Below are 58,986 nucleotides of genomic sequence, written 5' to 3'. Positions count from 1 at the left end.
ATGAGCCTCTGGCTAGGATCTTTATGTCCTCGTTGTCCAGGGGAATGGTACCGGAGGACTGGAGGGAGGCAAATGTTGTCCCTTTGTTCAAAAAAGATAGTAGTCCGGGCAATTACAGACCAGAGAGTCTTACGTCTGTAGTGGGGAAACAGTTGGGAAAGTTTCTTAGAGATAGGATCTATGGGCATTTAGAGAAACATGGTCGGATCAGGGACAGCCAGCATGACTTTGTGAAGGGCAGATCGTGTCGGAAAAGCCTGATAGTGTTCTTTGAGCAGGTGACTAGGCAAATAGATGAGGGATGTTATCTACATGGATTTTAGTAAAGCATTTGATAAGGTTCCATACTACGGTAAGCTTATTCAAAAAGTCAGAAGGTATGGGATCCAGGGAAGTTTGGCCAGATGGATTCAGAATTGGCTTGCCTGCAGAAAGCAAGGGGTCGTGGTGGAGGGAATACATTCGGGCAACTTCCGCGCTCATGGCCACCAGCCACGAACTTGCTGTGGATAGTCAGCGTGAGCTGTCAGCTGCTAACATTCTCACCAACGCATTCAGCAGCCTCTGGCTGCCTCAGTCCCACTCAAAGCACGTTGAAGGTCCTCGTTTTCTACTGCCCCGGGAATATCTGCCGCACCTGGACCTGAGCTGACACCCGCATTCGGACCGAACAGACACCCGTGTCAGTACTGGAAAAAAGTTTTGCACCACCAGTCAGATATTCTGGTGATTTCGATGGTTGAGGGAATTTTAACACCCAATGCGACCTGATATTCCAAGCCCAGCAAGATCGTTTTCTGATGATGCCCGAAAACTGGTGTACGAGGCCAATCTTCTAGACGGACTTCCTTCAGCCTGTTGAACACTTTATGGGAGCAAGGATGCCCCACAGCCTAGTCGTTCCGAAATTTGGTGGCGAGTTACGGAGGGATTTTGACCTTCCAGTACCGGAACATGAAGCTTCCTACCGACTCTTGGACCTGCGCCGAGGCTGTGGATCAGTGCGAGACTACGCGGTTAAAAATACGCCTTCCAGCGAGGACGTAACTCTGGGTTCCGACATAAGATCGCTGTCCAGGACGAGCAGGATAGTATAGATGACTTGATTAATCTGGCTATTCCATTTGACGACCAGGTAACAGAGTGGCGCTGTGAAAGCATGTTTTAAGTTTCCGACGCGCCATCTAGTCACCATCTTTCTCTGCCCTCTCACTGTTCCTTAACACCCAGCACCAGGTCCATGGAGGAGCTTGTTCAAGTAGGATGCATGCACCCGTCTCAGGAGGAACAAGAATGGTGGAAGAAAACAGATTTCCAGACTGAATTGTGGCGATCCAGGACACTTCCAGGCGGCAAGTTTGAAACGTCCAGGAAAGGAGAATACCCGTCAGCAGAGTGGGGAATTCTAACGTGTCGGTTCTTTCTTCAGTGAGCTTTCCCTAATTGTGTACTGCTCGCAGGCATATAAATTTAAGTGATCTATCGACTTCGGCGCAGCTGGGAATCTCACAGACATCTCTGTAGCTCAAAGACTGGGAGTTCCAACTCAGGTATTATGAGAAAAGAACAAGGCGCTGGAGTGCTGACCTCTGGGCACCGGCCAAATCAACCTTTCCACTGATCCCATCCAACTGGTACTGAAAGACAAACAGCATGAAGAATTATCTTTCACCTGGTTGATTCGCCTGAACTGCCCCTGGTACTTGGTCTCCTCTGCTCCTCCCGACATAATCCACGGATCGATTGGTCTCTGAAAGAATTCCATGAATGGGGACGAGCATGATTGTCCTCCTGTCTGGGTCGAGCTCAAACTCCGTTCCATGAATCCCCTACCGTGTCAGCTAAGGATGTTTCTCTGCCTCGAATTCCGGCTAAATATGCGGATCTTCTTGTATTTTTCATTAAAAGAAAGGCCACCACTCTGCCCCCACATCGGCTGTACGACTGTTTCATGAACCTCCCACCAGGTACAAGCCCTCCATGGGGCCGAATCTTTTCTCTCTCTCGTCCTGAAACGGTGTCCATGAAGAATCCATCAAGGAGGAGTTGGCCAAGGGGTTTATTCGTCCGTCAACATCTCCAGCAGGACCGGGTTTCTTTTTGGTGAGCAAAAGAAATGTCAGGCTCCGTTCCTGCATCGAGTATAGACCCTTGAACAACATCACTGTGAGGAACTGCTACACTATTCCGCTACTGGCGTCCGCGTTTAAACATCTCCAGAGAACAACCATATTTTCCAAAATTGATCTGCTCAATGCTTAAAATCTGGTTCACATAAGAGAATGGCCACTATGAGTATCTGGTGATTCCACTTGGCCGGGGCTCCCGCTGTATTCCAGACCTTGGTTGACGATTTAATCAGGGAAACGTTGAACCAGTTTGTGTTTGCATAGTTATATGACATCCTTATCAATACCCGTTCTCATCAGGAGCATGCACTGCATGTTCAGAGAGTTGGCAGACGGCTTCTTGAGAACAACCTTTATGTCAAGCCTGAAAAATGTGAATTCCATGAAGGTCAGGTATCGTTTTTGGCCTATATACTTAGCCCACCCAGTGTTCAAATAGACCCTCGCAAAGTTGAGGCGTTTGTTGAGTGGGCTAAAACACCTATAGTCAAACAGGTACGGCACTTCTTGGGGTGTGCGAATTTTTATCACAGCTTCATCCGCAATTTCAGCTCTATCACGGCTCCTATAAATGCACTGACCAAGTAGACCTCGGCAGGATTCCACTGGGTGGACGGTGCGGGCCAAGCATTTTTGGAACTACAGCGACGTTTCACCACTGCCCCATTGCTGAAACGCCCACGTCACAGCCATCATTGTCGAGGTGGATAAATCTGATATGGGCACTGGAGCTGCTCTCTATCAGAGCTCATCTTCAGATAGTCGGCCGCACCCTTGCACCATCTTCCCGTCGCTGGTTTCCGACAGAGAGGAATTACGATGTTGGGAATCGGTAATTTCTGCCTGTAAGGAGGCCTTGCAGGAATAGCATCATTGGCTGGAGGGGGTATAACATCCATTCTTGGTCTGGGCAGATTACAATAACCTCTCTTACATTCAGGGTGCAAACATAATCAACTCTCGTCAAACCCGGTGGACTCTCTGCTTCACACGGTTTAACTTCTTCCTCAACTAAAGTCCCGGCAGCAAAAATAGAAAGGCTGACTTGTTCTCCTGGAAGTTCGACGAATTTGAGGAGAATCCCGATCCAGAGCCGATTCTTCCTCGCTCATGTATTGCTGCCCCTGTCATCTGGGCAATAGAGGCAGAGGTGAGGGCTGCCCACAGCCGAACACAGGCCCGGATGAGGGACTTCTTCCTGCTGCGAAGCGTTCCAAAATTTTGGAATGGGGATGCTCCACTCGTCCCGGGATGTCCACAACTTTGTATCTGCTTGTCCCAACTGCGCTCGTACAAGATATCACGCCAGTATTCCGCGGGACTGTTGTGTCCACTGTCTGTGTCCCACCACTCCTAGACCCACCTCTCAGTTGTTTTCAACACTCCACTGCCCCCGTCTAATGGAAACACCATGATTCTGGTCATTGTGGATCGATTTTGCAAGACTACCCACTTCATTGCCCTCCTCAAGCACACATTGGCTCGTTAGACCGCCACACGCATAGTTCAACATGAGTTAAGGCTCCATACCGTTCCTCAGGAGATAATGTCTGATCTTTGACGATAGTTCCCGACCCGCTTTTGGAAGGCTTTCTGCTGTCTCGTAGGAGCCACCGCCAACCTCTCATCTGGTTATCATCCCCAATCCAATGGCCAGACTGACAGAGTGAACCAGCCGTTAGAAACAACCTTGCGCTGCCTTGCCTCTTCCAACCCCACATCGTGGAGCTGCCATTTGGTTTGGGCAAAGATTGCCCTCAATAACCGCCAATCATCCTCCACAGTATGCCTCCCTTTGAATGCCGGAAGTGATTCCAGTGCAGCGCCACATTTTCTCTGATCAGGAGATTGGCGAAGGAGGTTCTGCTACGGAACAACTGATCCAAGGCTGCAAGTGCAACTAGAGACCAGCCAGGACTTATCCGCTGCACGCCCAGAAGCAACATTCCCTGCAGCTGATGCGGCTCCCTCGACAGGTAAGACCATTCAAGCCATGAGAGGAGGTCCGTTTGGTTTCAAGGGAGCTAACCCGAAAAGTCGAGAGCTGCAAATTGTAGTGGAAACGACTTCCAGCAAGGTGTAGTATAGATTACGCCTACCAACATCACCAAAGATCCATCCAATATTTCATGTTTCCCAGCCCAAGCAGGTTACTACCTCTCCCCTGGCCCCATTTATCCCACCTCCCCCTCCTTTGTGCCTGGTAGATGGTTCCCTTGTCTATATGGTGTGGCGCCTCCTGGCATCTTGCCGGGTATGTGTTAAGGTCTTGTACTTTGTGGATTGAGAAGGGTATGCTCGAGAAGAACGCACTTGGATCCCGGCGAAGGACATCTTGGATAAGTCTTTCATTCGGGACTTCCAGCTGATCCATGTCTGCGGCACCTCATGGACTGTGCCTGGAGATGGGATGTCTGTCATAGCCACGGATTTGATAGCGCAGCAGATACAATTGCCGTCGTGAATAAGAACATGCCGGCTCATTATTATTTCATTGTAATGGTATTTAACTCTATTCTTTCCGTCGTATTGATTGTCAAGGCTTCAGCCCAGCACAGCAACCGCTGCCTACTTGCATTCGGCCTTGCCTGAGAAATGGGACTGTCGATTCAACTGAATCCAAAAACTAGAGTTTTTTTTGATATTTAGCTTTTCCTCTCCGCCGCAGTACTCGTTTAATTTTTCCTTTAAGAGTTTAAGCTAACGGTCCTGTTTGCCCGAGGTTTATTGTTTTCTTTTGCCTTTAACTCTGTTCTCATCAATTCCGTGAACTGTCGACCCGTTTCAATGTCTCTCGCTCCGCTATTGGGCAATATCAAAACCCGGTGACTGGAACATTACAAACGTGATTTATCCTTTCTTGAAGGGTGGTCAACACATCAGCAGGAGAGTTAAAGCAACTTAGCATGACTACAGCGTTTGACAAGGTTTTAGTGCCTATTATGAAGGATGAAACTCGGCATATCTGGAAACCCATGATAAAACAGGCCGAAGTCCGTATGGATCTCTTAAAGGCAAATCACGTCTGAGAAATTAATCCGATTTCTCTGAGAAAATACCAGTCAGGATATACCAAGGATAATCACTGGATATCGTGTACATGGATTTTCAGAAGACATTTGTCAAGGTTGTCCTGAGTGGAAGAGAGATTTTAAAAGAATGGTTGGTAGCAGGCTGGGTCTTCAACACGCCAAGAACACTGAGAGTCGTTGGGTTGTGCCTAATGTTATAAAGATATGAAAAGAATTGCGAGGCAGTCGGGGCATTTGTGCATAATTAGGTAATCTCTCTTAGATTTCTCTCATCCATTCTTTTCTTTGTTTCATTCATCCTCTCTCAATGGCTATCAATTTGACTATCTATCTATCATCTATTTATTCCTTCATTTATCTCTGTCTGTCTTTTTTCTGGTCTTTCTTTTCAACTCATCCTCAGTTGGAAAAATGTGAAGGCTAGGTAGGAGAGTGCAATGCTATTTGGTGCGATATAGGAAACCATGGGAGCTCCGGTGTTCCAGACGACTGCATCAGCAAAAGGTGCATCGACTTGCAGTTTCATTCGGGAAAATGAAGGATTCGTCAACCATGGATACCGCGAGGTGTTGACACCGAGAATGGTCACAGGAAAGTGGCTGACCGTTAAGAAGGAGAGAAGGGATCTGCATTCACTGACGAGTAACCTATAGCCGTCCCTCTGTATAACACGGCACAGAAACAGGTCCTTCGGTAAACCACTTTGAATACGTGTGGATGACAGAGGTCGAGTCTTTGGTATGGAATCTCTCTCTCTGCCTCGGAAGGTGGAGAAGAATCAAGTTCCAGTAATATGGGATTCAATGGTTAGTAAAGCTAAGAGGAAGTGCTATGGACTGAAACGAGATTCCCAGATGGTATCTGGCCCTCTGTGTGCCAGGATAAGGGCAGCTCGGGTCGGATCCACTTTTATTCTTAAGTGGGAGCGTAAACAGACAGATATCTTTTTCCACGTCAGTACCAATGACATAGGTAGGAAAGGTAACAAGGCCCCGCAAAGAGAGTTCAGATAATACAGTGTAACACTTGGATAAGTAAGTGGTGCAGGAGGGATGGCATCAGATTTCTGGAGATTGGACTCTTCCAGGGAAGGTGCGTCCTGTAAAGTGGGAGCCGTTTTACTTGAACTAAAGAGGAACTAATATTGTCCAGAAAAGAATTTCTAATCCTTCACAGGGGCGTTTACAGTAGAAAGCGGGGATAGGAACCAAAGACTGGAACAGGTACATGGGAAAGGAGCATATTAAACCCACATGGTAAGTCAGGAATGGAAAGAGCGGGAGAGATTAAAGAAAGTTTAGCATTCCTACTCTGGGAGCATGTCACTGCAGTGCTCGGATAGCGTAGACTGGAGTGCTCCGCTACTGAGGCCATATGTGTGGAAATGAAGAATATGAAAGTGAATATCCAATATTCGGGGGGTCTTAAAAGGAAAAAAAAATAATCGGAGAAAGTTCGTATACTTTTGCATGAAGCATAAGGGTGTGGTAACTCTCCATATATTGATAGTGGGTCCCATACTGTAAAAAACTGGATGTAAAATAGTTTCTCAAATGTAGATAAGCATGTTTTCTTAATCAATACATATAGGCACAAACTAGAGAGTATGCGCTACTATGTCTTCTTTTAGGGAATGTCACAGGACAGGTGCCAGAGGTTGGTAGGGGTACCTTTTTAATCTGGTCATAATAATTCCATTCGTTTCAAGAGAATTGTGGAGAAGGATAGGACTAGGCCTCGGTTTGTGTTTATAAATTAGAGAAAAGACAATCTTGATGATATCAGAAAGGATATGACAAGCGTAGGTTAGTCTTCTGTCAAAGGCATGCTTGGTAACGGGGAGGACTTAAACATTTAAATTTTAATAGTATACAATCCATGTCGTATTTTCCTATCAAAGGCAAGGATAACGCGGTAGCCCTGGTTTTCGAGAGAAGCTGAGGCTTTGGTTAAGAAGAAGAATGGCATGCATTGTAGATATAGGCAGGTAGGAACGAATGAGTAGCGTTTGGAATAAGAAATGGAGAGAATATTTAAGATGGAAGTCGTGAAGGCTAAAGGAAGGCTTGAGGTTGCTGGAGCAGACGAGGTGAAGGATCCACCAATGGGCTTCGACAGATTGAGTAAGAACAAAATTACCACATTGGTCGGCTTGAAGATGAGAATCCTTATCTATGGATGCAGTTGTAGAGACTGGAGAGGTTCCAAATGGTTTTCTGTTTTATTTTTAGCGGTATTTGTAGGGAGACGGTCGCACAATCTAAATAAAGTCCGTTATAGTAGTGAGGTCATGCACCGTAGACAGGTTAGTGAAGATGCAGTATTAGCTCCCTTGCGGCAAATTAAGGTGGATAAATTCTCTAGGTCTAACAATGTCAGGCACAGTCTCAGACAGGGATGTCCATTTAGAATAGACATGAAGAGGAATTTCTTCAGCCGGACAAGACAGTATCTTTGAAAATCATTGGAACAGACGACTATGTAGGTCAAATAATTGAATATATTTAAAAAAGAGTTTAACAGGTTTCCAAGTAAAATGGGTGCCAATACAACGCGGTCAAGGCAGGGGAGTATGACTGAGAGGAACACTAAATTAGGCATAATGGAATAACAGAGCAGATTCCATGAGTCCAGTAGCTTACTTCTGCTCCTATACCTTATGGTATTTTGTTCTGATCTCTTCTATTGGAGTATGTGGAGGCAAATGCAGAAAATGCAGGGGACCAAGCAGAGATATTTAAAACGTCTTTAGCAATGGGTGACATTTTGGAGATTTCGAGGATCGCAAATGTTGTTCTATTGTTTAAGAAAGGTTATACAATTTCTAGGCCAGTGAGCTTGACATCAGTAATGCCTAAGCTATTGGAGAATATTCCAGCGGATCTTATTTGGATGAACAGGGATGGATTCGGGATAGTCAACACTGCGCGGTAGGTCGTGTCTAACCAATTTTTCTTTGAGTTTTTCGAGGATGTTACCTGGAAAGTTGATGAAGGCCAGACCTTGAATGTTATCTACATTAATTTTAGCAAGGCTTTCTCAATGTCTTGCAGTTGAGATTGGTCAAGAAAGTTCAGTAGTTAGGCATTCAGGGCACAGTGATAAATTGCGTTAGGGGTAGAACCAGATGGTCGAATTGGATGGTTGCCTCTCTGATTTGAGTCCTCGGGCTAATGGCGTACCGCAGGGTTTGGTGCTTGGTTCCCTGTTGTTTGTTATCTACTGTAGTAAATTGGATCTTCCAATTTGGGGACGACATCGTTTAGGAACATAACGGAGAGTGAAGAAAGCTATCAAAGTTTGCTACAGCATCGGCAGCATCTAGAAGAATGAGTTGGAATGCGGCAAATGAGAGAAGTTTGAGGTCTTGTACATCGGGATCTATATGTTGGGGGTGGGGGCAGGACACTGAGGAGTACAGTAGAGCAGAAGGAACTGGTGATGCAGATTTAAGGTGCCTTAAAAGCGGCATCACAGATAGACGGGGTCGTAAAGAGTGTGTTTGACTCATTGGCCTTCCTAATTCATAGGACTGGGTGCAGGAGTTGGGATGTTATGTCGAAGTTGTGCAAAACGTCGGTACAGCCTAATTTGGAGTACCTTGTGAAGTTCTGGTCTTCTACCTATGGGAAGTTTATAAATACCTTCCGAATGGTGTAGATAAATCCAAAAATAGGTAGCCAGATCTTGAGGACCCGAGTTATAAGATTGATAGTGGTATACAGAATTTAAGGAGCAGCGATGGGCTAAATTCAAGCAGGTTTTTTTCCAACTGAGGTTGGATGAGAATAGGTCATCGTTAAGGGTGACAGCTGAACTGTTTAAAGGGAACATGTGGGAAATCATCTTCACTCATGGTGTGGTGAGAGACTGGGAATGACTGCCTGCCGAAGTGGTAGATGTGGAATTCATTTCAACATTTATTAGAAATTATAATAGATACACTGATGGAAGGTGTATGTAGTGCGATCTGATTAGGTCGAACGATAGTTCGCACAAGATTAGATGGCCCAAAGGGGCTGTTTCTTTGCTATAGCATTTTATGACTCTATGGTTCTAAGCGCAGCAAAGCAGCAGGGTCATATATTGGGAATAAATCATTTCTGGTTGACTGACGGTTATTAGTGACATTGCGGAGGTGTAGGTGCTGGATTTACTGTTTTCGCTTTCTTTGTAAATGATCTGCATGACCGAATTGATACTTTTGTAATAACATTTTCAAACAATTCAAAGTTAGACGTACGGAGGGGTAGGTGGTGTTGAAGAAGCAAAGTCCGTAAAACGACTTGGGCAGGTATGGCGAATTGATGGAGAAATGGCAGAAAGAACACAGAGTATACGCTATAGACTATTTTCAAAACATGGGGTTGGGGGGAGGGATGCGAATTCAGAAATCTGATGTGCATGTGGAATTCTGCGTCCTGCTGCAACATTCTCTGAAGTTTGACTTGTAGGGTTGGTACCGAGAAAGATCAGTGAATTGCTGGTATTCATCTCGAAAAGGGAAGAAAATAGAAACGATATAACAATAAGCCTTCATAACGCAATGTTAAGACCGCATTTGAATATTGTGAGCAGGTTTGAAAGAGTTTATGGCATTGGAGACGTTTTGCTGGAGGTTTACCGAAACGATCCCGTGAATGAAACGTTATCCTTTCATATTTAGGACACTCCCTATTAATGATGTTTTCACTTGTTCCTTAATCAAATCTGATTCGCTCCAATCACCCAATACAGAATTGACTTATCCATAATTGGTTCATGTGCAAGCTGCTCTGAAAAGCTATCTCGTAGGAATTGTACAAATTTCGTCACTTGAGATCAAACATCAACCTAATTTTCCTAATTTATCTGCAAATCAAGATTTCCCCATGACTATCGCAACATTGCCCTAATTACATAATTTTTCTCTTGTTGAAATTTTTATACGAAACTTTGGCTACCGTTTGGAAGCTTATATATAACTCTCATCAGGGTCTTTTTGGGCAATGCAGTTTCTTAACCCTATATAGAAGTACTCTACCTATTCTGCATTTATGGCACTTCTATAAAAGAATATGTTTCCAGATCTCACCAGCGACACCATCCCACGCGCTCTACATGCCTGCCTGTCCTCCCGATTCGATGAGCATGTTTGATTTCTGAGTTCCCAGCAGTAATTATCTTTCACCTAGGACTCAGTGATGCCCACAAAGTAATGGTGGTTGTAACGTGGCGCCACGGGCCGAAGCGAGGCAGCGGGGCCAGGACCTGTGGGCAAGTAACGATTAATGAAGGACCGCCGTTGCTGGAGCGGACTTGGAGCCCCTTAGAAACGACAGATCGGAGGTGTGGCTGAATTGAATCGGCGAGGACCGTGTCGATGTTTGACCGACTTAAGCCTCGTGACAGATTGGGAAAGTCGGTGTGGGCCAGATCTACCCGTCGGGGGTATGGGCACGACAACGTAACCCCGGCAGAACCCGGGTCCGGGAATGACCCGATGTTTGGCAAATTTAGAGCCAGATTGAAGACGTAGGAATTTCAGAGCCGGAGACAAAGGACGGTCGTGCATCAGCTCGCTGCTCGGCGAAGATTTCTCGTCTTTGCGCTGAACTGAGTCTGTAGTCTGCAACTAATAGGCTCTTAGATCGGCTGCTGTGATGACTGGCTTCGTGGCCATGTTCTCACTTCGGTGACGTTTAGTTCTGAATGTTTTGTGCTCACTTTTTTATTTTTTGCACATGGGTGTTAGATGGTCTTCTTCTATAATGTGTTCTATTGGGTGTTTGTTTTGTACCTACCTGTAAGGAGACGTACCTCGAGACAACAGAATGGTATTTTACCTCCGTGGTGCCAGTGCCTGGGTTGTCACATTTCGGGTGCACATCATTCTAAAGGAGCAGGGTAAACTGCCAGAAGTTATCAGGCATGTTGTTATCAACGCCATAGGTACGAAAAGGGAGGAAGTCCGGACTGGACAATAGAGTGGGTTAGCCAGAAATCTGAAAAGCAGGACTTTTAGGGTACTAAAATCCGAATTGCCATCTGTACCACGGGACAATGGAGGGAAGAGTTGGACGATTTGGCAAATGAATGTATGTCTCCAAGGAAATGATGCACAGGAATAGGTTTCAGAATTCTAGATTATTGGGATCTCTTCCAGTGAAGTTCCTATGTTACCCTTGAACGTAAGGGCGATCGATATCCTTGCGGGCAATTTTGATGGAACTGCTGGGGAGCGTTTACACTGATTTCTCAGAGGGCGTTAGAACTGGAAAAATAGGATCCAGGATGGAGCAGCTTGGATTAGAGTAGATGCAGTGTGTAGTGAGATTGCTCGTAGAATATAGAATCATGTAGCTGGTTTGGAAGGTATTTAGAGATTGGGGGATATGACGTTATGTAATCAATGAATCATGGCTGAAAAGTAATCATAGTTCTGAGCTTAACATCAGTAGGCACTCATTGTATTGAAAGGAAGGTCAGGTCGGCCGCTCTGCTGGGAAACACTCTTTCCCCCCGCCCCCCCCCCAGAAAATACAGAAATTAAATATTTAGAAAGAGATGACATGATGACATGACTACATGGGGCTGGATGATGTAGAGCCCGTGTGGATGGAGTTAAGACACTGCAGAGGGTAAAGCCACCATGTTAGGGGCTATGTACAGACTTACGAACGGTTGCCAGGATGTGGTTTAGAAATTACAGGGACAGAAAACGAGAAAAGGCTTCTGAAAAGGGCAATTTCAGTCATTGGGATTTCAATATGCAGGTTGTTTTGCAAAAGCAGGTTGGTGCTGGATCCCAAGAAAGGGAATTTGTAGAATGCCTATGAAATGGATTTTTAGAACAACGTTTGTTTGAACCCACGAAAAAACTTGCATTTCTTGATTGGGTGATGGTTAATGAACAAGATTTGATAAGGGGAATTAGTGAAGGAACCATTAAGAGGGAGCGATCATTATATGATAGAGTACACCCTAAAAGTGAGCCGGAGAGGACAATGTCAGATGCATAAATCTTGCAGTCCCTTAAACGGAATTGCAGAAGCATAAGAGAGGAGCAGGCCAACGTTAATAGGAAGAGATCCTGTCTGGGATGGCGGCAGAATTGGTAATGGCTGAAGTTTCTGGGAGCTGTTGGGTAGGCTCAGATAAATGCATTAAAAAGATGAAGATGTTTAAAGAGAGGAGGGGAACCCTGGCTGACAGGAGAAGTTTCAAAAGTTTAAAAATCCAAGTGAACCAGGATCAGTTACAGTCAATTTTGAGAAATTGATGTTAGTATCTATACCGGCGTCAAATGCATAAATGCACAAATCAAAACATTAGCATAAAAATCGTTTATTGATTACATACAGTTGACTAACTCCCGGAAATAAAATCAATGTTTCCAGTACAAGATGATGAACTCATATTAAACCATTTAATTCAGTCTGACAAGTGACTGGCTTTTTGATGTTCTAGGTCTGCTCCTGGAAAAATAAACATGCGATTTTACGCGTGAAGATATATTGATCCTCATCTGTTAAAGCATCATTTCATCCCACTTTACCCATGATGTGCTTCTTTGTGTTTCTCTCCGGAGTTACGAGGATAATAAAACACTTCGGTGCAAAAATGCAAAGCAGCAAACCAAAAGTAGACGCCAGAATGGCAAACACTTCAACCGCCACTGTGTATTTCCCAGGAGAACTCACAGAGGCCGGAATAAAAGTGAGCCAAACCGCACAAAAGATGAGCATGCTGAACGTTATACATTTTGCCTCATTAAAGTTATCCGGCAGGTTCCGTGCGAGAAAGGCCAGGACAAAACAAATGCACGATAACACGCCGATATAACTCGACGCCAAGTAGAAACCTACAGACGATCCTGTATCTCATTCTAAAATAATCGTCTCGCGGTAATATTTGGTGTTGATCACAGGGAAAGGTGGCCCAATAAGCAACCAAACTGCACATATAAGTCCCTGCCCGGATGCCAAGAGGAAGACACTTACCCTCTGCTGTCTTTGACGAAACCATTTCATCCTGTTACTGCTGGGATGAGTTGCCTTAAATGCCGACAGCACCAGGATCGTTTTGACCAGAACACAGGAGATACACAGGAGAAATGAAACACCGAATGCTGTGTGGCGTAACATGCAAGACCATTCTGATGGTTCGCCGATGAATGAGATCGAGCACAAGAAACAGCAGCTTAACGCAAATAAAAGGAGGAAGCTTAGCTCGGAATTGTTAGCTTTAACCAAAGGTGTTTCTCGATGTTTAAAGAAGAGAACTGCTACGAGTGCAGACATGCACACTCCAACTAGAGCGGTAATCATCAGCACCATGCCCAGGACATCGGTAAAAGCCAGATACTCAGTTTTCTTCGGGATGCATTTATCTTTCTGTTTGTTGGACCAGGACAGTGGAGGACACTTGATGCAGTCTGTGGAGGCTGCGAAAAATAATCAAATCATTGGTAACGATGACACTTTGGAAATCCTTGCGGAAAATTGTCAGAACCTAAACATGCAGTTCCATTCACCTGAAATGTTACTAATTTCTCCATCCGGACAAGACGTGCAATCAAAACAGCAAATTGGTTGCCCTTGCCTGGCTGTTTTTCTTGTTCCAGGAGGACATTTCTCAGAACAGACTGCCCGGGGAATCTTAAAGAATGAAACACAGGCAATATTTTATTGTTTGTATAACTTAGGCGTCGATATACGTCCAGCTGTGTGGAACTATTCTGCAACCAATTGCGTTAACAAAAACAAGTTATTTGACACGTTATCTAGTTCTCCTTGAGCGTTTTTACGTTTTCGTTCCAGAATAATTACGACGGCACTTTAACAAAATAATTCCCACTCATCTTTTCGCTTATTCGAATATTCTGTCTGCGACAAGCTTGGCTACAATGTAATACTTAAATGCAACATCACGTTCTTGGGCACTTACGAATATACTAAATAAAATGTGCCGAAATTTGAGGAGACAACCAGACTCACAGAAGCTTCGTTTTTCTTGACTTTGTTGTTGTTATTTTTGCTCCCGAGTTATTGTTGCAGTTCCTTAAAGGTTTTGATGTATCATACATGGAATATTGTGTTTAGTTTAGTTCCGACCTTCTCATCATAGGAAATATATGGATGCTTTAGAAAAGGTCCAAAAGAGAGTTATCAGGATACTGTCTAAATATCGTGTCACAAACTGTCACATGTCATGTGAGGACATGTTCAACAAGAGACGTCTTCTCTCTTTGGAGCACATGATGGGGCATATACTGAATGGAATGTACGGCCAGCGCCAAATTTCAGCGTAGCAAAGACTAATCCTAGAGCACACTGTTAGGCCGAGTGGAGGAAACTCTAGGTGAGATATCAGAGGTATCTTTAATGCATGGAGAATGGTCAGTTCCTGGAAAACACTGCCGGAAGAGTGGGCAGAGGCCGATACATTAGAGGCAAACAAATGGCTCTTAGATGGTCACATTGATAAAAGAAAAATGGAGATTTTTTGGGCTATGCACGAGGGAAGAGACAGATTGATATTAGAGGACGTTAGGAAATCGGAACAACGTCGTTTGTTCCTCTGATGCTGCACGTTCTATGTTCTAAATGTAAGAAATGTAATTTTCCTACTGTTAAGGTTTGCATGGCCTCGAGCAGGTTAAATCTCCTCGGTGATTAATGATAAACTTCCATAGTGTGTTGACTGCTTGGTGCGGTGATGATGTTGCTGTTTTTATTCTAACGTCTGTGCAAGGAAGCTAATTCTATTGGGTGACATGTTGCTGCAACTTTCCTTCCATTTTCTTCATCACTTGTAAACTCCCTGGAAACTTTCCAACGTCTCCTATTTTTTCTGAAAACATTTTTATTAATACAGCTGCATTTTTGTTCTTAGTGGAACGTTGAACGTTGTCAAATAGCAATGTATTGAGTATAAAGCGACCGAGAGGAACCAGGTATGGACAGTTGATGAACAACAGTTTGCATGCCATTGCCGCTGTGTCTAATTTCTCCCTCCTAGCGGTCTCACTATTTCCCTGTGATTAACGATTCACTGATCCCATGGCAGCACTGCTTTTCTTTTCCATTTTTAAATTCCGTCTGTAAAACGAGTTAGTATTTCCTGCAAGCTTCTTATGTAGCTTACATGTGCTTTAAAATGTCATCAACTTCAGGTAATTCCATTATGGTTCCACTAGCACTGAAGGTAATCTCTGATAATAACTCACATAATCTATATGGTAACTGTGTTTTTGTGTTATATCCATGTATCCAGGCAGCAGTAGAACTTTTGTTAACAGGGCCTATTGTGTACATTCCGGGACGGGTCCCTCACCTTTAGTCACCGTCGAACACTCAGCTCTCACCTGAGGCTCAAAGTAACTAACAATTTTCCATGAGGTAGCTTTCATACCCACGTACACCACTTCGACAGGTGGGCTAAACCACGTGAGGGTAGCCAGCGTCCGGGCTGGGAGAATAAGATCTACAGTGAGATCCAACGGCTAAGATTGCGGTACCTCAACGCTCCATGGAGAGCGAAGGGCATGCATGACAACATACAGATGTCATTATCATCCACTGCCACGAGGGAAAACCCTTGTAATAACGCGTGTTCGTATCACTGGACTCCAAAGTTTGAGATCGATAGATCAATACTGCCCCAGTTCAAACGATTATCCACTTAAAAAACTCTTATGCACAAGTTACCTATCATCATCTGACACGATAGAAAATGACTAACTGGGTTGAAATCGTCTCCCAGGCACTTAACAAAGTGTCCCTGAATCCCTAATATCCTTTATTAAAATTTTTGCTTGCAGCATTAGTTACAATTTCTTACAACTTTAAAGAGGATAATTATGATTAAACAATGTTGCCCACTTTCCATTGGCAACCCTACCTCACGTTTACCACCACTCCAGAAAATGTGATCTGGGTTCAGTACAAGTTTTTTACCGGAAGGCGCTGATCCATTGTAATATCCAATTCTTCGAAATTTAATGCTACCCTTCGCATTCATTTGCCAGTTTACAAAATCATACAAGGCTGTTGGATTGCCTTTTTCGTCAAAATACACCTTCTCCCCGACTTTTGTTGTGAAGAAAATTGACGACAGGTAATGGAGGAGCTGAAAATAAAGCGGAATATATTTATGTAAGTTTTTACATACTGAATCGAACAAATTGCCTCGTATCTTGCACAGAAATAAAGTTTTTCATTTGAAGAAATAACATAACTCAGTCGTGAAATGACAGCTGTGTTAATATTTAAAGTGATGGAGTAACGCACCACTGTTTCGGCTCATTAGGTACATGTTAACCAGAGATCTACTCTGCTCGTTGCAGATTCCTGTGGTCGCCCTGTATGCCTCCAGGACACCTCATTCGTGTACCTATCCAAATGCCTCTTAAATCTCCAATGATGCTCGACTGGGCCACCACATTAAGCAACTCATTCCAGGTATTAACTACCCTCTGTGCAGAGCGGCGGTCTCTAAAGTCTCTTTGCATTTCACCTCTTTTACCTTGTATCGTTGCCCTCTGGTACTGGACTCCTGAACCCTTGAGAAAGGACGAAATCATTTCACCATATCCATACTGTTCATACTGTTATCTAGCCACTCCAGATTTACAGTCTGCTTTTAACAGGCTGACCGAAGCTTGCAAGAATACCCCGAATGCGGCCTCATGAGACAAAATAGTATCTCTACTCTTAAACACAATTTCCAATTAATGAAGGCTAGAGTATTAAACGGCCCCACACCACACAGTACAATTCCCCGGCCACCATAATAAAACTTATCATTTCCACTGGAAGGTCTCTTTCTGTTCCACAACGCTGGTCGGTCCCCTAACATTTACCTGTATAAATGTAACACTGGTCTGAATGTCCAAACTGCATCAGCAACATTGAAAGATATCTTACAACAGACGCAGTGAAACTGAATCAGCACCCTACCTGCCATGGTTGAAAAGTTGAAAGAAGTGCACATGTGTTGTTCACGAATGGTCCTTTGCCTTTTTCACATGAAAACATATCGTGAAGCGCATGAGCAAAAGCGTAGACCGCTTTGTATACAATGTAAGAGCTCCCGAACATGGTCAAATCAGTGTATGTGTTGCTGATTTGATGCAAGCTCTCATTTCCACTGCACTGCGGGAGCCGGCCAGGTGAACCTACTATGTTTGTCTCGTTTTCTGAACTTAGAGTACACCTGAACGTGGTTTCCCAGAACTCCCTCACCAATGGATTGCCAGGAAAACTGGAAGGATGGACTTTGAGTAGGAAGTCCCGCACCTCTGGAATTTCCACTGCACGCACCGTAGTCCCGATGGCCCCAACAAGGAAGCGCCGTCCCCTATCTTTACCAGCGATATCCGCTGTAATCCACGCCTCACTGCCCACCCACTGCAAACCGCTAAGGTTTTGACGTAAAACCTCCTCAAATAAAATGCGCATTTCGCCAGGTCCAGCAAAGGCTACCACGACCTTTGTTGTCGTCTCTTTAATCAATTGCACTATCCTGGTGATTTTCTGTCCGGGGTCCGTTCTGTGAAATGATTCCGAGAAGGCAATGCAGACACCGAAATCCACAGCTGTTTCTATAAAGGCCTTTATTCCGGAGTTGCCATAGTCATCGTCGCTGTTAATGGTTCCAATCCATGTCCATCCAAACATCTGAACGAGATGCCCCAGCACTTTGGACTGATGTTCGTCACTTGGGATAGTTCGATGAAAAGTTGGATACTCGTTCTTGTCACTGAGACACATGCACGTTGAAAAGTAGCTGACCTGCATTCAATCAGACATTAGGTGTGTGGATTAATGTGCGGGTGTGACACTGTCAAATATTCTTCATTAATAGGAGTGACAAAATTTTAAATACGGAAAGGTATCAGTGTTAAAACTACCACATCATCCCCGATAAACTATCAATTCCCTGTACGCCATAGTTACCACAACAGTTGTAAACAACTCTCACCAGTGGTATTCTAAAAGGACCGGTCGTTCTTGCAACAGCGATAGACACCGAGGATCCAGCGCCACCAACGATCCCAGAGATATCGAGAGGCCCGTCACACACTGGACCGGCGTATATTTTCTCTTGACCGTTCAGCAGAGCCAGAGTAACCTTTGTGGCAATCTCGGGGGAGTCACAGTCATCGTAAAGCCCAGCGTAATGTTCGGGAGGAGTCGCTTATCCCTGTTTATTTCCTCAATTGTAAAAATCATGGTCTGTAACATGCGGAAGGCCATTAGATCAAAACTGAAAATAAACCATAGATGAAGGTGAGGGAAGAGCTCTGAACTCTAAGCACTCCAATAATTTCCATCAAGAAATCCTTCAATTTGTTTAGCACCGTACAAGTTAATAATGAAATTTAAACAAGCCCCAGAATTTGCACTTTTAGCAAGACAGGCGTTTCGGGTCAAGTCTCTTTAGAAATCAGAGTGAACAGTCTGGAAACGTCGCCTGTCCATTTCCCTCCACAAATGCAGAGTTTGCCCCTTTTAGCGACATTCGGCATCTTCAACCCGATGTGTCTCCAAATAGGAACTACGCTTACCAGAATGTACTGGTAATATTGTTCTTGACAGAAAACTGAGAAACATTAATCAGAACTGCATGCCGTCATATCTGAAATAAACTCACCTTTTACATCCTTTTTCTTCTTTTTGTTTGGTGAATAAATTTATCTGATGAATACCGCTAAAGTGCACAGGGAATATTCCCCCAAGAACAACATCCCCATCCTTAGAGATATTGGGGAGCTGGACACTTTCCCGAAGCCTGCAGGTTAGTTCACCCGAACCCAGTGCAAAAGACCACACTACTAAAACTCTGAACATCAGCTGCAACATAGCATTAATGAAATCGGCGACTTGTGACTGCAGACTTCTGTTCAGAATCGCTATATAAGTGTCACGCAATTATTTTAAGTACTGACGAAGATACTCTCAGTGGAAAACTGCGCTTTGCAGAAATTGGTAAAGACCCAAATGAATACTGCTATTTTTGTTTTAATTATCAGGTGATTAGCAAATGGTTCATTGTTTAATTAAACCGGTAGGCAAACATTGTGGGAAATATGCAGTATATCAGAGACCAAGTTCAGCATTGTCAAATCAAATAAAGGAAAAATACTCTGAATTGCTCGGTAACAGTAAAAAGATATCAGTAGATAGCAACGCACTACACACTCTGAATGTAAGTTCGAACGCAGAGCAGCAAGTGATGTCAAAATATGTACTCCGTTCTCAGTGGCGAGTCTGAAGAACTGAACAAGTGGGCAGATATCGGGAGAAAACGATCCCGCAACTTGTTTCGATACTTATATAAAGATTAAGCAGGCCAACAGATAAAGGAGAGGCATTACAAATAGTTGTAGCGGAAGAACATATTGTTAATGTCAACGTCAGCGGCTAGATCATTCTCAAGTGTGCAGGTGCATTTATGCATGAATGGAAGTTACTTGCAGCAGCATCACAGGCACGCAGCATCACGTAAACAACATTCACAAGAGAAACGTAAAAGAAATGTAGGGCAGTGCAGTGTTCTTAGAAGATCCTTTTGTCAGAGGAGCAGACACGTGGTTCTGTGGGAGAGATAGAAAACATCTATATTGATTTCCTGGAACCAGATTCAGGGATGTCTCAGATCGGGTCCACGGAATTCTCAAGGGTGAGGGTGATCAGCCAGACGACTTGGCACATATTGGCACGAGTGACAAAGGTGGACACGGTGAAGAGTTCTGAAGAGAGGTTTTAAGGAGCTAGGTAGGAAGCTCAGATACAGGGCCTCCAGGGTAGTAACCTCTGGATTGCTGCCTATGCCACGTGCCAGTGAGGGTTAGAATAGGATGCTGTGACTAATGAATGCGTGGCTCAGGAACGGGTGCAATGAACAGGGGTAAGATTGATGGATCATTGGGATATATTCTGAAGAAAGTATGAGCTGTACAAAATGTTCACACCTAAACCAGAGAGGACCCAGAATTTTTGAGGGCAGGTTGGGGACAGTTGATCGGGTGGATTTGAAGTAATTTTGCAGGGTCATGAGAACTGGTGTGATAGTATTGAAAATTAGCGAGTTGGGTTACAATCAGAGCCAACGTGTACTGAAACGCCTCAGAAGGAGAGGCAAGGAGAGGAAAAATGCAGCTAACAAGATGTGTCACAACGTAAAAGGTGGAGAAAATCGAAAAGGATGAATGCAGGACTGAAGGTATTATATTTGAACACCTTCAATAATTGGAATAAGATCAATAAACTTGCAGCACAATTACAGATTGGGAAATATGATGCTGTAAGTAACTCCATATCATGGCTGAAAGACGGTTATAGCTGGGTTGAGGGGTGGTTTAATATTCAAGGATGCATATTTTATCGAAAGGATAAGCAGAAAGGCAAAGGGGTGACGTGCCTCTGTTGGAAACATATAAATTAAATCATTAGGAAGAGGTGACATATGATCTGAAGGTGTTGAATCGTTAGGGATAGAGCGAAGTAATCTCTAAACAGTCGGACGTATGCAGTCCACAAGTTTCAACAGGGGATGGAAAAGGCAGATTGCTAAATGGTTCTGGAAGTTTGGAAAATTGTAAATATCACTCCACTCATCAAGCAGGGAGAGAGCCAGAAGAAAGGAAAAGAAATTATAAGCCAGTTACTCTGACCAAAATGGTTGGCACGAAATTCGTATCTGTTGTTAAGGATGTGGTTTCGGAGCACTTGGTGGCACATTATTAAATAGATGGCAGTCATTATGTTTTAGTCAATGGGAAATCTTTCCTGACAAATCTGCTTGATTTCTTAGGAGGAATAAAACCTAGGATAGGCAAAGGATGTATAGTTGATGTTGTGTACTAGGATTTTAAAAAAGCGTTTAATAAACTCCCTCATCCTGTTTAACAGGCTATGGGCGCATGATTTTACAGGTAAGATTTTAGCGTGGATAAAACAGTGGCTAATTGGCAGGAATTAAAGAGTAGGAATAAAGGCAGCATTTTCTGGTTGGGATCTGCTGGCTAGTAATGTTCCACCGGCATCTGTGCTGGGACAGGTTCGTTTTAGGTTAAATGTTAGTGATTTCAGTGATGGAATTTTTCTGCAAGGTTTGCAGACGATACGAAGATCCGTGAAGTGGCAGGTAGTTCTCAGCGAATAGGGAGGCTCATAAACTTAGATAGTGTAGGAGCATGGGCAAAGAAGTGGCAGATGGAATAGGGTGTCGGGATGTGTATGGTCATGCGCTGTGATACAAGAAATGAAAGTGTTGCCTATTTTCCAAAGAGAGAGAAAATACAAAAATCGGAGGCACAGAGATTTGGGAGTCCTTGCGCAGGATTCCAAAATGTCAATTAGCCCGTTGTGTCTGTGGTAAGGAACGCAAATGTGATGTTGGCGTTCAATTCAAGAGGACCAGAATATAAAAGTTAGGATATAAAGTTGAAACTTTAAAAAACACTGATGAAGCCTCTCTTGCACAATTTTGAAGGGTTTTGGTCTCTTATCTTTGAAAGGATGTATTGAAGCTGGAGAGGGTTCAAAGGATGTTCATGAAAATGATTGTACGATTTAACGCGTTGTCATATGAAGATCGTTTGATAGTTTTCGGCCTGTACTCCATGGAATTAAGATGACTGCTGATCTAATTGAAACCTATCGAATGGTGAAAGGCCTTGATAGAGTAGATATGGAATGGGTGTTTCTTGTGATGGGAGTATCTTAGACCAGACGACACAGCCCCAGAATAGCGGGAAGTCCATTTCATGCAGGGCTAACTGGCAGACGTCCACGAGCTTGCGCAGTCGTTCCTCGATCAAACCAGTGAAGAAAAACCTGTCTCCATTTAAATTGTTCGCGCCAGTCTCACTTGCTGACGTCCACACGCTTCTGCTGTCGTCCTCGATCTGCCCTTGAAGTAAAAGTGCAATTTTGCTGAGAGTTCCCGCGAATGTATACAGTGTGATGAAAGAGCTGTTTAGCATGCTAGACTTCAACAGTCAAAGGATACAGTTTAGGAGAAGGGTCAAAATGTTTGCACATGGAAGTCGTTGCTGAGATGTAAGGGTTAACTGGTTGTCACATGGAACATTGCGTACCTGGAAAGGACTACCCGAGCAAGTTATTCAGGCAGATACAATTGCAATATTCAAGAACAACTTAGATAGTTACATGGAATATTCAGGAGAACACTGCTCTGAAATCAGGCATCTGGGACAAGCAACGAGAATGCCTTGTCTGGCTCGGTCCTCTTGTACGGAACGCGCTTTGTGTCTGCTGCCTTGGTCTATGACGCCAAGAAGATGCAAACCTTTAAGGTCCTGCCTCACATACTGCTCATTGGACGATAAATACTTGAAAGCAAAATATTTTCTTCAGTGCAAGAAACATGAGGAAATCTGCTGCATTTAATATACAAGAATCTTAAAGAAATCTCTTGCACTTTATTTTTAGCTCTTCGCTTAGACTAAATTTACTTACTTCAGAACAACAATCGGGGAGAAAGTGCATTGCGATCAGAAACGCAATACAACAGCCGGTTATGGTCTTATGAATTGGCAAATCAATACGGACGGTAACGATGAAGTTCGGACAGTTGGATATCAGAATGAATTAGCGTCCCCGGGAAAAGAAATAGTGCTGAACACATATCAAATAATCTGGAGCGCTAGTAAGCATCAGGTATGTTCGTCTATTGAAAGTGGCCAATGTCGTTTACTGTTTAATCATAGTTACCCATGCTATAACGGTAAGGTAATATAATTAAACACAGATGGAATAACATAACACTCTTAGAAACTCAGTAAAGTGACTGCCAGTCTACTTGAACCTGGTGATCTCATTGGTTAATTGGATTAATATCAGAGAATATATTCTGCTTCAGAGCGACTAATTGACCTGAACAGGATACGATAACGTATTAAATTTAATTTAACGTATGCAAACTTTGGCTGTATTAGAATATTGCAAGAAATGTTTATCATAATACAGATGGAGCTTGAAAAAGAACGATATAGTGCTGGAGAACTCAATGTTCTTTTCACAAGTTGTTGCTCCAGGTGGTTTCTCTTCTTCGGCCTTTCTTTATGGGCAGTTGTCAGCGAACAGCTAGTTCTGGGCACTATCGCAAATGCGCCCATTGTGTTGACGTCGTTTCAATTGATCAATCATATTCAGGGGGAATGCGAGTCTCCTGAGACGGAAAGATTGAGCACACCGGCTTTATACATACTGTGATTACCTCTGCAATAAATCTGCCAATCTTGTTCCTCTTACTTTCTCAGTTCTCAATTAAATCTTGCTGTACTTATGTTTTGACGTTGTTCTTCTAGGTATAGTACAGTAAATATGAACATTTAAAGTGTGTTCAGAAAATAATAATTGAAATAGAAAATTTCTATTTCATATCTTCAGCGGTTTCAAGGGGGCACGACTGCGCAAGCGCTTGGAGCTCGGTCAGTGAGGGCAGCGGGAAGAGTTGAAAACCAAGCAGAGATTAAGAAAGGTGACGGCTATTTCTTGAGCGGTTTGAACTGGTTCAGACTGCGCAAGCCCGCAGAGTTCGGTCAGTGAAAACAGCAGTAAGAGTTTAAAACAGAGACATATTTACAGAGCGGGCGTCGGTCGAGCGGGCAATGGAGTGGTGGGAGACAGAATAGGAAGGCTTTGGCACAACGGGACTTAGGCGACAAATGGTCGAGGGCAGGTAGGTTATCTGTTTAAAATTAAGACAGAGGGTATGCGTGTGAGGCGTGTTTTCGTTGCTAGTTGTCAGATGTAGGAGATCCGAAGCACTCCCGGCCTCCCGGATGACCACATCTGCACCAGGTGCAACGAGCTGCAGCTCCTTAGAGACCGCGTTAGGAAAGTGTAGCTGCAGCTCGATGACCTGCTTCTGGTCAGCGAGAGTGAGGAGGTGATAGAGAGGAGCTATTGGTAGGTGGTCACCCCGAGACCACAGGAGAGGCAAGAAGCAGGTACTAGAGAGTCCTCAGTGGTAGTCACCCTTAACAATCAATATACCTACTTGAGTACTGTTGGAGGAGGGGAACGGCCCAACTGGGGGAAGCAACTGGCACAGAGTCTGGCCTTGTGGCTCAGATGGGTAGAGAAAGGAAGAAGATGGCAGAAGTGATTAGGGACTCTATAGTTAGGGGGTCAGATAGGCGATTGTGTGGACGCAGGAGAGAAACGCGGATGATAGTTTGCGTCCCAGGTGCCAGGGTCCGGAATGTTCCTGATCGCGTCCACGATACCTTGAAGTGGGAAGGAGAACAGCTAGAAGTCTTGGTACATAGTGGTATCAACGACATAGGTAGGAAAAGGGAGGAGGTCCTGAAGAAAGATTACAGGGAGTTCGGAAAGAAGTTGAGAAGCAGTACTTCAAAGGTAGTACTCTTGGAATTATTGCCTGTGCCACGTAACAGTGGGCATAGGAAGAGAATGAGGTGGAAGATAAATGCGTGGCTGAAGGATTGAAGCATGCGGCTGGCATGCAGATTTCTGGATGATTGGGACCTGTTCTGGGAAGGTATGACCTGTACAAAAATGACGGGTTTCACTTGAATTCCAGGGAGACCAATATCCTGTCGGGAAGGCTTGCAATTGGTGCAAGGTCGAGGCTGAGGACGAACACAAGTGCAGGACACAGGCGCGGAGGCAGAGTCATAAGGCGTTAGCACCGTCGCGAAATGGGAATCAGTATCCAGAACAGTCTGTACACAGAGATAAGGTTTACGCGGTGTATTCAGGAAATGATACGGAGCTTAGAACTGACATTTCTACGGAATGAGGAAACGAGTTTTACTCACACTAGAGCAGACCAATGAACTGGCAAAGCATGGCGATGACACACGAGTTTTATCCTTTGTTCGATAATGGGAACCAGGTGTGCTGTAATTAGTGGAGCTGGGAATGACTGGAAATCAGATGAGGGATTAAGGCCCAATAAGGCTGTAATAATAAGATGAGGAATTACCAGACAGGTCCATGACAGGACACCCCCTTAAATGAAGCCTCTAGGCGTTCCTCCAGGCTCGTCCGGAGTCCAGAATGAAGGAGCGTGGAACCCAGAAACGCTCCTCTGGGCTGCACACTTCCCAGTCGAACAGGAATTGGAGGCCTCTTCCCCGACGGTACACATCCAGTAGCCGTCGGACAGTGTATGCCGGATGGTTGTCGATGATCCAGGTGGTGCAGGGGTTTCGGTCGGAGGACACAAGGGGATAACAGAGAGTGTTTTTAATTGGAACCATGAAAAGTAGGGTGGATGTGTATAGATCTTGGTAACTTAAATCGGACTGCTGTGGGGTTGATGATACTTTCGACCTCGAAAGATCCCAGGAAGCGAGGGGCGAATTTCTTAGGTTCGTTTTTGATAGGGATGTCTTTAGATGAAAGCCACACCATCTGCCCAGGTCGATGCTAAGGCGCAGCCGTCCGCTATCGATCGGCAATCATCCTATTGCGATCTGCTGATCTGAGCAGGGCACTCCGTGTGTACTCCCAAAACATGCGGCACTGATCGAATTGGGCTTGAACAGACTGCACTGCAATTTCCTCTTCTTGCGCGGGGAACAGTGGGGGTTGTGACCCAAGGAAGCACTCAAACGGAGACCTTCCGATGGCAGTACTAACCAGAGAGTTGTGAGTGTACTCAACTCCAGGTAGACGGGTTGTTGGTTTTTATACATCGGAGCGTCGTCTCCACGTCCTGGTTGACCCGTTCGTCTGTGTGTGGAAGCCGGATGACAGGCTGACCGGGGCACCTAAAGCTTGACAGAAGGCCTTCCATACCTGTGAGATGAATTGGGGACGTCGATCGGAGACAATGTCCGCGGAGGTTCTGTGGAGGCGGAAGACATGGCGGACGAGAAGTCTGCAGTTTCTTGAGCAGAAAGGAGTTTAGGGAGAGCTACAAAGTGCACTTTCTTGGAGAACCGGTCTACCATGGTGAGCACGGTGGTGTTTCCCTGTGAAGGGGGAAGGCAGGTGAAGGAATCTACGGCGTTGTGCGTCCAACGAAGACCAGCGACAGGGAGGGGACGAAGGAATCCCGCAGGTTACGGTGGGAGGCTTTTCCACGGGCACAGACACAAATGCAGAGACATAGGAACAGGTATCCGGCTCCATGGAAGGCCAGCAAAAGTGTCTTTTCATGGGAGACAGTGCCCGATGACTACAGGGGTAGCAGGCGTAATGAGATGTGCGCCCCCACCGGAGAACCTGAGATCTGACGGAATTAGGCACAAAAGGGCGATCGGCGGTTCCATTGCCGGGGTCAGGGTCATCCCGTTAAGCTTCCTGTACTATGGACTAAATCTCCCAAGTGAGTGTTGCCACCACACAGGATGGTGGGAGGTTAGTCTCTGTGGACCTCCTTGGAGTTGTATTGGCGGGAGAGCGCGTCCGGCTTTCCGTTCTTGGATACTGGACGGTTTGTGATGGAAAACTTGAACCGTCCAAAAAAAAATCCCAACCGGCCTGCAGGGAGTTCAAACGTTTGGCGTTGTGAATATATACCATGTTCTTACGATCAGTCCAAACAATAAACGGGTGTTCTGCCCCCTCCAGCTATTGCCTCCACTCCTCCAATGCTAGCTTGACGCCAGTAGTTCCCGTTTCCCCACCTCGTAATTCCGCTCGGCGGGGAATAGCCGGCTAGAAAAGAAGGCACAGGAATGAAACTTTCCGTCCGGACATGATCGACTGGACAGGACTGTCCCTACCCCGGATCCGACTGTAATCCCTGATAAATGGGCGATAAAAGTTTGTAAATCCCAAAAACCGCTGAAGTTGCTTGCGTCTGGGCCATTCTTCCACCTTCCAGATCTTCTCGAGATCTACCCTCACCTGCCCGCTCTCGATGGTGTAACCCTGGAAGCTGACCGAAGGGACGTGGAACTCACATTTCTCCGCCGTCACAAAAATCTTGCTATCCCACAGTATCTGGAGGACTAGGCGGACATGGTGAATGTGTTTCTGGGGGCTGATAGAAAATATCAAGATATCATTTAGGTAGATGAACACAAAGCGATTATTAAACTCCCTCAGCACATCAGTGATTAGGTCTTGAAAAACGGCGGCGGTTGTTTTCTCTCTGGACAAAAGGCGCCGAACCGAGCGAGAGCCGATTAAGGTGCGTACCTGCTCGGTGTGGTTAGGGCGATTGACAGGGCATTCTTAAAAATAAGGTGCATTTTCTTTTTGCCTTGCGGTGCAGAAAGAAGTCGTCAGACTGCCACTGCACTCCCTACAGGTACATCAAAGTGTATCCCTACACCTGCATTGACATGAACCACAGTTTCCAACAGTGATTTAGCAAGTCTTTTTGAGTGTCCAGCTTGCTTTGACTATCGGCTGCCATCAGTTCTTCTGTGCCAGAGTGGCCACCTTGTCTGCAGCAAATGTCGTCCTAAGTTCACATGCTGTCTCATCTGCAGGGGCCCTTTGGGTTCCATTCGTAACTTGACCATGGAAAATGTGGCTAACTCTATAATGTTTCCCTGTACGTATGCCTCTTCAGGTTGTGAAATAACGCTACCACATACAGAAAAAGCAGACCATTATGAACTCTCTGAGTTCAGACCATACCCGTGTCCTTGCCCTGGTGCCTCCTGTAAACGGCAGATTTCATTGAATGCTGTAATGCCACTCCTGATGCATCAACACAAGTCAATTACAAACTTGCAGGGTGAGGACATAGTTTTCCTGGCCACAGACATAAACCTTCCAAGTATAGTAGGTTGGGTTATGATGCAGGACCGTTTTGGCTTCCATTTTATGTTGGTCTTGAAAAATCAAAAGTACGATGGCCACCAGCAGTTTTTTTTTGCCATAGTACAGTTAATTGGAACATGGAAAAAAGCTGAAACCTTTGCTTACAGACTTGGGCTGAACGGCAATTGACTTGGGAAACAGCTCCTCGATCGATTCACCAGGGCATTGCCACAGAATTACGAATAGTGACTGCCTAGTTTTCCACAGTAGCATTGCACAGTTCTTTGCAGAAAATTCCTCCGTCACTTCAGTTCGGTTACAACCCCCAAGCAATTCTAATTTAAACCCTCTCTAATAGTCTTAACTGTCATGGTCCGGTCTGGCAATCCCCCATCTTGCTATTACCTCATGAATGGGGCCTTAATCCCCTCGTCTGATTAGGAGCCAGGAGCTAGGAGCACACCGTCAAAGGTCATACATTGTATCGGAAGGTCAAGCAGAAAGGCAGAGGCAGTAGTGTGGCTCTGTTGGTAAAGGTTATAATTACATATTTATAAAGAGGTGACATAGTGTCAGAGAATATTGAATCTTTATGGATGGAGTTAAGAAACTGAAAGGGTAAAAATACAGTATAGTATAGTATAGTATAGTATATAGGCCTCCAAATATAGCCAAAAATATGGGATTGAGATTGTAAAGGGAATTGGAAACGGTGGTGACACAATTGTAATGGCGGGCATTAATTTGGAAGGGGTTTGGGAAAATGAGGATAGTGTTGGATCGCAAGAGAGGGAATTTGTTGTATGCCTACTTTTTAGATCAGCTTGTGCTTGAGTCTACTCGGGGAAGGTCTATCTTAGATTGGGTGTTTTACAATATGCCATAGCTTATGAGGGAACTTAACGTAAAGGAATCCTTTTTGGAGGCAGTGATAATAAGATGATTGAATCGATACTGCAATTCGAGAGGGAGAACCTTAAGTAACATGTATCAGTATTGTAATAGAATAAAGGAAATTGCAGAGTCATGAGAGAGGAGCCTACCAAGGTGGACTGGAGGAGAGCTTTGGCGGGGATGAAGGCAATGCTGAGATGGCTGAAGTTTCTGCGAATAGTTGATAAAGCGCAGGATAGCTATGTCCCATAGAGAAAGAAGTTCACAAACGACAGCGGTAAGTAAAAAAGCAAAAAACAACTTAAACCAATTATGCAGATTTTTATATAAATGGGGAGACGTTTCAGAGGGACTTGGGAGTCCCCGTGCAAAATTCTCGGAAGGTTAATTTACAGGTTGTGTTTGTGGTAAAGAGGGCAAAAGCATTGTTGTCGTTTATTTCAAGCGGAATATAACGTAAGAGCAAAAAGATCTTGCTGAGGCTTTCTAAGACACTAGGCAGGCCGCACTTGCAGCATTATCAATAGCTTTTGCCCCATACCTCAGAAAGGGTGTGTTATGATTGGAGATAGTTCAGAGGAGGTTCACGAGCATGATTCCTGGAATGGAGGGGTTAGCATATGAGGACCACGTACAACATGCTGGAGGAGCTCAGCAGGTTGTGCAGCATCTTTGGAAACGAAGTCTATGTTTCGGGCCGAGACACTTCGTCAGGATGTCGGTCCGAAACGCTGACTGTTCGTTTCCTCCAGCGTGTTGTACGTGTTGCTTTGACCCCGGCATCCGCAGAGTATTTTGTGTTAACATATGAGGGCCGCCTGGCAGTTTTGGCCCTGCACTCACTGGAAATTAATAGAAGGTGGGGAGATCTAATTAAGACCTGTCGAATGTTGGATATCTAGATAATGTGGATATGTAGAGGGGGTTTTCTATGGTGGGGGTTTCTAGACTTAAGGGGCACGGTCTTAAACATGAGAGCTGACCCTTTAGGAAAGAGGTAAGTAATTATATTTTTAATAGCTAAAGAGAAGTAGACCTCTGGAATGCTTTGCTATAGACTGAGGTGGAGGCCATGTCCGTGCGAATATGTTAGGCCGAAGATTATCGTTTTCTGATTTGTTAGTGCATCGAAGGATATGGCGAGAATTCAGGTGTATGGGGTTGAGTGTGATCTGGTCTCAATCATGATGTGATGGCGAAACTGGCTTGATGTACTGAATGGCCAATTGTACTTCTATGTCTTATGGTCTTATAGTCTTATTTGTGAAAGTAAATACCAAAGTGATTCCTTGAAGCTGCCTGGTTAATCTTTGATTTGTTTAAGTCCACAGCGTTAATAAAGAATTATCGTTATTAGACAAAGTCATTTTTTGATGCGCTCAATTGTTGGGTGTATTTAATTTGCCGCTCTGCATTTATCTTCCAGTTTAGATTATATCGTTTTAATTAGCACATTGGATATATCGCAATTTCGTAAAATTAGTTATACTCCTTTGAGACGTTGATTAATTTCTTGCAGGTATAGTTCCCTGTTGTGGGTATGCTCTTGTGTATTAAACTCATAGTCATCGTATGACAAATATATAGGAATATAAGCTGCAGTATTCAGTCAGTAGTAGCTACTGCATTACTGCAATGTTTCATTTTCTGTTCAGAGTCCTTGTAGGGTCATCTTTTACACTGGGTTTAGATGCGCTAAATTGCAGGCTTCGAGAAAGAATCCAGCTCCCCAACATATCTAAAGATGGGGACGTTGTACTAGGAGGGATGTTCAGTGTGCACTTTCGCAGTATCCAGCAGATAAATTCATTTACCAACCGAACAGAAGAAACCAGATGTAAAAGGTCAGTTCATTTTTGGTGGTTATGCTTTATTGTTTCAATTTCGAAAGTGTGATGATTTTTTGCTGAACTTGTTTTTGTCATATTAAATGGTTTACGATTTAAATACACATAGTTGTGTCTCTAGTAGTTCTTTGCTCTGTGGAATATTGGCAGGAAGGAGAACTGTGTGGCTACTATCCTATTACTGTACTACGAACAATATCATTGAAATGAATATTTCAAGGAAAATAGAAGCATCTTCTCTGACTACATCGCGGTAAATATAACAAACCAACTTCAACTCCAATGCTAATCTTTGGTTGATTTTCAGTTTTAATTTACTGGGATTCCGCATGTTGCAGACAATGATATTTACAATTGAAGAAATAAACAGAGATGAGAAACTCCTCCCGAACATCACACTAGGCTACAGGATTCACGATGACTGCAACTCCCCCGAGATTTCAACAAAGGTTGTATTGGCTCTGGTGAACGGTCAGGAGGAAACATACGTTAACCAACTGTGCGACGGGCCTCTGAATATCCCTGGGATCGTTGGTGGAGCTGGGTCTTCGGTGTCCATGGCCATTGCGAAGACTGCCGGACCTTTCAGAATACCGCTGGTGAGAATTGTTTAAAAATAATTGTAGTCAGGAGATGTAAACTCCAATGTATACTGAATGATACCGATCTTAACTTTTATTACTAACCACCTTGTGGTGTTTGCACTTATTTTATTCGAATTACCGTCAGTGGCCACTTTGTGTACCTACTATACATAGCAAAGTATGACTGAGTGCATGTTCGTGGTCTTCTGCTGTTGTTAAACGTGTGCTTTCAGAGATGCACTTTGATACATAACTGTTGAAACGTGTAGTTATTTGCTTAACTTTTCCCTTCCTGCCTGCTAACCAGACCTTTCTACTCTGACATGTCCAATTATCAAGCCGTTTTGCCCAAGGTACTGCCGCTCACTGGATGAATTTTGCTTTTCGGACCATTCTTTGTGAAGTGCAGAGCCTGTTATGCGGAGCAATCCCAGCCATTCAGCAGGGAAATTTTAAATATATCTTTTGCCTTGCATTTTCTCAGGGAGACAAACACAGGGTCGATAGTGGTGCTGCAAAGTGGCAACGACTTTATGGATCGTAAACAGAGTGTAGAGAAGATGGGAGTTTCTGTCCTGAAGGAAAATCGTGTGGATTAATCCCCAGCGCCTAGCAGACGTTCCCTCGGACCCTGTGGGGGAGGGGAGAGTGTACTAGTAAAGACATTTAAATCGTGCTTAGCGACAGAAGAGGTACCAGAGGACAGGAGGCTAGTTAATGTTGTTCCGCCGTTTATGAAAGGCTCTAAAAATAAACCAGGAAATTATAGGCCGTTGTGTCTGACAACAGTTACGGAAAAGTTGTTTAAAAGTATTATAGAGGACCGGAAATTTAAGTACTTGGATAGACTTGGATTGATTAAATGTAGTCAGAATGGCTTCGTGCGTGGTAGGTCATGTCTGATGAATCGTATGGAGTTTTTCGAGGAAGATACCAGGAAAGTGTATGAAGAGAAATCTGTGGATGTTGGTTACCTGAACATTTGTCAACCATTTCACAAGGTCGCTCATGGGATGTAGATCAAGAATGTTCAGTTGCTCGACGTTCAAGATGACGTAGTAAATTGGATTAGACATTGAGACCTATGACTAGTGGAGTGCCATAGTGATCTGCGCGGGGTCTGCTGTTGTCTGTTATCTGTAACAATGATCTGAATAAAAATGTAAACAACTCGATCAACAAATTTGCGGATAAAACCAAGATCTGGGAGGTAGTGAGTAGCAAGGAAGGCCATCAGTTGGATCTGCATAAAGTGGAAATATGGGCTGAAGACTGACGGATGGAATTTAATGCAGAAGTGTAACGTGTTGCATTTCTAATCATCGTGACCATTACGGTACTGAAGAGTGTGTAGAACAAGGGGTTTTGGGAATTCGTTGAAAGCGGCGTCATTGTTAGAGAGGTTGATAAAGAAACCTTCTGGCGTATTGGCCTTCAAAGATCAAAGTATTGAGTGGGGAATACGCGATGGTATGTAGGAGTTGTATAAGATGTTGCCGAGGCCTAATTTGGAGTATTGTGAGCACTTTTCTTCACTTACCTGCAGTAAAGATACACAGAGATGTGGAGATGTACACATAAGGTTTGATGAGTACAGAGAAAATTTACCTGGGTGAATCCGGGTATGCTTCAAGGAAAGAATTACTTGGTTGTGGCCTTATTTCTTCGAACGTAGAGAATAGAGGTACTCAAAAATATGAGTAGAATATGCAGTTGTGGTTGGCTGCGACCTCAATCAGAGGTCACGTGTTAATGGTGGAAGTTGAAAGGTTTAAAGGGAACAGCAGGGGAAACTTCTTTACTCAAGAGTATCGTCAGAGTGTGGATGAACTGCCAACACAAGCGGTGACTTCGAGCGGAATTTGAACGTTTAAGCGAAGTTTGGGTAAGTGCATGGATGGGAGGGGAAGGTAGGGTTACTGTCACGGTGCAGTCCGACAGTAGTAGGCAGTTTAAGTGCTTTCGGAATGGACTAGGTAGGACGAAGGGCATGTGTATGTACTATACTTTACCATAATTCTATGTCTGTATGTTTTTGTACACAAGGTTCTTGCCGCATTATTGGCTAATTAGATGTTTGCATTAGAGAGCAGGTGTACATGAAATAGTAACCACTGAAAGCAAAGTGAAATATTTTAACTGTCAAAACCCACACATTAATTTAAAGTCTAACTGTCTAATTTAATGCAGGTCAGTTACCTTTCAACGTGTGTCTGTCTCAGCGACAGGAACGAATATCCGACTTTTCATCGAACTATTCCAAGTGACGAGCATCAGTCCAAGGCGCTGGCACATGTGATTCAGAGGTTTGGATGGACTTGGATTGGAACAATTAACAGCGACGATGACTATGGCAATTCGGGGATGAGAGCATTTGTAGAAGCTACTCATGAGTTTGGGGTTTGCATTGCCTTTTCCGAATCATTTCACAGAACGGACCCGGCAGAGAAGATCACCAGGATAGTGCAAGTGATCAAAAAAGCGACCACAAAGGTTGTGGTAGCCTTTGCTTCACTTGGGGAAATGCGCATTTTATTTGAGGAGGTTCTACGACAAAACCTCAGTGGCGTGCAGTGGGTGGGTAGTGAGGGTTGGATAACAGCGGACTTCGTAAATGTAGATAGAGGGCGGCACTTCTCTGCCGCAGCAATCGGGACTGCACTGCCTGCAGTAAAAGTTTCAGGGATGAGAGACTTCCTGCTCACAGTCCATCCTTCTAGATTTCCCGGTAATTCATTGGTAAGGGAGTTCTGGGAAACCACCTTCAAGTGTACTCTAAGTTTGCAAAACCTGACGGACGCAGTCAGTTCATTTGGCGCTCTCACGTTGTGTAGCGGAAGTGAGAGTTTGCATCAAATCAACAACGCGTATACCGACATGACCTTGGACGGGAACTCTTATAATGTATTTAAAGCGGTGTACGCTTTTGCTCATGCGCTTCATGACATGTTTTCATGTGAAAGAGGAAAAGGGCCATTTGTGAACAACACATGTGCACGATTTTCAACCTTTCAAACATGGCAGGTATGGAACCGATTCCATTACACTTCATCCATTTTAAGACATCTTGCATTATTTTGCAATTTGGTTTTCTTTAATTGAAATTCAGCACCATACAAACATTTCCATAAAGTATATTTCAGATACTGTATGTCTAATCATATATTAATGTTTGCCATAAATTTCCATACAGTATTTATTTGAGGTATACATTTATAGAAAAGAAAAGAAAGAAAAAGAAAGAACAAAGTAAAGGAAAACTATATACAAGTAGGTAGTGATCTGTTTTTCTTTTAAAGAATATAATCATTGATCTGTGAGAATAAAATCAGTCTATGCAGTGTTATGTAGTTAAAGCATTTTTCCCAGTATGAATCAAATTATTTCAATTTATCATTGACGGATGCTGTTATCTTCTCCATTTTGTAAATGTCCTTTGTAATTTCCGTCCTTGTGTTTAATGATGGGCTCTGCTGTGATAATCATTTCCTGGTAAGGGTACTTTTGCAAGCCACCAGCAGTATATTCATTAAATATTTATCTCTTTTCAACCATTCTTGAGGTATATACCCAAAATATATGGTCTTACTTTCTAAGGGTATTCACATTTATAAATGTCTTGTAGGGCATTGAGTATCCCACTCCAATAGCCTTTGGTAACAGGGATATTTCAGAAAATATGGTAATAGTTTGCACTTTGATTTCCACAATTTCTCCAGCAAACAGGGAGGTTACTATCATAATGAGATTTCTGTGAGGGTGTAATAAATTATCTTATCAGGTCATTCCACCCAAACTCCCTCCATTTCTGTGAATTGGTACAATTCAATTGATGCCTCCATATTATTGTCCATTCTTCCTCAGATATAGTTATCCCTACTTCCTTCTCCCATTTTGTTTTAATGTATGAAGTCGAGTGTGTTTTAAGATTTGTCAGACCCTTAAACACGCTTGAAATGATTCTACTACCATTATCCGAATTATATGCTTTTCTAAATAGTTCTATCTAACATGTACTTGCCTCGGTTACATTTTTCACCCTCCTATTAACATAATGTCGCATCTGCAAATACCGGTAAGAGCCGAATACTGATACATTGAAGGGAAGATACCTTTCATCTCCATACAGGCAATTTTGGCTGATAACAACATAGAAAGGTAAATAAATACTACTGATAACTTATGGATGAAATGGACTCTTAAAATATGGAAAACTACTATAAACGAATATAAACTAGAGAGAAATATGGTAATTCTTAAATAGTGTGCATATGACTGTGATTTTACGCCGAATAACCTGGATGCTAGATTTAAGGTCTGGACAGCTAAAGGAACAGTTGTTCTTTGCAATATCATGAAAGAAGGAACAATGTTCAGTTTTGAAATGCTTAAAGAGAAACACTTATTAAGGCATCGTACAATATAGGTGATGCATTTTGGACATTCTAAACAGGATATTACTTAAAAAGTGAATGGCAAGGCAATTGCGAGTTTTGCAGAATAGAGAGATATTAGCATGCACTTTCGCATATAGTGGCTGCGCTTGTCAACAGGACGGTGAAGCGGCCTTTAGGCATGTTGGCATTGATTAGTTATGAATGGTATTTAGGAGCCGGTCAACTATTATGTAGTTATCTAACTTATTGGTGACGTCGCAGAAATTGTCTTCTTTCCGGTTTGCTCTGCCCTCTAAAGTAAAGTTTTTTTTTAAAGCTGGAGTCCGTATGGAACTCTGTGTGTGTGTGTGTGTGTGTGTGTGTGTGTGTGTGTGTGTGTGTGTGTGTGTGTGTGTGTGTGTGTGTGTGTGTGTGTGTGTGTGTGTGTGTGTGCGTGTGTGTGTGTGTGTGTGTGTGTGTGTGTGTGTGTGGTTAAGACGCAATGCATTGGTCCTTTGTCCTGTGATATCTTGCCTGAGGTTAAAATGGGGAGAAAATGAATGACAAGTGACTGACCAATAGTTTGCATAGAGGGTAGTGAGCAACTGGGATAAGTTGACTGAGGAAGTGTTCGAGGCGGATGAAATGGCAAGATCTAAGCAGCTTTTTCAGATTTACATGGATGGAGAGTCCTGCTATAAATATGGGACGAACGCAGGGAGCTCGGACCAGCAGGGTGAGTGTTATGATTAGCATGGCATTTTGGATCTTAGACAGTTTGTCTGTGTTGCATCACTCGGTCATTCTCAGTAGAAACAAACTTGCTAATTCATGCCACAGATATCGTTATTTGGCGATAATTTTTTAAAGACAATTTCGTTTCTTCTCGATAATAACCGTTAGAAATTCTCTTGGAATTTATTTTAGCTCCTCTATTACATGAAATCAATTTCCTTCACGACGCAAGTTGGGGAGAAGGTGCATTTTGATGAAAAAGGAAATCCAACAGCCGCTTATGACATTGTAAACTGGCAAATGAATTCGGACGGTAGCCTGGAAGTTCGGAAAGTTGGATATTACAATGGATCAGCGCCTCCGGGTGAAGAACTTGAGCTGAACCCACGTCACATTGTCTGGAGCGGTGGTAAACGTGAGGTATGGTTACTTTTTAAAAGTGGCCAATTTAGTTAACTGTTAAATCTTAATTATCCATGCTATAATGGATAGTATAACGAATGAAAATAATGCTATCAAAACAATAAAGGGGCTGGGAGTCTATTTGAACCTAGTCGCCACGTTGATCATGTGGATTAAATTCCAGCGCAGCGTCAAATATAATGACGTTAAATGTATTTGGTAAAACTTTCAACTATATTTACTTACTTCAAACTTAAATTGCACAAGCTTGCAAGAAATAGTTACTCAGGTTACAGATCTAGTTTGATACTGAAAAGAAAGCGAAGAATTCTTTTTCCCCAATTGGCTCTCTCGCCACATCTTCCGTCTTCCTTTGCAGTTATTGGTACCTGAACATCTGGTTGTGGGCAACAGTGGTGCTTTCCAGCTTTGTGATGCCACGGATCAGTGGATCATTCGGACTCGGGGAGGATGTGAAACCCCTGAATGGTACAGATTGGCGACACCGACTCAGACACACAAATTGCTGTCCATCAGATCGGCCATAATTGGATCCTCTCTCTTTCTCAGCTCTCAGTTCTATCTTGCACTGGCTAACATTTGACATCCTTCTTCTAATAATAGTAAAGTAGCTGTGAAAAGTTAAAATATTTTCTGAAAATAATATACACGAACACGGAAAAGCTTGTGAATTTTCTACGGAGTTTCCAATGAATTAGAAAGCAGGTTGATCATTTGCAGCATAAGACTGTTACACAATTACGAGCTTCTTTACACAGAATTTTAATGAAAAAGTACACATTCATATTGCTACCCCAGTCTGGGTCACAAAAGAGCTCCACTCAGTAGCAGGGCAACGAGCTCCATTCGAAATAGGAAATAAAATATTGCCTGTGTTCCTTTCTTTAAGATTCCCCGGGCAGTGTGTTCTGAAAGTTGTTCCCCTGGAACAAGAAAAGCGGCCAGGAAAGGACAACCTATCTGTTGTTTCGACTGCGCTTCCTGTGCGGATGGAGAAATTAGTAACACTTCTGGTGAGCGGAAATATATGTTGAAGTATGGCAATTGCACTAATTTTCTTAACACATCTTTCTCAACCATGTAATGACGGAATTTGTTTTTATTAGACTCTACAGAATGCATCAAGTGTCCTCCGATGTTTTGGTCTAACGAACGGAAAGATCAATGCATCCCGAAGAACATAGAGTATTTGTCGTTTAACGAAATCCTGGGCATGGTATTAATGATTATCTCTCTGGTAGGAGTGTGCATATCTGGTCTCACAGCGGGTATCTTCTTTCGACATCGAGACACACCTCTGGTTAAAGCTAACAATTCTGAGCTGAGTTTCCTCCTTCTATTTGCGTTAAGCTGCTGTTTCTTGTGCTCAGTCACATTCATTGGCAAACCGTCAGTATGGTCTTGTGTATTACGCCGCACAGCATTTGGTGTCTCGTTTGTTCTGTGTATCTCGTGTGTTCTGGTTAAAACGATCCTGGTGCTGACGGCATTTAAGGCAAATCATCCCAGCAATAACTGGATGAAATGGTTTGGTCCCAGGCAACAGAGGATAAGTGTCTTCGTCTTGGCGGCCGTGCAGTGTTTAATATGTGTGCTTTGGCTGCTCATTGAGCCTCCTTTCCCAGTGATCAACATCAAATATTACCGCGAGACGATAATTTTAGAATGTGACACAGGATCATCTGCAGCCTTCTACTCGGCGTCGGGATATATCGCCCTGTTATCGTGTATCTCTTTTGTCTTGGCCTTTCTTGCACGGAAGCTGCCAGATAACTTCAACGAGGCAAAATGTATAACGTTCAGCATGCTCATTTTTTGTGCGGTTTGGGTCACTTTTATTCCGGCCTCTGTGAGTTCTCCTGGGAAATACACGGTGGCGGTTGAAGTGTTTGCCATCCTGGCCTCCAGTTTTGGATTGCTGTTTTGCATTTTTGCACCGAAGTGTTATATTATCGTAATCTTTCCGGAAAAAAACACAAAGAAGTACATTATGGGTAAAGTAGGATGAGCGGAATGTTTAAAAGATATACATCAATATGTCTTGTGGTTTGATAACGCGTTTATGATTGCAACAATTGACTCTGAATTTAATGACGCGTTTACTTGCAGTTGGAAATAAGTAGTTTACTATGAATACAATTTTGCACAGGATGCAATCAATTTCTTTGCGAGAGTTAGTGACAATTTTAATCAATAAACGGTTAAGTGTGCCACTGTTTTGATTTGTATGTTCATGTATTCCGTTTCAGGACAATAACAGGACAATAACAATCGTGTCTGAGTATTGAATGCACCAGTTCTCTGCCTGGTCAAGATCAGTAACCCATGTCTCAACTAGAATCATTTGGTGATGTATGTAGCCTCTGTAAGCTTCCCTTTTCTCCACCATAGATGATAATATGCTGTTACAGAACTTTTCCTGATCTACTTTGCTCCAAGGAGCTGAATTCCATCTTCGCCAATCTAAACTTTTCACTGCAATCCGTCACGCCTAGAATTGCTTTAGTAAATATTTATCAGACGAATTTAGATCAACAGATAAACTGCTAGATGAACTCATGAAGTCGAACTGATCTGGGAGAGAAATGTACAGTTGCGTCGCTTCCGCTACTAACCAAAAAGACAGAAGGAAGATAGCCTGTGTGAGAGTATAAGAAAGGGATCAAGGGAAGGATTAACCAGATTCACGCGCGAAAGACAGGTGGAATTGTGGAGAGTGGGAATGGTGTCAGAGGCTGGGAGGAGTAAGGTGGGAGTTTTAACGGGGATGATGGAATCTATCAGGATAAGATGCTGAAGCATGGAATAAATGAAGGAAAGGTAGGAGGGAAAGGGAACTGAGAATGATGAGGCTGGTGTGTGGATGGATGGATTGGACGCGTGGAAAGAGTGATGGCAATGGAGACTGGAGTATCAGCACGAGACAGGGACAGGGCAAAACGTGGTCTATTTAGCTGGAGCAGTCAGTTTTAATGTTTAATCCGGCCTTCGTGAGCCCTCACGGGAAATAGGAGTGAAGTATTTGCCTTCCGGGACTCGGGATTTGGATTGCTGCTTTGTAATTTTGCACCGAAGTGTTTTATTATCGTAATCACTCTGGACGAAAACACAAAGCGACAGATTATGACTAATCATAAACACGAGAAAGTCCGCAGATGCTGGAAATCCAAAGCACCACAGAGAATATGCTGGTAGAATTCTGCCGTATGCTCCAACCTTTCGATTCCTAACTTTGCCTGAGGTCTTACCAACATTTACCTCTACTGCCTCTCTCCTAACTGTTCTGGCGCTCTGGTTCCCATACTTCTGCAACTCCAGTTTAATCCCCACCGTGCAGCATTGCAAACCTTCCCGCCAGGATAATAGACACCCTCCAGTTCAAGTGCAAACCGCCTGTTCTGTAAAGGCCCCACCTTCGCTGGGATATCCATAAACTACACTTAATATTAGTGTAATTCCTACAAAATGTGATGAAGCTAGCGTACTATAATCATTATCTATCAAGAAAGGAAAATGAAAACAACCGGCGTTTTCAAAATAAACATGAGGGACTCTCTCGGTCTACTTTATAGTTGTCTTCCTCTAAACCTGCCATCTAATTACTAAATTTGACGAAATTAGGTTATTAAATCAATTGCAGCTCGATAAAACCCAAAGACATACATATCAGTATTACATTGCATTACATAGGGATTAATGAAGCATGAAATAGGAGTTGGCTAGTATTCATTGGGAACGAACACTGACAAGAATGACAGCAGGGTAGCAATGGCTGGAATTTATGGAAGCAACTCGGAAGAAAAAGGATGTATACATCCCAAAGAGAATGAGATAGTCTAAAAGCCAAATGACACAACTATGGCTAACAAAGCAATTCCAAGCGAACATTGAGAGAGGCTTTGCAGGTCATGCCTTACGAGCTTAATAGAATAGTTCGAGGATTTAACAAAACACGCTGATGAATGTTGAACAGTGGATGTAGTGTATATGGATTTCAGTAAGGCATTTGATAAGTTTTCCCATGCAAATATTTACAAATTAAGGAGGCATGGGATCCACTTGGACTTTGCTATGTGGTTCCAGAATCAACTTGTACACAGGAGGGAAAGCGTCGTTTACAGATGGTTCATATTCTGCAAGTCAGACAGAGACCCGCAGTATTCTGCAGAATCTGTTTTGGAACCACTGTTCTTTGTGCTTCGTATCCTGACCTGGATATTGAAATTGAAAGGCTGATTAGTAAGTATGTTAATGACAAAAAAAAGTTTGCTGTATTGTGGATAGTCTGAAGGATTACCATGGGTGACAGCGAGACATTACGAGGATGCAGAACTGGGCTGAGAAGTGGAAGATGGAGCTCAATTCAAATAAGTATGAAGTGGTTCCTATTTGTCGGTCAAAATTGAAGACAGAATACAATATTCATGGTAAGACTCTTGCAGTGTGGAGGATCAGCGAGCTAAAGGGATCCGTGTCCATAGGGCACTCAAACCTGCTGCACAGGTTGACAATTTTTGTTAAGAGGGTGCCTGGTGTTTTGACATTCATCAGCATCGGGACTGAGTTGAAGAGCCGTAAGGTAATGTTGGAGCTATATAAGATCATTGTTCCACCCCACTTGGAGTACTCTGTTTAGTTTCTGTCACCTCATTACAGGAAGAGTGTGGATACTGTAGAAAGAGTGCAAAAGAAATTCAGAAGGATGTTGCCTGGATTAGAGAGTATACCTTATGAGAATACGTTGAGTGAATTTGACCTTTTCTCCTTAGAGCAAAGGAGACTGAGAGCTGACCTGATACATGTTTATGCGATAATGAGAGACATTGATCGTGTGGATAGCCAGAGGCTTTTCTCAGTACCGAAATTGCTAACACACATTTTTAAGGTGCTTGGAAGTAGATACACGGGGGATGTCAGATGTAGGTTTTTCACACAGAGAATGGTGGGTGCCTTGAACGCACTGCCACCGGTGGTGTTAGAGGCTGTTGCAATAGGGTCTTTTAAGAGACTCTTAGATAGGTAAACGGAATTAGGAAAAATAGAGGGCTATGTGCTAGGGAAATTCTAGCCATTTTCTAGAGTAGATTACATGGTCGGCACAACACTGTGGGCGAATTTCATGTAGATTTTGTTTTACTTTTGTTCGTTTGTCTAATGTTGTAAGGGCCTTATATATCCTCACCTTTTCTCTTAACTTTATTCTTCAGGGTTTCCACTTTAAAGTATGGAGAAGGATAGGACTGGACCCAGGGTTGATATTTTTGATTGAAGAAAGGCTAACTTTGAGGAGATGCGAAAGGATTTAGAAGGAGTGGATTGGGACAATTTGTTTCATGGGAAGGATGTAATAGAGAAATGTCGGTCATTTAAAGTTGATATTTTGAGGGTACGGAAACTTTATGTTCCTGTTAGGTTGAAAGGAAAGGTTAAAAGTTTGATAGAGCCATGGTTTTCAAGGGATATTGGAAACTTGGTTAGGAAAAGGAGATATGTCTACAATAAATATAGGCAGCTTGGAGTAAATGAGGTGCTCGAGGAATATAAACAATGTAAGAAGAATCTTAAAAAATAAATTAGAAAAGCTGAAAGATGATACGAGGTTGCTTTGGCAAGTAAGGTGAAACTAAATCCGAAGGGTTTCTACAGTTATATTAACGGCAAAAGGATAGTGAGGGATAAAATTGGTCCCTTACAGAATCAGAGCCGAAAGAGACGGGGGAGATTTTGAACAATTTCCTTTCTTCGGTATTCACTAAGGAGAAGGATATTGAATTTTGTAAGCCAAAGGAAACAAGTAGGAAAGTTATGGAAACTATGACGATTAAAGAGGAGGAAGTACTGGCGCTTTTAAGGAATATAAAAGTGGATAAATCTCCGGTTCCTGACAGAATATTTTCTGGGATCTTGTGGGAGGTTAGTATAGAAATAGCAGGGGCTCTGACAGAAATATTTCAGATGTCATTAGAAACAGGGATGGTGTCGGACAATTAGCATATTGCTCATGTGGGTTCATTGTTTAAAAAGGGTTTAAGTGTAAACCTAGCAATTATAGGCCTACTGGTTTGACGTCACTGGTGAGTAAATTAACGGAAAATATTATTAGAAATGCTATATAAAATTATCCGGATAGACAGGGTCTGATTAGGAACAGTCAACCTGGATTTGTGCGTGGAAGGTCATGTAAATTGGATTAGTAAGTATGCAGATGATACTAATGTAGGTGGCGTTGTGGACAATGAAGTAGGTTTTCAAAGTTTGTAGAGAGATTTAGGCCAGTTAGAAGAGTGATCTGAACGATGACAGATGGAGTTTAATGCTGATGTGTGAGGTGCTACATTATGGTGGGAATAATCCAAATAGGACATACATGGTAAATTTCAGGGCATTGAAGAATGCAGTAGAACAGAGTGATCTAGGAATGATGGTGTATAGTTCCCTGAAGGTGGAATCTCATGTGGATAGGGTGGTGAAGAAAGCTTTTGTATGCTGGCCTTTATAAATCAGAGCATTGAGTATGGGAGTTGGTATGTAATGTTAAAATTGAACAAGGCATTGGTAAGGCCGAATTTGGAGTATTGTGTACAGTTCAGGTCACCGAATTATAGGAAAGATGTTAGCAAAAAAGAGAGAATACAGAGAAGATTTACTAGATTGTTACCTGGGTTTCAGCACCTAAGTTGCAGGGAAAGATTGAACAAGTTAGGTCTTTATTCTTCGAAGCGTAGAAGGTTGAGGGGGGACTTGATAGAGGTACTTAAAATTATGAGGGGTGTAGATAGAGTTGACGTGGATAGGCTTTTTCCATTGAGAATAGGGGGAGATTCAAACAAGAGGACATGAGTTGAAAGTTAGGGAGCAAAAGTTTAAGAGTAACACGAGGGGGAATTTCTTTACTCAGAGGTAGCGGTGTGGAACGAGCTTTCGGTAGAAGTGGTAGAGGCAGATTCGGCATTGTCATTTAAAGTAAAATTGGATAGGTATATGGACAGGAAAGAATGGAGGTTTATGGGCTGAGTGTGGGTCAGTGGGACGAGGTGAGAGTAAATGTTCGGCACGGAATAGAAGGGCCGAGATAGCCTGTTTCCGTGCTGTAATTGTTATATGGTTGTATGGTTAATTACTCCACTATCTATTCCCATCCCCTGCAGTTATCATTTAACCCTATTAGTTTTACTAGAAAACCATCCTGAAATAAAAATAAATCCCAACAGTTCAGGTGCAAACCACCTGTCAAGATCCATATGTTCGTGGAAAGAAACCCAATAGACCACGATTCTGCATCCCACCCTCCTGTTACATACCCTTAGTCACCTCATTATCTTTCTTTTTCTGGTCTCACTAGCACGTGGATTTACAAAACCATTTGCAGGATTCAGAACATTTTTTTCTCTTTCAGTCGACTAATTTGGTCTGATATGTACAGTGCAAATATCTCATGCTATCACATTCAACAATAGATCATAATATATTTCTTAGCTAGATTCCTCTGTAGTTTTCCCAGTCACGTCGTTTATTAAACAACTGGCTTAGTTAGCCGATCTTTGTTTTCACCAAGATATATCACGGACAAGGACTTAAAGGAAAATCAGAACAAAGCAAAAAAAAAATCATCTTCTCCATACGTCGAAGCCTCTCCACGGACAGTAGGCTAAGCAGGCAACTTACTGGACTGTTCTCTCTGTGCACACCTTGGCCTCCCTACTGAGCCACCTTATACGGTCCTCTGCATCACCACCATTGACGGGTGTCTCTTGCAGGTCTAGAATGGTCAGAGCGTGCACACATTCTGCACATATGATCGTGCTGACCACTGCGAGGCCATCCATTTGCTTGTGAACCACTCATCTAACATTCCTCTCATCTCGTGTTACACCTGGCTCAAAACCTATAACTCTGATTTCACCTGGTCATCCTGTTTTGCTGCCACGAGCGGCTGTGGTGGCCAAGTCACTGGGTGTATTTAAGGCAGAGATAGATAGGTTATTGATTAGCCAGGGCATCAAAGGGTAAGGGGTGAAGACAGGGGAGTCGGAATGACTGGAAGAATTGGATCAGCCCTTGATTGAATGGAGGAGAGGATTCAATGGGGAGAATGGCCTACCTCTGCTTCCATCGTATGGTATTATGGTCTTATGGAGTTGGAGACTGTTAAAATCGGGGGTAATAACAAAAGATAAAATGGCTGTAATCGCTTAGCACTTTAATATAACGGTCTTTATTAGGTGCGTCGAAAATCAATCTTACAAGAATAGTGAAAACCGTGTAAAGAAAAAAAAAACAACAAAACAATATTTACGAAATTATATGTAACAGAAAACAAAATAATAGCCCCGTACTTATTCTTGCCTAATATGAAATCCTGACAGCCCCTACCTCTCTCATACCGAGAGGGAAGAACTCATCTTTTTAGGCTCAAGGGCATGCCATCGTTAATTACCAGCGGTTTACTTAAGACTACACATTGGAATATGATGCACCCTACAATATAGTTATAATCACTTTACAAAATAAATAGGTGATTCGACATTACATGCAGCATACACATGACATATGCGGAACATGCCGGGGAAGACAATAAAGTGCTTATACACACCACAAAGACGACTGAATGCCAATGCAATTTTTTTTGATGAGTGAATGGTCGTGTGAAAGCGGTTGCCGTGCTCCCCGTCAACTTACCACTCTCTCTCCTGCGGCGACAATGCTCAACAGTCGACACAGGTGGTCTGTCGTAACATTTCATTTGCCTGCTTTATGCTGGACACGGAATCTGAAGGCTTGGAGCCCTAGGTACCACTTCGTCGCTCTGGAATGACGGTCATTCATTGTCTGTCTCCATGTCAACGCTCTGTGATCTGTGTAAAGGTCAAATTGCCTGCCAAGTAAATAGCACCGGAAGCTGTCAACGGCCGACCTAATGGCCAGACACTCCCTTTCAAAGATGGAATACCTAATTTCCGTTGGAAAGAGATTTTGGCTCAGGGAAAGGACATGCCGCTATCCTCCAGTTTCTTCTTCTGCTACAAATGCTATAGTGCCTGCTCCTAACGCAACGAGCCGTTTGTAAAAATTTTGCTTCAGAAGAACAGGTAAAGAACAAATGTGGGTAAAAGGCCTTGAAATGCGTTTTCACATCCGATTGTTTACGTCACAGGGTTGCTTACCATTTTTCCAGTAAGATTAACTGGAGGTGCGGACAGAGTGGCGAATTGGCATGTGTACATGCCATACCACTTGACCAGACCCAGGAAGAAATATACATTTTGAATTATTTTTCTTCGCAAACATCCACTAAAACAGAGAAGTACCCCAAAGAATGAATAACAATTAAACGTGAGAACCCCAAAGTCCTCACTCTCAGCTGCCCCAGTCGGACGTAAGCGGCAGCGAACAGCAATCCACCCCCCAGCAAAAAAACGCACCCGCGACAGAGCACAAGCATGAGCTAGGCGATAGCAAAGACACTCACTTTGCAGTTACCCCAAACACTATCGCATTTCACCCGATATTGGATAAACCACATCTTATCTCTCTCCCTATTAAGGAAGAGGGAGATGTCCCCCATTTTCACAGCGAGCGGGAGAGAGAACAACAACCCTCTGGTTTATGATGTTAAAGAGTCCGTTTCTTCATTTTTTTCAGTAGCTTTGTGCCCGAACATCGCAAAGAGTTCGGGTCTTCGGGCTCACAGCGAAAGACCTTCCGGCCTCCTCGACGACACGTAAGTCTTTTGCCGTGACACCGACCCTCGATCCGCCCGTCTCCAGATCCTCGATATCTTAGGCTTTCGAATTCGAGACGGCCTCTCAGGCCACTTCAGCGTGTTCCTAATCTACGGAACTCAAAAACAACTTATGTTTTTATTTGCACAAATTTTCTTCTTTTGCAAATTGATAGTGTGTCGGTATTTGTTCATGTGTAGGTTTTCATAAGTTGTATTGTACTGATTCTAGTGCGTGCAGAACAGTAATCTGGAGGTGCTATATAGGTAATATATAAGTAGTTTGATAATAAATTTTACTTTGACATTGACCTTTGAGGTTGAAACAACACAGAGACTCTTTTGAGTTGTTCGAATCAATGTTCTTAAAACACTATTGTTGTGAGGCTAAATTCTTGTTATGTGTTATTTTTTACTCCATTTAATTATCATCAAGGACGGCATTTGCCTTCCAGCTTAAATGATCACTTGGCAACTCTCACATACGATGTATCTCAGTGTCACAAAACAGCTGTATTCACTAGCGATGTTCGTTTTTTTTCCTGGCAGGTGCAGTTTCCCTTTGAGAATATCCTCTTCCGTATTTAAAGTCGGATTCGTGTTTGGAATCGGCATTAGTACACCAAAAGACCAGAGTGAATTGTTGCCATCTTCATGACTGCAATGTTTCACTTTGTTTTCGGAGTACTCGTGGGGTCGGCTCTTCCACTGGATTCAGATACGTTAAACTGCAGGCTTCGGGAAAGAATCCAACTTGCCAACATTTCTAAGGATGGTGACGTTGTACTTGGGGGAATATTTACTGTGCACTTAAACAGTCTCCAGCCGATAAATATATTCACCAAAAGAGCAGAAGAAACTATATGTAAAAGGTTAGTTAATTACATGTCCGGTTGTGGCTTTGATTAACCGCACTGTATTATTCTTTGCTGAAGAAACTCACGATGAAATTTTACAGAGAAGTTTTATTCTTTGTTCACTGATCTCCGAGGTAAATGCACATGGGGAAATCCGTACCATGCGTCTTACTTTGCGAGCTATCGGCGGAGATAAGAAAATACATGTCCTTTAATGTTAGTGATGTTACCAATCTATTCAGTGGCCACACTATTACGTACAATCTGGAACGATTAAAATGGACACTGAGGTCTTCTGCTGCCGTGGCCCAGGTTTCAGGTTTGAAGTGTTGTGAGTTCATAGATACGCATCTGCACAGCACTGTCGTAACGATTGGTTATCTGAGTTACCCTCGCCTTCCTGTCAACTTGTACAAATCTGGCCATTCTCCTCTATCTTCTCTCATCAGCAACGTGCTTTTGCCTACAGGACTGCCGCGCACAAGATATTTTTTTTTGTTCATCGCACAGTTCACAGTAAACTATCCAGTGTTTTTTTTGCATGAAATGGGAGATCACACTGTCAAAGTCACTTAGTTGACATTTTTCCCCATTTTGATATTTGGCTTGAACACAACTAAACCACTTGACAATGTCTGCATTCTTTTATGCGTTGAATCGCTGCCAGGTGATAGGCATTATCGAGCCGCTGTGCAGGTGTACCTAATTACTTAGCCGGTAATTATAGATTAAGATGCTTTGGCGATTGCGTTATTGAACGAGGTGTTCACATGACGAAACCTGAATATTGTCAATTAAGTCAAAAATAAAGGGCACCATTATCTGCAGATGTAGCAGTGTATCAATAATAATTTAGCAATTCAAAACATCTAAATAAATAAAGTCTTCAAGGGATAGACTTACTATTCTGACATTTACCTGACCTCAAATGAACACCGACAGGTTCACTGATACGTTAACTTCTGTTGTATCAAAAGTCGGAGACTCAGACGGTAACTTCGCTCTATCTCAGATTCAGATGAAACAAAAAATGAGTGTGAGCGGGTGGGATAAAGGCACAATTACCCTCTGAGCTACTGTATTGACAACGGGTAGTGCAAGGTCTAACATTCCAAATAAAAGGAGCAAAATAAAACCTCTTGTTTGCCATCCCGATTCATTATGACTGGCGTGCTTGCATTTGTATACAATAGTTAATCGGGGGCCTGGCTCGTTTTGCATTATTAAAACACGGCATGGAAATCTTTCCAGAAATGATCTACAACACACTAGTGGGTTTTAATTAATCGGTTTTATTTATTGATAGACGAGAGTTTAAAACCTTTATTGAAATGAAAAGATCACTCTGATTCCATTTTGGTATATAGTAAACCAATTCCAGTTCCAAATCCAACCTGTGGTGATTTTCAGTTTTGATTTAAGGGGATTCCGCTTCTTACAGACCATGATTTTTACAATTGAGGAAATAAACAGAGACGAGAGTCTTCTTCCGAACATCACACTGGGTTACAGGATTTACGATGACTGCGGTTCCCCCAAGATTGCGACAAAGGTTGCTCTGGCTCTGGTGAATGGGCAGGAGGAAACATACGTCGATAAAGTGTGTGAGGGGCCTCTCAGAATCTCCGGAATCGTTGGTGGCGCTGAGTCCTCGGTGTCCATCGCCGTGGCAAGAACAACTGGCTCTTTCAGAATACCACTGGTAAGATCTGGTTTAAACTTACAGTGGTCACTGTGACGTAAACGGAACTAACTTGTTTTTAATTAACAGTAACAGTGAATTAGGTTTATCACTGATACCTTCTAGTGTTTGAACGTTCTTCCTCCAATTTATTGTCAAGTATTTCGTAGTCACACTCGCACATTAAACAACACCCCAACATTCTGATTGAATGCAGGTCAGCTACTTTTCTACGTGTGCATGTCTCAACGATAAGAACGAATATCCAACGTTTCAGCGAACTATTCCAAGTGACGAGCATCAGTCCAAGGCACTTGTGCATCTCATTCAGAAATTTGGATGGACTTGGATTGGAACCGTTAGCAGCAACGATGACTATGGCAACTCGGGAATGAGAGCTTTTGTCAAAGCTGCTGAAGAATTTGGGCTTTGCATTGCCTTCTCCGAATCATTTCACAGAACGGACTCTCCGGAGAAGATAACCAGGGTAGTGCAAGTGATGAAGGAGGCGACCACAAAGGTCGTGGTGGCCTTTGCCGGACCTGGCGAAATGCGCATTTTATTTGCAGAGGTTCTGCGGCAAAACCTCAGCGGCGTGCAGTGGGTGGGCAGTGAGGCATGGATTACAGCAGACTTCGTCGTTGTGGATAGTGGTCGCAGCTTCCTTACCGGGGCAATCGGAACTGCTGTGCGTGCGCAGGAAATTCCAGGGGTGCAGGACTTCCTGCTCACAATCCATCCTTCCCGATTTCCCGGTAATCCATTATTGGTGGAGTTCTGGGAGACCACCTTCGGGTGTACTCCTAGTTTCGATAACGGGACGAATGAAATCGGTTCAAATGGCCGGCTCCCAAAGTGTAGTGGAAATGAGAGTCTTCTTCAAATCAACAATTCCTATACTGACTTGACCATGGACGGGAACTCTTACATTGTATATAAAGCAGTCTACGCGTTTGCTCATGCGCTTCACGACATGCTTTCATGTGAAAGTGGCAAAGGGCCATTCCCGAACAAAACTTGTGCACGTCTTTCAACTTTTAAACCGTGGCAGGTACGGAATTGTACTTCATCATTTATAATGTGGGCACCTTTCAATGTGGCTATTGCAATTTTGATATTCAGACCAGGGTATTACCTGTCCAGTAAATGGCAGAGCCTGCCGGTCGGAAAGTTATTCCTTAATATAAAATTGACATTTAGCTGATAGTGGCGCGCAAGTAGACAGTGAGCATGAGTAACAGGGAAGGTTTGGATCTGCATACCTTTTAGTGTTGGAAAATGAAGAGTGAATTCACCGAGCTCTACGAAATCATGAAAGGTATAGACAAAGTGGGCTGCATTAGTGTTTTCCCAAGCTGTACGGAATATAAAATTAGATGGCACAGATACAGCTAAGCAGGGAGAGATCTGAAAAGAGACGGGAAGAGGAAATTTCTTTACAAAGAAGTTAGCGATATCTGGAATATGCTGCCAGAAGAAGTGGTCCAGCTAGGTGTAAATGAGAGACATTTGGATAGTTACATTGAGGGAAACGTCATAGGCAAATATAGCAATAAAATCTTGAAGACAAAATCTCTTCTTATATGCAGGGACCATAACGCAATCTTTTGAATTCTATTTTTAGCTCCTCCATTACATGAAGTCAATTTACTTCACAACAAAAGTTGGAGAGAAGGTGCATTTTGATGAGAAAGGCAATCCAACAGCCGCTTATGACATTGTAAACTGGAAAATTAATGCAAACGGTAGCCTTGAAGTTCAAACAGTTGGATATTACAACGGATCAGGTCGTCCGGGTAAAGAACTTATGCTGAATCTACATCAGATTGTCTGGAGCGGTGGTAAGCGTCAGGTATGGTTGTCTATTGAAAGTGGCCAAATTTGACAACAGCTAAATCGTAATTATCCATGTTATAGTACTAAGGTATTATAACCAACAGCGCCTGTAAAACAAATACATACAAACATATACGCATACATGGATACATGCATACTTGCATGCATTTAAATGCATTAATATGTATTAAACATAAGGAAGGGACCCGGAGTCCAAAGAAACCGAGTCATCACGTTGATTTAGTGGATTAATTCTCGAGACTAAGTTCCGGAGTAGAGAAACCATAATGACATTAACCAGATTTAGTAATATTTTAAAGCAAACATAAGCTTTATAAGAAGCTTGCAGAAAATATCTAGTCACAAGATAGACGTCATAATATCAAAACTAAGCTTTCCTAAAGAAATCAAGGCTTTCCCATGCACATGTTATTCTGGCCATCACGTCCGTGTTGCCGTACAGTTGGCGATCTGAGAACGTCTGGTTGTGGGCAGTCACGGTATTTCCAAACTTTATGATGACATCGAATGAATTAATCATTCAAACACAGGGAGATAGCGGAAACCCTGACAGGGAAGATTAGGATGCAGTACATAGACAAAATGCTGTCAAAATTTGCTATACCTAGTTCCTCTTACTTTTAAAGTCTCTGCTCAAATTTGCACAGGTTTATATTTGTCTAGTTATTTTATGAATACGGAAGCAACCCTGAACAGTTAAAGTGTTGATATAAAATTCAATTAACATGGAAAAGTCTGGAAAATTTCCACCGGGTTTGCAGTTGATGTGGGAAATGTAAGGCCATGCCCAGCACCACACTGCCTGCGACTCAGTAGTACTGTATCGGCTTTCGTGCATTGTATTAAAGCGGATGCACTAACACCTCTTCACCCACCACACCAGTCAATACTCCGTGTGCACTGCTAATAACGTATGGAAGAAATGTAACATGGAGGTTTGAGGTACTGGAATTCTTAACAATGGGCAGATGGCATTTCTTATTTTTACAACACTGAACACAGAGCAATAAAGCACTGCAAGAGTCTTTCTTCTCACGACGTTGTGCGGAAATCTTAGCGTTTACCATAATCAATCTACGTCTTGACTTCAAAACAGCCTATAACTTACCAGTTTTATTTCACAAATGTGCCTATCAAAGATTCGTTTAATTTTCCCCAATGTATCAGTAGTTGTCATAAATCACGGCAGTGCTTTCCAGTCATTTACCAGTCTCTGTGTGAAAACACTATTTCTGATTACCTCTCCAGTAAACTGTCCTCCATTTATCTCAAACGAATGGTCTGTTGTAAAGGATATTGCTTCCCTCAGATTAGGCGTTGGATGTTCATTCTGTCAATGCCTCTTATAATCTGAGATAGGCCTATTAAGTCGCCTCTCATTCTTCTCCAAAGTGTAAAGCTTTAGTGTAGTCAACTGTTCCTCGTCAGGCATGTTTTCTGATCTAGACAGCGTCAAGTAAATCTCGTTTCATACCTGCTTTGAAACTTCCACGATATCCATAATTAGGAAACCAGACATGAACACAATGCTGCAAAGACGATTTAATCAGAATTTTACAGAAATGCAAAATTACCTCGCTGCTCTTGAAATTAAAAAAAGAGAAAGAGAAGTGAAAGTTAAATAAGCCGTATTTTGATGTGGATAGCTGTGAAAGTTGCAACATTTATAGTTCATCCCTAATTGCCCGAGAATAGAATGGTGTGAATAACGATTCCATGGGAAGACATGTCGGCAGCAATGGACTTGCGTATCAACCTTTCGAAATGTGTGAAAAGACTGAATGGGCAGCTTTACGTTTTGGTCACAATTGTTCATGGCGGTTTTACCTTTTTACCCAAAAGTTAAATTCACCATGCATTATGATAGTAGCGTTTATTTCACATGACTGGCTTGTTATTTCAACTTTGTAACCGCAGGAACAATATCGTACACAATAGCACAAACATTTGTTACAGCTGTGTAGAATTCTGAAGTGTGTAAGTAAAAGGGAATATGCACTAAACTTTCCAAAGGTTGAATGATTAACAACAGAAAGGCACAGATAAGGTAATGCGGAAAATATCTAATTATGCTCTTCCTCTGTATTGAATGTGGAAGAGCAGAATACAATCAGCTAATCGTCTTTGAAACGACCTTCGACATGTATCCAACAGCAACTCTGAAAGGAACATTAGATGCAGTGTTTGTGGGAACTGGTAATCAGGGTAAGTTCCAAATACAGTATATCTGTAAAAGTAACAGAGTCACAGACAAACTCCACACATTGGGACGGCAGTGTGTACATTCCACATGCATATAACAAGATATTGTCGGTGTCTTCCTTCAAGATTCCCCGGGCAGTCTGTTCCGAAAGTTGTTCTCCTGGTACAAGAAAGATAGCAAGGAAAGGACAACCAATTTGCTGTTTTGACTGCAAGTCCTGTGCAGATGGAGAAATTACTAACACTACAGGTAAGCAGATATACATGTTGGAATCTAACGTTTAACCAAAGTGATTCCCGAAGCGTCCCCTCAATGATGGAATGGTCGCGTTTGGTTTTCACAGACTCGGCAGACTGCATGAAGTGCCCTCCCCTGTACTGGTCCAACGATCGGAAAGATCAATGCATCCCGAAGAAAATAGAGTATCTGGGTTTTACCGAAATCCTGGGCATGGTGTTGGTGTTACTCGCTCTGGTTGGCGTGTGCATGTCTGGACTGACAGCGTGTCTATTCTTTAAACATCGAGACACACCTCTGGTTAAAGCTAACAACTCTGAGCTGAGCTTCCTCCTTCTATTTGCGCTAAGTTGCTGTTTTTTATGCTCGATCACATTCATTGGCGAACCGTCACACTGGTCCTGTATTTTACGCCGCACGGCGTTTGGTGTCTCGTTTGTCATGTGTATCTCTTGTGTTCTGGTCAAAACCATTCTGGTGCTGACGGCATTTAAGGCAACGCATCCCAGCAGTAACAGGATGAAATGGTTTGGTCAAAGACAGCAGAGGTTAAGTGTCTTCCTCCTGGTGTCCGTGCAGGTTTTAATATGTGTGCTTTGGCTCATCGTTGAACCGCCTTTCCCCGTGATCAACACTAAATATTACCGGGAGAGGGTAATTTTAGAATGTGATACAGGCTCTTCTGCAGCTTTCTACTCGGCGTCGGGTTATATCGCCCTGTTATCGTGTATCTGTTTTGTTCTGGCCTTTCTCGCACGGACGCTGCCGGATAACTTTAACGAGGCAAAATGTATAACATTCAGCATGCTCATCTTTTGTGCGGTTTGGGTCACTTTTATTCCGGCCTCTGTGAGCTCTCCTGGGAAATACACGGTTGCGGTTGAAGTGTTTGCAATCTTGGCCTCCAGTTTTGGATTGCTGCTCTGCATTTTTGCACCGAAGTGTTTTATTATTGCAGTCACTCCGGAGAGAAACACCAAGAAGCACATTATGGGTAAAGTGGATGACAGGAAATTTTAAATGATGCGGATCCATATGTACTGGCCTTTTGCACCATAGATTCTCTCATTCAAAGAGCAATTCGGCGCCGATTCAGACCCTTTGGCCATGGCAATCGATACAGCTAACCACAAATGCCTGCGTTCGGACCAAATCCCCAGATACTGCGCCACTCCATGTACCTCTGCAAGTGTTTTGAATTATACTATTGCACATGCTTATTCACGTCTTCTGTCATCTTGTTAGATATACTCCCCACACTCTCTGTGAAGAAGTTGCCTCTCAGATTCCTTTGAATCATTCCCGTCTCACCCGCAATCTATATCCACTAATATTGGGCTATCTTGACATTGGGTAGAATTATTGTCCGTGCCTCTCATACTTTAAGAAATTCTGTAAGGTCGAGCTCCGTAAACTCGGGCCTCTACTTGCTGGCACATGCCTGCATTCTTTGTTTTCAGTTTAACCACAGCTTTGCTGTTATAGACTGAATAAAACTGGAGACATTGCTGGAAATATGGCGTCACGAATGACATACAAGTGCAACATAATGTCTCTACCCCTATACGCGGCGGTCCATCTGAAGGAAGACAACGTAACAAACAACTTTTATCACCATCCTGACTGTTGATACTGCTGCTGTCAACCAACTACATATTTGTACTTCTAAGATCCTCTGTTTGATATCGCGCTCCATTGCTCTGCGATTCCACGTTTAAGTCCTAAACTGGTGTTACTTTCTCAAATTTACTTATATTGAAATAATGCAATAACATCCCGCTGCAGTCGTGGACACCGAACTTACAATCTATCCACTTGTTGGAATGAAATAAATGTTTCAATATGAATCTTCTGATATTTTAGGATTAGAAGCGTTGAGTTAATGTATGGATTTATTGAACGGTCTGCAATCAATAAAAGTACTGGCAATAAATGTAAAATTTCAATACTTTGCTTTGTGCACAACGCATATGATAGAAAAAAAAGCATAAATATCTTCGGCTCAGCATTGTATGTACCTGGTGTTGTGAGAGTCAGTGTCACTGAGTCAACCAGTTCTTTGGCACAGAAACAGGCCATAGGTCCATAAGATGTAGGGACAGAATTAAGCCATTCCACCTATCGAATATTTCCCGCCATTCCTTCAACTCATCTTAAAGCCATTCTCGTGCCTTCTCCCCAGAACCATAAGACCATAACACCATAACGAACAGCGGGAGAAGACGGCCATTTGTCAACATCCTCTGGTCCTAGTCTCTGCCACCATCGGAAACATCTGAATCGAGAGAATACAGGTCCAGAGCCGTTAAACACTTTTCATATGACAAGCCGTTCAATCCTGGAGTCATTTTAGTGAATATCCTTTGAAATTTCCCAAATCTCAGTAAATCCCAAATCTTCTAAGATAAGGGGCCAAGCACTGATTACGATTCTCCACCTGAAACCTCACCAGTCTTTATTAAAGACAACATTACATTTCATCTTATAGGACCCTGGTCAATCCCACTTGGAATACTGTGCTCAGTTCTGGTCACCTCACTATAGGAAGGATGTAGAAGCCATAGAAAGGGTGCAGAGGAACATTACAAGGGTGTTGCCTGTATTGGGGAGCATGCCTTATGAGAATAAGTTGAGTGAACGGAGCGACGGAGGATGAGAGGTGACCTGATAGAGGTGTAAAAGATGATGAGAGATATTGATCGTGTGGGTACTCACAGGCTTTTTTTCAGGGCTGTCACAAGAGGACACATGTTTATTGTGCAGGGGCGTAGGTACAGAGTAGATGTCAGGGGTAAGTGTTTTACTCAGAGAGTGGCGAATGCGTGGAATGGGCTGCCGGCTACGGTGGTGCAGCGGGATACGATAGGGTCTTCTAAGAGACTTTTAGATAGGTACATGGAGCATCGTAAAATAAGAGGGTTATAGGTAAGCTTGGTTATTTCGAAGGTAGGCACATGTTTGGCACAGCTTTGTGGGCCGAAGGGGTTGTAGTGTGCTGTAGGTTTTCTATGTTTCTATATTCTAGTCCTTTTTACACGAATGCCAACATCATATTTGCACTCCACCTGCAATTTAATCTTTAAGGAATGTTGCACAAAAACTTGAAAATCCCTTCATTCCCTATGATTGGTGCTGAAGAAGACATTTGGCACGCTTGCCTTCATGAGCAGTAGAATGTGCACTTGGGAATGATTTAGGAAGGGAGTTTACTCAAGTAAGGAAGTTTATTTAAGAAAAGGAATTTATTATTCAAGAAAGTGAGTAGAGATAGCCCAGAAAATTATAGACCAGTGAGTCGTAAGTGGTTCGTAAGTTGATAAAAAAAGATCCTAAGAAGCAGGATTTTTTAAAGGTTTGGATAGGCATAATATGATTAGGAATAGTCCGCATGGCTTTGTCAAATACAGGTCATGCCTTACGAGCCAGATTGATTTTTTGAGGATGTGACTAAACACGTTGATGAAGCTAGAGCAGTAGTCGTAGTGTATATGGATTTCAGCAAGGCATTTGATAAGGTACCGCAGGCAAGGCTTGTTGACAAAGTAAGGCGGCATGGGATCCAAGGGGATCTTGCTTTGTGGATCCAGAATTGGCTTGCCACCGAAGGCAAAGAGTGGTTTTAGATATGCCATATTCTGCATGAATGTCCTTGACCAGGGATCTCTTCTGGGACCCCTTCGCTTTTTGAATTTTATAAATGACCTGGATGAGGAAGTGGAGGGTTGTCTTAGCAATTTGCTGATGACACAAAGTTTGGGTGTTTTGTGGATGGTTTGGAGGTCTGTCAGAGTTTGCAGCGTCACGTAGATAGGATGCAAAACTGGACTGAGAAGCGGCAGATGGCGTTCAACCCAGATAAGGGTGAGAAGTATAGAAACATAAAAAAAAGTGCAGCTCAATGCAGGCCCTTCGGTCCACAACGCTGTGTGGAACATGTACTTTTAGAAATTACCTAGTGCTACCCGTTGCCCTCTATTTTTCTATGCTCCATGTACCTATACAGGAATCTCTTAAAAGACCCTATGGTATTCTCCTCCACCATCGCCGGCAGCCCATTCCACCCTCTCACTACTCTCTACGTAAAAAAAAGATACCCCTTGACATCTCCTCTGTATCTGCTTTCACGCACCTTAAAAATATCTTAGTCCTGAGACATCATCTTATACACCTCTCTCAGGTCACCCTTCAGCCTCCGTCACACCAAGGGGAAAAGGCCAAGTGCATGCAACCGCTTCTCATTGGGCACGCTCCCCAATCCAGGCAACATCCTTGTAAATCTCCTCCGCACCCTTTCTGTAGTATCCACATCCTTCTTGTTATGAAGTGACCAGAACTGAGCACCGTACTCCGGAGAGCGTAGGGGGGAGGTGGTGGTGTCGGACCAAGTTCATATATAACTGTAACATTACTTCTCAGCTTTAAACTGAACCCCACGTTTGATGAAAGGTAATATTCCATATTGTTACGAATAATGAACAACGCTGAAGGGCAGAAGGGTACAGAATCGCCAATGCCGCCCCCCCCCTTTTGGAGAATCGCAAATCGCTACTATTTTGATGCTGTTATCAAGGAAGTCAGAGAGACAAAAGGGACTCTGCCAGGGCAGTTATTGATAAAAGCTCATGAAAATTAATGAGAGAGAGACAACTCAGAGATACACAAAGTGGAATGTCTCCTACCAACAAAAGAGAGCGAAACCATTGATTACTGCTATTGTCTTTTGGAGAAGGTTTGTGTACTTGGTACTGTTATATTCATTTAAGCCCCTCAGGGGGTAAACAGAATGGGCTGATTTGATAGGTTACATCATCTCAACCTGATTGACACCTGAGACCCCGTGAGTGGGGATAAAAGTGAGGTCTGGGTAACACCCCTCAGACGCACCAGGAGAAACGCTAGTGAACATCAGAGCCCCAACGAGACAGGGTGGGAGACCTGAAACCGAACGGAGGGTCGGTAAATTTTAACTCACAGGGCTTTTGTAGCAAGACCGTTGTGGGCTTGTGTGTGTGTCCACCCTTGTCTGGGAGACGAGTCCACCACGGAAGAACGGTCTATCTAAAGGACGGAGGGGTCATACGTGAATGGCCACAGCAACAACGCATCGACGGAATAAAATCGTAAAGGAAAGTTGACAAGTGAATAGCTGTAACTGTTCTCTCTCTCTCCAACAATTGAAACACTGCGGCCAACAACTACCGCAGCCTGCATGAACTGAACTTAACTTTATATTTCCATCTGACAATTCATTATCCCGTAGACAACGATAGAGCTTATTTCTTATTGATTATTATTATATGCACACTTTTAGGTTTAGTACTGATTACGTATATTATCTGTATATTTGCATTGCTATTATTTTTGTGTATTTTTACTAATAAAATACTTCCACCGAAACACCTTTGTCTAGATACACAGAAACAAAGAATACGTACAGCACAATACAGGCCTTTCGGCCCACAAAGTTGTGCCGAACATGTCCCTACCTTAGAATTTACTAGGTTTACCCATAACTCTAAATTTTTCTAAGCTCCATGTACACATCCGAAAGAAGACTCTATCGTATTCGCATTCACCACCGTTGCCTGCAGTCCATTCCACGCACTCACCACTCTCTGAGTAAAAAAACTTACCCCTGACATCTCCTCTGTACCTCCTCCCCAGCACCTTAAACCTGTGTCCTCTTGTGGCAACCATTTCA

General features: G+C 43.1%; 2 protein-coding genes and 1 pseudogene across 2 annotated transcripts; all 3 read left to right on the top strand.

Annotated features, from left to right (window-relative positions):
- Positions 1-26,349: 26,349 nt before the first annotated feature.
- LOC132403131 (E3 ubiquitin-protein ligase SIAH1-like) lies at positions 26,350-28,225 on the top strand (annotated as a pseudogene).
- A 2,700-nt stretch (positions 28,226-30,925) lies between these two features.
- Positions 30,926-38,737, top strand: LOC132403126 (extracellular calcium-sensing receptor-like). The gene is made up of 5 exons (XM_059986428.1): positions 30,926-31,210; positions 33,386-34,219; positions 36,499-36,726; positions 37,619-37,742; positions 37,836-38,737. Exons 1-5 carry the CDS (start codon positions 30,941-30,943, stop codon positions 38,735-38,737), a joined length of 2,358 nt encoding a protein of 785 aa, XP_059842411.1. The 5' UTR covers positions 30,926-30,940.
- A 9,981-nt stretch (positions 38,738-48,718) lies between these two features.
- On the top strand, positions 48,719-54,305 carry LOC132404230 (extracellular calcium-sensing receptor-like). The gene is made up of 5 exons (XM_059988333.1): positions 48,719-49,009; positions 49,206-50,039; positions 50,613-50,840; positions 53,174-53,297; positions 53,392-54,305. Exons 1-5 carry the CDS (start codon positions 48,752-48,754, stop codon positions 54,303-54,305), a joined length of 2,358 nt encoding a protein of 785 aa, XP_059844316.1. The 5' UTR covers positions 48,719-48,751.
- The last annotated feature ends 4,681 nt before the right edge of the window (positions 54,306-58,986 follow it).

This window comes from Hypanus sabinus, chromosome 2 (assembly GCF_030144855.1).
Source record: "Hypanus sabinus isolate sHypSab1 chromosome 2, sHypSab1.hap1, whole genome shotgun sequence".
Classification (NCBI taxonomy): Eukaryota; Metazoa; Chordata; class Chondrichthyes; order Myliobatiformes; family Dasyatidae; genus Hypanus; species Hypanus sabinus.
Note: the sequence above shows the minus strand (reverse complement) of the source record. Positions and strands in the feature narration are given on the sequence as shown.

Coding starts and splice junctions, on each gene's coding strand:
- LOC132403126 (XM_059986428.1), top strand. CDS start 30,941: ATGTTGCAGACAATGATATTTACAATTGAAGAAATAAACAGAGATGAG. Junction 31,211..33,385: donor GACCTTTCAGAATACCGCTG/GTGAGAATTGTT, acceptor AATTTAATGCAG/GTCAGTTACCTTTCAACGTG. Junction 37,743..37,835: donor AGAAATTAGTAACACTTCTG/GTGAGCGGAAAT, acceptor TGTTTTTATTAG/ACTCTACAGAATGCATCAAG.
- LOC132404230 (XM_059988333.1), top strand. CDS start 48,752: ATGATTTTTACAATTGAGGAAATAAACAGAGACGAGAGTCTTCTTCCG. Junction 49,010..49,205: donor GCTCTTTCAGAATACCACTG/GTAAGATCTGGT, acceptor GATTGAATGCAG/GTCAGCTACTTTTCTACGTG. Junction 50,040..50,612: donor CAACTTTTAAACCGTGGCAG/GTACGGAATTGT, acceptor TTCTATTTTTAG/CTCCTCCATTACATGAAGTC.